This window comes from Poromitra crassiceps (assembly GCF_964638095.1).
Source record: "Poromitra crassiceps genome assembly, contig: HAP1_SCAFFOLD_59, whole genome shotgun sequence".
NCBI classification, from domain to species: domain Eukaryota; kingdom Metazoa; phylum Chordata; class Actinopteri; order Beryciformes; family Melamphaidae; genus Poromitra; species Poromitra crassiceps.
Genome location: NW_028152258.1, coordinates 583,970 through 656,058, shown reverse-complemented (window position 1 = coordinate 656,058; position 72,089 = coordinate 583,970). Strand labels below are relative to the sequence as shown.

Below are 72,089 nucleotides of genomic sequence, written 5' to 3'. Positions count from 1 at the left end.
CCCGGATCGACGCGGGAGTGGTCTCGTTGGATTTCTCGTCAAATTCTACACTCAATAGAGTGGTTACACGTACATATACCCAAAAAAACAAAAAAAATAGATTTTTTATTATTATGTCATATTAATAATCATAAAAAAGGTATTCTGAACATAGTAGCGCTCCGCCCTTTTAATATGTTGTAGATGGGCACCATACGAGCAGATTTGTCCTCCTCCATGAGGAAACAGAGCAGAAGAGATTAGGAGAGCACTGGTTGGCAGTTGAGGGATCCGTCCAGGACCTACTCCCGTTTTGCCACACACAAACCATTACAGTACAATTACATGTAATAGAATGAACCGGTATACAAACTAAAAATGACTACATGTCTCTGCCTTAACTCATTCACCGCCAATGACGTCTTTGACGTGTTATCAGAAATAGCCCTCCCCGCCAATGACGTGTTTGACGTGTTTTTGTTTTTATTACTGCAGGGCGTATTTCAAACACTTACCCAGCCTCTGACATAGTATCATGTCCCTAGCATCTAAGGCAACACGTGAACAAACACATACCGCAGCTGTTGTTTTGAAATTGAGCAAGAGGAAAAGCAGAAAACGGGTAACGCTTCCTTGTGCAGACAGGAGAAACGCCATTGAAACGCGCCTCGGCGCGCTGCACGAGCTGCACGAGCTGGAGTCGCCTTCCTCTGTGCCAGCCCGGAGAAAACGGGAGAAAGTAATCAAGAGATGTGTTTGATCATCGGAGGAATGAGGAAATGATCGATCAGTTTGCGAGGGCGGTGAGGACGTGTTGAATAGCCGAGGGGAAAACGGGAACGATTTCAGGGAGGATATGACAGGGAGACATGGACGAGGACGGGTGGACCAGAACATAAACAAAATAAACACACAACAGCAAGGCACAAGGCAGAAGCGGCTGCGGCAGTCACAGCAGCCCGCTGTCCTTTCTCAAGAGCTATTCAGTTGGTTCATGAAATCGCTGGGCTGCGTGCCCTCCAGTGTTGCTCCTGGCCAATCCCAGCGCCACAGGGCGTGGTTATTGCTTATCCTATGTGGGGTTAGAAATCTAAAAGGGGGATCGTGTGTGTGTGTGTGTGTGTGTGTGTGTGTGTGTGTCTGTCTGTCTGTCTGTGTCTGTCTGTCTGTCTGTCTGTCTGTCTGTCTGTCTGTCTGCCTGTCTGCACACTCACTCACGAGTAAACTGTATTGTTGAATGTAAAAAAAAAAGCACTTCATGTGTATATATACATATATATATATATATTTTTTTTTTGTCATTTGTGTCCTAACGAATAATATTTACATGTCTGATGTCAATACAGTTCAAAATAAAATAATTGAGAGTGAGTTCTGCCTGAGATTGTGCCCTTTTACAAAAATTGACTTTTCTCCTGTTTATTTTCTCAGGGAGAGCTTTTGGGTAGAAAACAGGGTGTATATAAATGGCTATAAGTAGAGTACAGGACATGCTAAAAGCTCACTTTTTTTTTCCTGGTGAACCCAGAGACGTACATCTTCATTTTGAGGTATTGCAAATCACTCTGGTGCTAATAGATAATTTACTGTGGGTCTTGAAAGATGACCAACAATTATGAAAATCTTTGGCCTGTGCTAAATATTGGCAGTCCTAAACTGGCGGTGAATGAGTTAACAGTGATCCATGCCGACTGCGCCAAATAGTGGCGGAGTGAGGGGGAAATAACTTGATATATGAACAAGATAGAAAACCAACTGAGGGGACAGAGACATGATTCAAAATAAATTATTTTATTTTGATTGATTGATTGATTGATTGATAACTTTATTGATACAATAATAGCAGAATTGTACAAGACAATACAACAAAAAATATTGATCAAAAGGAATAAAACACAATAAAGCCCAAGGGCTTGTTTCCATGTGGTCATTTGTGTGGGACAAGTGGAGTGAATATGTATACAGGTAAGAGCGCGTGTGTGCGCGGGCAACAACAACACAAACAATGAAAACATTTTACACACAACCATACATTCAATGACTGATTAGTCATTGACTGAATGGTTATTTACATAACAAACAAAAAATGCATCAATCAATAAATAAAAAGATAGAGACCAGCTCATATAATAAATCAAAGACCTACCTAGGGTTTAAAAACTGCGACCATACAGGAGACAAAAGAAAAAAAATAAAAGGTTAGGAACCCATTTGGGAGCCAACCAGCCATTTTTTCAAGGCAAGCTTAAAAGAGAACCTGGAATTAAGGGTCTTTATACTCTAAGGGAGTTTGATCCATAAAATAGCTGCTGAGTAAGAAAAGGTACATTTACCCTTTAAAGTTTTAAATTTGGGGGGAACAATGTTGGAGGTGCTTCCTCTTGTGGAGTAGCCATGTACCTCACTGACTTTACAAAAGTAGTCAGAGAGGTAGCGAGGAGCCTCCCGTTTAAAAATCCTGAAAACCATGCATCAAATAAGAATGTTGAAGAAAGTAGCTGAAAAACTAAAAGTAACAGTCAGTAAATAAACACAATATGTGATTTAAGTAGTAACAGCATAATTTTATTACAAAACTATTTTAATAATGTATTGTTTTACAATTTCATTGGGCTACTGGTAATGCAAAGAATAGAAAACTGGAGTAGGCTGAGGCCAGACTATAGGGTGTGTCCAGGGGTGCAATCAATACTCACCATACATTAAGTTACAGCAACCTAAACACACTCATACTGCAAACAGGTGAACCAATCATGTGTCCCGGTGTCTTTAACCACAGTGAAGGGTCCTCACCCGGAATTACTAGCATCCCCGCCTTCCCTGCCTCGCAGATGACTGGCACTCAGCTCCACTAAATCAAAGACAGAAAAAGAACGACAAACAAGATTAAACCAAATAATTAGACAAGTTATAGCAGTAGGTGGAGACCTACAAAAGAGACATTATTGTCATTATAGTCATCCACCTGAATACAAAATACTGTCTATTTCAAAGTGTTTACTCAAGGCCTACTCACCACTGTTAGTAATGAGTCTACGAGTAGCCTATGAAGATATGGACAGGGGTCACCAGCAAGGAAGCTAAAAGTTAAACATTTGAAGACCACAATATAGCTTCTTTCCCAAATTATCTGCCTACATACCTCCAATCAGGGCACATGAGGAGCAAGAGGGAGAACAAACAGTCATACAACAGCAAAACAGACAGGAGCACCCACAGGGGGTTAGCCATCTGAACAAAACAATGTAGCACTCTAGGACCCAATTTGTCAGCCTGAACAGGGCAAATGGCAGCAGTGAGAGGGAAAACAATGCTCATGGATGTCGTATATACTCAGAGCCTAGGTGATTGGTGAGAGGAGTCAGGCCTGGGGCTGCGTTCGCCAACACTACACCTGTTAGTAGGGAAGCATTCCACACATGTGCAAAGTCAACCATACTTTCTGATCATTTCTAAGTGCTTAAGGATAAGGATGGGATCATGTCTATGTTCCCCGGGTTCTATGTTCCCCGGGTTCTATATTCCCCGTTTTTCACTAACCCTAAACCTAACCTCCCCCAGACCCTAACCCAAAACCTAACCTCTCCCAGGGAACATAGAAAGGGTTCTATGTTCCCCGAGGAGTGACAGCGGGAGAGACGCCGTGGGAAAGCGGAGGGGTGGAGGTGCGCTTCCCCCCTCCTTCAGTTAAGTCCCGCTCCATTTTTATTGTTTTATCTTTGATTGTGACCAGCTCCGTGCACAGACGACGCGGGTCTGCCCGCAAGCCTAACCCCAGACATTGACAGTAACAAGAACGCTCAGTGGAACTACTATAGCTTACTACGACACGGAACGAGGAGGAGCCCTTAAGGCGTGTCGTGCACATTACGTTCGAGTGATTTACATGCAATAGACGTATTGCATTTGTTTTGCAGTGAATTGGGTTGCAGTGCATTTATCCACTATTTAACTTGGCTCATCCAAAATACCAGTCCTAGTGAGTTATCCTACCATTTCTGAACTGTCATTTATCTGGGGAATTAAGCATTAAGCCCTGCTCTGCTTTATACCCTCATCGTCAGCTGGAGACGTCAGGAGAGGACGGGGAACCGGACGAGAGGGAGACAACACAGTTGCTCGGGATTAACAGAGGCTGGACGTTGTCCCACGGAGACTGGACTCTTTTAAATAGGCACATTTTTCTCTTTTTATATTTTAGTAATAAAACCCATTTGTTCCAATGTTCCATTCTTGTCTGTGTATGCTGTTTGGGCCAGCACCACTCCCCAGTAGAATCCGCTCTTATTCACAGTCACGCACACACCCGTGACACTTGCACCTGTGTTTATTCTGCCTTTTCGACACAAAATGCCCCCCGTGAAAAGGGTCTATTGAGGTGAGTGAGGTGAAGGCAGGGTACCGTTCAGTAGGAGGTGTGGAGGATTGTGGGAGATTGAGTCCTTGGGTAACTTTTCTACAATGACAGATGTAAATATACCTCTGTCTAAATTTAGGAAGGGAGGTGACTGTGCCAGTAGTATTCAACGTGACCTTTCAGTTGCTTCGCCTTAGGCTCCAGGCTCCATAGCCCAAAACAACAACCCACAAAACACTACATCCAGGCTTGTTAGGATCTGTGTGTGTAACTCACCTGGTAATGCAGAGCACCACCAAATGCAGATGATGTCCATCGGCAGCGCCCTGACGATGGAGGCGATGAGAACGTAGCGCAGTTTGCCAGAGCCTGGTGCCATCACACTGGAGGACCACTGAAACCCCAGGGACAGCTTTGCCATACACTGTGAAAATGTCCGCCTCACGAAACAGACAGTGAGACAGACAGACAAACAGACAGGCTAGTTACACTACTACCATTTCATGATACAACCAGCATGAGCAGATGACTTACAACTTAATGACTTACTTGGTTCTCAAACCGTCATGTCAAGCACCCGGACATAAATTAGACCACAGTCCCCCATTTGATAAGATTTTGTCCCCGGGGCCCCTGGGATTATATGTTTTATTAGAGAAACTGTATGAAACCCATGACCAAAATAGCCATACATTCTGTCATTGTGTTATATGGATGGAATTACTGAAAAAAAAATTAATACTTGCTGCGGACCCCTTGGAACCCCCTCAAGGACCCCTGGGGGTCCCCAGACCCCACTTTGAGAACCACACTGAGTAACATCTTGCCAAAGTGACTTCATATAGCTAGCTAGCTTCTGTAAACATCACAACATAAATATACAATTTTAGCTTATGTCACAGTAAATTACATTGATAGTGATCTCAGAATGTTAGCGTTGGCAAGCTAGTCGCTATATATACAACACCAGACCAGACACAGCTGAGAAGTTACTTATCTTGTGTTAACAATCCCCCAATCGTCACCATGGCCATGACGTCATGACGTCATGCACGCCGCTACAGCAGTGATTGGTTGTACGCCGCGTTGCATGTAGGGAGATTCCATTTTGTCAAATCCCGCGGATTTGGAAAGAAGTATTCTCTGCTCCCGCTTGGAAGACAAGGCTACAGCAGTAGAGGTAAGGAATTAGCCTAGTGTTCTCTTTTGTTCAGTTCTGTTTAAATAAGGAATAGATAAAGCATATTAATCAAAAACATGTGTTGTTTTTTTACACGATTTCAACCTGCTGTGTTAATTCGCGCGTTAGCGGCTGCATTATCTTATGCTATATGAGGCTATTACTAAGACAGCATCTGGCTTACAGGCTAAGGCCCTGTGTCCACCTAGCTTCTTTTCATCAGCTCCAGCGTCTATTTTCAATTGTTTCCAATGGGGGGAGAGCGTAGTGTTGCAGCGTTAAGCGGTAAAGTCAGCCCCCATGCAGCGTGAGTGTTGTGCTTACTGCTTTTAATAGCGTAGCCTACCTGTGTTGTTAGCTTGCTAGCTGTCAGCTATCAAGCTGAACTAACGTTACTTGCAGACTGCTTCCTTGTATATTGTGCGCTGGGATCAGCGTTCCCCAGCGCACTCCCAGCTTTTAACGTAGGAAAAAGAAGCTAGGTGGACACAGGGCCTAACATGAGCTAACTTGCTTTTGTTTAATGTTGAGGTCGCTAGGCCACGTTCAAGCAAGTCAAGCTTCAATCAGCTGCTAAGCTAACGTTATCGTTGTGAATATTTAGGCTACTTGTGTTTTTCTGCTTTCAAAATCAATGCCTGCTAACGTTACACGCGACGCAGCTACACGTTTCTCTGCCATGTGCCATCACACTGGGCATCAACACTAGCGGGAGACTTTATCCCATGCACACTCCCGCAAATAAGTAATGTTACGAGCAAGCTACATCTTAGAGGGAGAGAGAGAACACCCATGATCGCTAACAGCGAGCTATGCTAATAACTAGCTAGCCATGTAAACAGCTAGCCGTGTGATTAGTGAGGACGTCAGTAAAATGGGTAATGAACCACACAGTGGGTAATGCCCCGCTGTGATGAAGAATATAGCGAGATTAACAAGGTTGATACCAAAACACTGTCGCAGGCAGCTGCCATCAGCAGCACTGATGCTAGCTTGATCTCCAAATCCAAAGCCATCGGCTTTGACTGGTGGTTGATGGTTGACTGGCTTCAAACAGTCATGTTAGACTAGCGATAAAAACAATACGCCTTCCAGTCGGATTTTCAAAATAAAATGATTCTGAACACGTGGAAAGCACTCAACATGAATTAAAAGCGTTGTGTTTTTGTAGTTCCATCTTTCTCTGTGTGTGTGTGTGTGTGCGTGTGTGCGTGCCTGATGAGGGGGGAGAGATTGACACAGCATGGCGCACGTGAGGCACAAGAGCCCTGCATGTTGTAGTATCAGTGACGCAACAGTTGAGCCTTTTGAAACATGCTTGTGTGATAGGGGTTATAAACATAACTGAAGTGAATCTCTAATTATTATAGGGTTTCAAACATGCGTTTTCATTTAATTGTACTTTACTTTAGGGAAATCTAATAATACTGGACTGGTAGTGTGATGCTCATCATGAATAATCATCCCTTTGATTCCTTCCCAGCTAGGTAACTCCTGTGATCATCCTTGGTAAGATAATTTCCTGAAATAGCCTCGAGCTGTTATCTTAATTGTGCATGTTGCTATTTTATTTTTTATTTTATTTAACCTTTAACCAGGTAAGTCATTAAGAAGTAAGAACAAATTCTTATTTACAACAGCGACGTGGCAGAAGGCACAGCCTTTTGAGGGATGGGGGTAGGGGATAAAATAAATACAAAGTTACTTACAACCAGTGGCGTGCCTGACCAAGTTGGTGCCCTAGGCAAGATTTTTGCTGGTGCCCCCCCCCCCCCCCCCCCTCCCCCAAAGAAAATATAATAAAAATTATATCGCAGCTAATCCACCACTGCAGTGCAGGCTCAGAATGGCCCTTCCCCAGTGGCGCTGGAAGTACTGTTAGGTAGGGGGTGCTGTAAGGAAGGAACTCTCAGTGCTGTGAGGTGACGTTTTTTGGACTTTCATCCATATTTAGAAGAATATTAAATTTTAAATTAACATTAGGATTATACTGTTGTGATGTCATTATTCAGTATCTTCTCCTTTTCTCACTCACTTTTATGTAAGCACCTGCTCTCCCTTTAGTCGTTTTACACTACAACAGACAGCAACACAGGCATAAACACTGAACTTATTATTATTATTATGGAAAACCAGATTATGATGAAAATCAAACACTTTTGAAGAGAGAGCGTATGAAATAAGATTAGAGCTGGGAAGCCCAACTGTTTTTTAATGCATCTTGTTGGTGGTATAAACACAAGACAGCCAAATCCAACAATTTCGAAAATCCCATTTCTTGCCACCAGGGGGTGCTGCAGCACCCTCAGCACCCACCTTCCAGCTCCCTTCCCCCACTCTGGGAAAAAGCTCTGAGCAGGTAGAAGGGGGCGCGGCCGCGCAGGGGGTGGGGTGGTATGGATTAGGGACCATGGTGAAAGTGCTGCAGCCAGAAAGGCAGAATTAGAAAATGATTTCACTATTATTTAAAGACTTAAGACGTTGTGCTGCTTATTTTTTGTCTACTATTGTAAAATAATAGTAGGCCTATTATCATACAAACGTATTTGTAATTTTTTTTTTTTTTTTTTTTTTTTACCCTCTCTGGCGCCCCTAACGGCTCAAGCGCCCCTAGCATTTGCCTAGTTCGCCTAATGGACGGCACGCCACTGCTTACAACAAATGAAAACAAGTTAAAACACAGTTAAAAACATAGCAGACAGACAGAGCTAATAAAACAAAAACAGTCGGAGCAGACAGGCAGGGGATAAGAGCTAGTCCAGGAAGCAGTGCCTGTGTGTGTATATATATGTATGTATATATATATACACATATATACACACAGCCTCTGTCAGTCTGCCACAGTTCCAGCTTCGGCCTCTGCCTGCCGTCTCCAGTTTGATAGTGTCATTGTCCTTCAAGGTACCCAATGTTAAGTCTCATAACTTGTCTGCTTTGGTTCCGGGGTGCTCCCTACCAATTTTGTTTTGGTGACCTTTCATGCTTGACCTTTTTTCGCTGCAGCCACCGCCTCCATCCAGCCTCTGTCAGTCTGCCACAGTTCCAGCTTCAGCCTCTGCCTGCCGTCTCCAGTTTGATAGTGTCATTGTCCTTCAAGGTACCCAATGTTAAGTCTCATAACTTGTCTGCTTTGGTTCTGGGGTGCTCCCTACCAATTTTGTTTTGGTGACCTTTCATGCTTGACCTTTTTTCGCTGCAGCCACCGCCTCCATCCAGCCTCTGTCAGTCTGCCACAGTTCCAGCTTCAGCCTCTGCCTGCCGTCTCCAGTTTGATAGTGTCATTGTCCTTCAAGGTACCCAATGTTAAGTCTCATAACTTGTCTGCTTTGGTTCTGGGGTGCTCCCTACCAATTTTGTTTTGGTGACCTTTCATGCTTGACCTTTTTCCGCTGCAGCCACCACCTCCATCCAGCCTCTGTCAGTCTGCCACAGTTCCAGCTTCAGCCTCTGCCTGCCGTCTCCAGTTTGATAGTGTCATTGTCCTTCAAGGTACCCAATGTTAAGTCTCATAACTTGTCTGCTTTGGTTCTGGGGTGCTCCCTACCAATTTTGTTTTGGTGACCTTTCATGCTTGACCTTTTTCCGCTGCAGCCACCGCCTCCATCCAGCCTCTGTCAGTCTGCCACAGTTCCAGCTTCAGCCTCTGCCTGCTGTCTCCAGTTTGATAGTGTCATTGTCCTTCAAGGTACCCAATGTTAAGTCTCATAACTTGTCTGCTTTGGTTCTGTGGTGCTCCCTACCAATTTTGTTTTGGTGACCTTTCATGCATGACCTTTTTTCGCTGCAGCCACCGCTTCCATCCAGCCTCTGTCAGTCTGCCACAGTTCCAGCTTCGGCCTCTGCCTGCGTCTCCAGTTTGATAGTGTCATTATCCTTCAAGGTACCCAATGTTAAGTCTCATAACTTGTCTGCTTTGGTTCCGGGGTGCTCCCTACCAATTTTGTTTTGGTGACCTTTCATGCTTGACCTTTTTCCGCTGCAGCCACCGCCTCCATCCAGCCTCTGTCAGTCTGCCACAGTTCCAGCTTCAGCCTCTGCCTGCTGTCTCCAGTTTGATAGTGTCATTGTCCTTCAAGGTACCCAATGTTAAGTCTCATAACTTGTCTGCTTTGGTTCTGGGGTGCTCCCTACCAATTTTGTTTTGGTGACCTTTCATGCATGACCTTTTTTCGCTGCAGCCACCGCTTCCATCCAGCCTCTGTCAGTCTGCCACAGTTCCAGCTTCGGCCTCTGCCTGCGTCTCCAGTTTGATAGTGTCATTATCCTTCAAGGTACCCAATGTTAAGTCTCATAACTTGTCTGCTTTGGTTCCGGGGTGCTCCCTACCAATTTTGTTTTGGTGACCTTTCATGCTTGACCTTTTTCCGCTGCAGCCACCGCCTCCATCCAGCCTCTGTCAGTCTGCCACAGTTCCAGCTTCAGCCTCTGCCTGCTGTCTCCAGTTTGATAGTGTCATTGTCCTTCAAGGTACCCAATGTTAAGTCTCATAACTTGTCTACTTTGGTTCTGGGGTGCTCCCTACCAATTTTGTTTTGGTGAGCTTTCATGCATGACCTTTTTTCGCTGCAGCCACCGCTTCCATCCAGCCTCTGTCAGTCTGCCACAGTTCCAGCTTCGGCCTCTGCCTGCGTCTCCAGTTTGATAGTGTCATTATCCTTCAAGGTACCCAATGTTAAGTCTCATAACTTGTCTGCTTTGGTTCCGGGGTGCTCCCTACCAATTTTGTTTTGGTGACCTTTCATGCTTGACCTTTTTCCGCTGCAGCCACCGCCTCCATCCAGCCTCTGTCAGTCTGCCACAGTTCCAGCTTCAGCCTCTGCCTGCTGTCTCCAGTTTGATAGTGTCATTGTCCTTCAAGGTACCCAATGTTAAGTCTCATAACTTGTCTGCTTTGGTTCTGGGGTGCTCCCTACCAATTTTGTTTTGGTGACCTTTCATGCATGACCTTTTTTCGCTGCAGCCACCGCTTCCATCCAGCCTCTGTCAGTCTGCCACAGTTCCAGCTTCGGCCTCTGCCTGCGTCTCCAGTTTGATAGTGTCATTATCCTTCAAGGTACCCAATGTTAAGTCTCATAACTTGTCTGCTTTGGTTCCGGGGTGCTCCCTACCAATTTTGTTTTGGTGACCTTTCATGCTTGACCTTTTTCCGCTGCAGCCACCGCCTCCATCCAGCCTCTGTCAGTCTGCCACAGTTCCAGCTTCAGCCTCTGCCTGCTGTCTCCAGTTTGATAGTGTCATTGTCCTTCAAGGTACCCAATGTTAAGTCTCATAACTTGTCTACTTTGGTTCTGGGGTGCTCCCTACCAATTTTGTTTTGGTGACCTTTCATGCATGACCTTTTTTCGCTGCAGCCACCGCTTCCATCCAGCCTCTGTCAGTCTGCCACAGTTCCAGCTTCGGCCTCTGCCTGCGTCTCCAGTTTGATAGTGTCATTATCCTTCAAGGTACCCAATGTTAAGTCTCATAACTTGTCTGCTTTGGTTCCGGGGTGCTCCCTACCAATTTTGTTTTGGTGACCTTTCATGCTTGACCTTTTTCCGCTGCAGCCACCGCCTCCATCCAGCCTCTGTCAGTCTGCCACAGTTCCAGCTTCAGCCTCTGCCTGCTGTCTCCAGTTTGATAGTGTCATTGTCCTTCAAGGTACCCAATGTTAAGTCTCATAACTTGTCTGCTTTGGTTCTGGGGTGCTCCCTACCAATTTTGTTTTGGTGACCTTTCATGCATGACCTTTTTTCGCTGCAGCCACCGCTTCCATCCAGCCTCTGTCAGTCTGCCACAGTTCCAGCTTCGGCCTCTGCCTGCCGTCTCCAGTTTGATAGTGTCATTATCCTTCAAGGTACCCAATGTTAAGTCTCATAACTTGTCTGCTTTGGTTCCGGGGTGCTCCCTACCAATTTTGTTTTGGTGACCTTTCATGCTTGACCTTTTTCCGCTGCAGCCACCGCCTCCATCCAGCCTCTGTCAGTCTGCCACAGTTCCAGCTTCAGCCTCTGCCTGCTGTCTCCAGTTTGATAGTGTCATTGTCCTTCAAGGTACCCAATGTTAAGTCTCATAACTTGTCTGCTTTGGTTCTGGGGTGCTCCCTACCAATTTTGTTTTGGTGACCTTTCATGCATGACCTTTTTTCGCTGCAGCCACCGCTTCCATCCAGCCTCTGTCAGTCTGCCACAGTTCCAGCTTCGGCCTCTGCCTGCCGTCTCCAGTTTGATAGTGTCATTATCCTTCAAGGTACCCAATGTTAAGTCTCATAACTTGTCTGCTTTGGTTCCGGGGTGCTCCCTACCAATTTTGTTTTGGTGACCTTTCATGCTTGACCTTTTTCCGCTGCAGCCACCGCCTCCATCCAGCCTCTGTCAGTCTGCCACAGTTCCAGCTTCAGCCTCTGCCTGCTGTCTCCAGTTTGATAGTGTCATTGTCCTTCAAGGTACCCAATGTTAAGTCTCATAACTTGTCTGCTTTGGTTCTGGGGTGCTCCCTACCAATTTTGTTTTGGTGATCTTTCATGCTTGACCTTTTTCCGCTGCAGCCACCGCCTCCATCCAGCCTCTGTCAGTCTGCCACAGTTCCAGCTTCAGCCTCTGCCTACAGCCTCTGCCTGCAGTCTCCAGTTTGCCGCAGTCTCAGCCTCTACCTGTACTTCAAGGTATTGTCTTAACCAAATGCAGCACCCTCACCGGTCTTGTGCCCCCTACCCCTTTAACACTCAAGATAATTGTGTTGCAGTGAATTTCCATTGATCGTGAAGATATCGTCACATGAGAATGAATATCACCCAGACTCATGAGTGACTTGAAAAAGAGGAGGAACTTTGCTCACTAGCAAGTCACAGTCCTAATTGATTTCCAGTTTTGTTTATAATTCCCATTTGCCACAAGGTGGAGCCCACACCTTTCCAGGCAATTGTCATCGACATGGCTGAAGCTGTCTCAGCTTGACCGCTGTGTCCTTGAACTAAAAAAGTTAAATCAGAAATCAAAATGATGATGTCATCAGTGATGTCATCCTTCCTGGTGCCAATAGGGCAGACAAGGCAGCATAGCGGCAGAGCTGCGTATGCGGTGCGCAGTGGGCGAGCTGCAGGGCGGGCGAGGAATCGTTGCTAGTTTACAAAGTGTAGGGTAAAGTTATTCTAGTATGTTTAGTGCTATATTGAGTTTTATTTTAATTGATCATATCGTTCATTTCGAATAATTAGGACGGGATCAACGTGAAATTAAATGTTCATATGGTCCCCACCCCCCCCCCCCCCCCCGTATTTTCCAGATGGACATGAAGGGTTACAAGAGACGATGGCGAAAAAGAAAACGAGACATTGAACAGCTTCTCCAAGATTCTGACAGTGATGAGAATCTCATGGGGATTGACAGTGACAATGTGTCTGATTCTCCAAATAGTTTCAACAGTGACAACGTGCCTGCCACTCCAAATAGCTTCCACAGTGACATGCCTGGGACTCCAAATCGTTTCAACAGTGACGACGTAACTGGGACTCCAAATAGTTTGTACATTGTGGACCAAGACTCTACCGATGACCGACTAAATGATGAAGCTGCAGATAATGTGAATCTTGAAGAGGACTTAAAACAATGGGCCATCAAAAATGGAGAGACACACAGATCTTTGAAAGAATTATTGGCCATATTAAGGAAGCAGGGGCATCTGTTGCCTATTGATCCAAGGACACTCCTTTCTACACCACAAAATAAAGCATTTGAGGCTAAATGTGGCGGGCAGTACATGTACTACGGCTTAGAAAAGGGGATCCGCCGCTTTTTAAGTCGCACCGAGAGTAATGTCTTACACCTCAGTGTAAACATTGATGGCCTCCCGCTTTTCAAAAGTAGTGGTATCGAATTCTGGCCAATACTAGCGAAGTTGAACCATTTTGATCCATTTATTGTAGCTATGTTTAGTGGAAAACGTAAGCATCGTCCCCTTGAGGAGTATCTTCATGATTTTTTGACTGAGTACAAACATCTCAAAGACACTGGGATAATTTATGAAGGCCAGACTTACACAGTCCATATTGAAGCTCTCATCTGTGATGCGCCAGCAAGGGCATATCTCAAATGTATTAAGGGTCATACTGCCTATGAGAGTTGTGAGAGATGTATAATCAGAGGTGCTCGTGTCGAGGAGACAATCGTTTTCAATAAACCGGTATGCACTTCTCGAACAGACGAAGTTTTCAGTAGAGTGGAGTACAGCACCCACCAAAACGGTATCAGCCCCTTCATTGCGTCAGGAATTCCTTGTGTCAGCTCATTCGTATTAGATTACATGCATATGGTAAGCTTGGGAGTAGTCCGACGACTGTTAAGATTTTTGACTAGTCGTGGCCCAAGATTTTGTCGTTTATCTGTCAGGCAAAGGCAAGAAATAACCCGAAAACTGACGTCGCTGAGAGGGAAGATGCCAAGTGAATTTGCTCGGCAACCCCGGGGTTTAGATGAAGTGGATAGGTGGAAGGCCACCGAACTACGGCAGTTTTTGTTATACACAGGACCTGTGGTACTAAAAACTGTGTTGTCCCCTGGAAGATACAAACATTTCCTGTCCTTGACTGTGGCCATGTCGATCCTGCTGGAGTCAGATGAGAGGACTCGGAATGGTTATCTCCAATTTGCCAATGAACTACTGAAACATTTTGTCAAGTGCTGTGCTCATCTCTATGGCCAAACCTTTGCTGTGTACAATGTACATGGACTACTCCATCTTCATGAAGATGTCAGACACTTCAACTGTTCGTTAAATGACATTTCCGCTTTTCCTTTTGAGAACTACCTGCAAAAAATCAAGAAGTATGTGAGGAGTGGGAGAAGCCCCCTGGAACAGGTCACTAGGCGTTTGGCAGAAATGGAACATGCAGAAGTGGACGAGTGCAAAACACAGCCTAAAGTGTTTGTTTCTGTCAAAGAAAGAGACCGTTGTTTTCTCTTGAGAGATGAGAGCTTTGCTTTCATTCGGGCAAAGAATGCAGACGGCACTTTGATGTGTGAAATTCTGCACCAGCGCCACACTTCACCATTATTTGAACAACCATGCAGCTCCAAACTCCTAAATATCGTATGCACAGGTAATGTGCAGGGCCGAATGGAAAGAGGACTACTGCGTGAAAAGGATCTCTTCCGCAAGGTGGCCTGCCTCCCGCAAGAAACTGGTGGTTATGTCCTCATACCCCTTCGCCATGGTGTGGAACACCACTTGTAAAGGTTTAATTTAACTCTAAACTCTCTTCATTAACTAATTACCATCTTAACCTGCACAGTAACATCTTAACCTGCACATTAAACTGCACGGTAACATATTGACCTGCACACTAACATCTTGACCTGCTCAGTATGTTAATGATTGCAATGAAAAATATTTCATAATAATGTCATAGGTAATTATTGTAGAAATGTGTTCGTGTGTAGCCTAATTGGTAGAACAAGGTGATATCAATAATGGTCTTGGGTTTGATTCCTAGGGACCGTACAAATAGGGGTGGGTGTCACCACTGATTTCCCAATGCGATTCCCACACACTGTCCCGAATCAATTTACGTTAACATTCGATATTTCAGTTACAATACCAATTTGGCTTGGATATTAGAGATTCTCAAAGAACTGTTCCTGTAAATTGTACAACGAACCCTCTAACCTGGTGTATTGTTAAAAATATATATATTTACACATGGAGACGAAATCTCGTAACAGGGTTAAAACTGCATGCATCCACGGGAAAAAGCATTATATTAAAATATCGATATTGGGATTTATGAATAGAGCAGATTTGATTAAATATCAATTGGATATTCTTTTTCTTTAACGCAGGCTAGCACATGATACAAATCTCCAGCACTACAAACTGCTGTGGATAAATTAAAATGTCAAACCTGAAAGTAACATATACTGTCCTTTCCAGATCATGTATGCCAAGGCTGTGTGGGTGGAGAATGGAAAAGAGACAGAGGGTACAGTTCCCGAAAATTGGATAGACCAAAAGAAGAAAATCGTGCGATGGCCAAATTCAAAGAATGTAAAGGTACTAGAAGCAGCTTTCAAGAAGAAGCAGAACCCCGAGGATGACTGGATGACCTTCCAGTTTATCAAAATAAAAACAAGATCAGGTAGGTTTTGATTAATGAATGGTTTCATTCCTCAGCAAAAAAATAAAAATATGCTGGGTCAAATGGTTTTTACAGTTGAAATATGTTAATTCTAGCTGAGGAAAAAGAATGCAATGACTACAATCAGACCAGCCAAGCCGAGTCCAGCCAAGGAGATGATGACATGGACGAGGTGGTTACGAAGAGGAAAAGAAAACGTAACCTAAAATTGGATGATTATGTTGTTGGTATGTTTTATCAATTAATTTAGGAATCTGAAATTGTATTTATTGGGGAGAAACTGGGCCTGAACATGTTTTATATCACATTTTGAATTGCACTCTTAAAAGATTCTGAGGAGGAGGAGCAGGCGAGCATGGACCCCTTTCCCCCTCCACCATCAAAAGTAAAGCCTCCTTGTGAGTATTGATCACAATTTAATAAATATAGTAATTAATTATTTAATATACACAGGTTGAAAGTAGCTACAGGGTCATTTAAATGTTTCAGGCTCTGAAAATCCTCGCTTATCCATCCCGGTGGAACATGGTGGCCTGGCTAGGGAAATTATCACACCAAGTGAGTATTTGTCACATTAAACCAGTCAGCTGTTAGTTTGTGATACGTGTTAGTGATGTTAAATCTAAGAACATGCTTTGTGTGTTTTTCAGTCTCTACACATGACGGTGATGGCTCCAGGTCCAGAGATGGCTCCAGGTCCAGACATGGCTCCAGGTCCAGAGATGGCTCCAGGCACAAAGATGGCTCCAGGCACAGAGATGGCTCCAGGTCCAGAGATGGCTCCAGGTCCAGAGATGGCTCCAGGCACAAAGATGGCTCTAGGCACAGAGATGGCTCCAGGTCCAGAGATGGCTCCAGATCCAGAGATGGCTCCAGGCACAAAGATGGCTCCAGGCACAGAGATGGCTCCAGGTCCAGAGATGGCTCCAGGTCCAGAGATGGCTCCAGGTCCAGAGATGGCTCCAGGTCCATTGTCAGCCCCAGGTTCAGCGGTGGCTCCAGGCACTCCAGGCCCAGTGTCAGCCCCAGGTTCAGTGATTGCTCCAGTGTCAGTCCCAGGGTCAGGCCCAGCCCCAGCGGTGGCTCCAGGCCCAGTGTCAGTCCCAGGGTCAGGCCCAGCCCCAGCGGTGGCTCCAGGCCCAGTGTCAGTCCCAGGTTCAGCCCCGGGTCCAGCGGTGGCTCCAGGCCCAGTGTCAGTCCCAGGTTCAGCCCCAGCCCCAGCGGTGGCTCCAGGCCCAGTGTCAGTCCCAGGGTCAGGCCCAGCCCCAGCGGTGGCTCCAGGCCCAGTGTCAGTCCCAGGTTCAGCCCCAGCCCCAGCGGTGGCTCCAGGCCCAGTGTCAGTCCCAGGGTCAGGCCCAGCCCCAGCGGTGGCTCCAGGCCCAGTGTCAGTCCCAGGTTCAGCCCCAGGTCCAGCGGTGGCTCCAGGCCCAGTGTCAGTCCCAGGTTCAGCCCCAGCCCCAGCGGTGGCTCCAGGCCCAGTGTCAGTCCCAGGGTCAGGCCCAGCCCCAGCGGTGGCTCCAGGCACAGACTCAGCCCCAGGTCCAGCGGTGACTCCAGGCCCACAGATGGCTCCAGGCACAGTGTCAGCCCCAGGTTCAGCGGTGGCTCCAGGCCCACAGATGGCTCTAGGCACAGTGTCAGCACCAGGTTAAACAGTCCCAGTGTCAACCCCTGGCAAAACAGGGACAGTGGTGGCAGGCAAAACAACAGCTCCAGGGACAGTGGTGGATCCAGGCAAAACAACAGCTCCAGGGGCGGGGACAGTGTCAGGCTGAGGCATGGTGAGTTGTTCAAAGCCTGCTTCAAGTATCCATCAAAACGCTTTGCAATTCAATGATTAGTTCTGACCCACTGTAATTGTGATATTGTCATTTAAGTGAAGTAATGTCTTTAAAAAAAAGTTTATTTTTAAATATTTGTCATGCAGAAATTACATGTTCTAACCGGCTGAGCAAACACATTTTTTGAACGTGGAATCTTTTGGATTAGTTTTTTTGACCTCAACCTAAGTGTATGCAAACTTCTGACAACTGCGTCTTGGGGCCCAAATCTGTTCTCTCTCAGAAATGTCACTTGGTAATTTCCTGAACACTTTTGTTTTACATGTACTACAGATGCAGGGTCTCAGAGGGCACCAGCCGGATTCCCAATGCCCGAAGCAAGTAAGTGCTAAAGTGTTTCAAATTGAGCTGTCAAACCATTAATTGTTTCAATTGCTGAATTTAGATAATTAAAGGGATACTGCAATATCTTTCCTTTCACTGTATATGGGGATGTAGTAGTTGTTGATGAATGCAGGTCAAACTGGGGGATGCGTACCCCTTGGGCAGTGGTTCCCAAATGGTGTGCTGTGAGGCAAGGCCAGGTGTGCCGTGGGATTTTGTGACAACCTGCCTAACTAAAAGGGGACTCAACCAGCTATAGACTTATTATGAAACATCTAAAATGATGTCACTAGTTAAGTAAATACATTTGTGAAGTAAATAAAAAACATTTCCAGATTATTTTTCATGATATGAATACAGGTGTGCCTTGGGCACAAAAGGTTTGTGCCCTAGAGTTATGGTTAGGTCAGGTGACCCCTAAAAGACGTGTCACTCCTAGAAGCGAATGCAGTATTCTGCACCGCTTAAGAAAATATATTTGTATTTATTCCAGATATGGCTGTCGGCAGGCCAACTGCGCTAACATTAGCAATTAACGTTGTGCTACTTAGTTAGGCCAGTTTTGGTCTTAGTAAAATACAGAACTTACACTCAGTCGAACATCCTCAATGACTATTACAGAAAGTCATCACTATCAACATTTGTGTTCTTTTTTATTTCAGAATTTCAGAAAAGAGTCTTGGAGAAATTGTTTGACATGCACACGGACATCAAAAACCTTTGCCGAAGTGCGCCTGCCCTTTCAGCCACCCATGTGGAGAGGTTGGACACCATGGAGGACTTCCAGAGAGAGGAGCTACACCTTGAGGACAGCAACACTTTTAATAACCTGGTAGGATTAACAAGAGTCTGAAAGTAATAACAGTAGTGCCCTTGTTCCAAATGTTTTCGGTTAATGGATAAATGCATTGCTCCAGTGCACTCATGGGGAACGAGCGTATATAGGCCTACTGGAGTATAGCATTGAAGAAGTACATTTTTAAAGCCCCCCTAAAGTAAAAAATCAGTTTTTCTTCTTGTTAGATGTTTGAGCTTCACTGTGCAGAATGATGTCTGTGCAGAGTTTGACACTAGAAGGCTGTTTCCACAATCGTCTGCTGAAAGTGGAACGTTTATCAGAGCTAACTGAAAAGGCCCGGGTTTTCCAAAAGTATCTTAGTACTAAGAAGCTTCTTAGACCCCTCCCGTGGAGCCTTAAGAAGGGTCTAAGAAGCTTCTTAGCGCTAAGAAGCTTTTGGGAAACCCAGCCAAGGCCGTTTTCAACAGGCAAGATTCGTGACATCACGAATCCTGGAGCCAATCCCTGTCCAGTATTCAGCAGTTAACACATTTTTAATCGGTCAGGAACCCTTGTCGTCACTTTGTAATGAGTGAGAATGTGTTGAAAAGCATGTGTTGTATGCTGTGATTGGCTAGTTATGTTCTAGAATCTAGATAACCCTGATTGGTTGCTTTGGATTTTTAAATGAAAAAGAGGGAGGGGAAGCCATTTTAAGGATTTTAACAAGATAATTAATAATAAAGAATAATAATTCATTTATTTTATAAAGTGCTTTTCAATTACCCTAAGATGCTGACACAGTATGAGTACATAGAAAACAAGATAACAACAGGCAACAGATACAAGTAACTCACGTTGATTAGGGATATATGGAAACAGAGGGGAAGGAGGGAGTGTGTGGGAGGGACAGTGGCCAGACAGAAGAGAGGGAGGTGTAAAATGTGGGTGGCGAGGTAGGAAGAGGTGGTTAAGGGTAGGGGAGGTTGTAAGCTTGGGATAACAGGTAGGTTTGGAGTCGGGATTTAAAGAGCATGTTGCAGGTTAATGTTGCAGAGAAGAGGGGGGCGTGTAATCGGCCAAAGGGAAGATTAGTGGGGGTGGGGGTGGAGGAGTTGGTGATGGAGGCAGTAGCTATTGATTTGGGAGATTTTGTTAGTGGAGGAAGGCATTGCTGAGATCAGGGGAGCAAAGTGTGGTGTTGTCCGGGGGATTGGATTCGTTTCTTGACAGAGAAGGGTGCGGAGGGGTTTTAACTTTTTTGTGGGGAAAAACCATCAGACACAAATTATTATTCAAAGTATTTTATACACATCTTGAAGCATGACTTTAGGGGGTCTTTAATATTCTGAAAATTGTTTTTTAATGGACCTTTTCCAGGTGCTGCAACTTGCCCGAATTGGAGGGAAGGATCTAAAGGACTGTGTCCACAAAGTCCTTGACCGGTATGTTTCATGAACTGTTTTCAATAATCTCTCTCTCATACACACACACACACACACACACACACACACACACAGAGACATCTGCATTCTCTCTCATCAGACATCTGACCACTGTGTTTTAATTGAGTTAAAGCTGCTGTGATATTTTTGGTTAAAATAAGTGTAAAACAGCTCGACATTCTGACAGCTATCACTAATATAAATTATTTGGTCAATGACATGGATCTCTCAGTCCCTCCGCCCCACAGCAAAACTGATTTTTTTCTGGGAGCCTCCCCACCTTATCCAATCAGGAGACAGAACTCTACAAAGTGGCGGTCCTCTGTGCGTGTTCACAGGCCGAAAGCCAATGCTGTAGGGGGGGACTGCTAACTGCAGTGCTGAAAATGCCACCGGAACTATGCAAAATGAGGAAATCACTTACAGCAGCTTTAAATGTGGAAACGGGCCAGAATTTCATACAGTGTGGCTTGACTTGTCATCTGCTTGCCCGGCCTGAACAATGTCTTTACATAGAGCAGTGATTTGGACTTGCTTGCTTGATTCTCACATTAACTTTAGACTTGCTTGAGACTTAAAGGTTGAAACTTGCTTGTGACTTGCATATGTGTGACTTACTCCCACCTCTGTGTAAATCACATTTATTTTTCTTCAGGCTCTTCAATAATTCCCTCATGGCCAACTTCAATATGAAGGGGAAAGGGAAAAAAGAGAAGATGGGTCTGGAGACCACCAACCATTACAGAGCACTAAAAGGTAAGCCCATATTTCACGTTGCATAGGGGAAGAAAACTGTTACCTTTTTTATGTTATACAGGGGGAGCAATGGTCTCTTTTTCAAGAGTACCCTGTTCACATTCTTACACACATTCACACCTGGAAGCTGACCAGCAACCACAGTCTGATCTGCTGGCCACTGATCAGCTGCACTGGAGCGGTCAGAGTTAAGGGCCTTGCTCAAGGTCACCTCAGTGGTGGTAATGAGGGAGGGGCAAGTGCTGCTTTTCACTTTACCCACTCTTTTGGTATTGAACCTACAACCTTCTTGTCACGAGCTTGCTTCCTACCTTTAGGCCACCACTGCCCACAGAGATGAAAATGAAAACACACTTGATGTAGTTTTTAGGGTTTGTTTTTATTATTTGAACTTCTGCTTTCTTCCAAGTAGATAACAGCGATACCTATTTCAACCCAGAGGCCAGAGCACAAGATAATTAGACTAAAATTGCACATTTATAATTTTTGTCTTTTTCAACTCTTGCAGCTGCTGTACTGAAATGGAATAAGGATGCAACGGAGGAGGTTATCCGCCAACATGCTGCAGAGCACCTCAAACATGCACCAGCCAGAAAGGGAGGTCATTCATAGGAGGTTTTTGCTTTTTTCTTCTTTTTTTTTTTTTATAAACTTTAGTTCCAAGGCCAGCAGTAAACAAACTGTAGCATCTTTTCATTTTGTTTTAACAGTAACAGTTTTGTCATAACAGTATTTTACAAATTCCCTAGTTACTGAATGGGCTGCACAAGATGTTTTGTGCAAGTGAAGTGAAGTGAAGTAGCATTGTTCAAAAGCTACCTAAGTACAGTAGTCCACACATCCAGTTAAGGTGGACCGTAAGTAGACTGCAACAAACAGTTCAGTTTGTCAAGTGCATGCAACTATGACATGACTTTATGAAAGTTGTTGGTCTGTCAACTTGACAATGTTGCTGCAATAAAATGGTTGAAGTCAGATGTACAGACTGGAAAATTGTTCTTATATAAACCAGATGTTGACAAAGTTTTCCTTTGGGGACATCATTTGCAGTTGAAAAAGTAGGAAATCGCAATATATCGATATGTATATATGTGTATATTAATGTTATTACTATTACTGTTGTCTGTCCTGGATTATGACGTTCAAATAAATGTAAGTGATAATTAAATAGTTTGAGAAATTGTTATTTGTAAGTAAGGCCAACTTTGTATAGATTGTCTTGTATAGCAGTATACATGTGGAGGTCTAAAAGGTGTCGTCTAAAAAGACGTCACGTTACAAGACGTCCAAAAAATAACCACATTTGAACTTATTTTTAAACTTTTATAAAGAGGTATTCAGGACGTCAACAACAGACGTTGACAAGGCGTCATAAAAAGACGTCCATTCTGGCTCCTCAGTAGACATATTTTAGACGTCTGACAAAGACGTTCTGAAGACATCCTTTGCACGTATCTTCTGAACGTCTTTAGGACGTCCAACAAAGACGTTCAGAAGACGTTGTTCAGAAGACATCCTCTGGACATCAAACATTGGACGTTAATAAGACGTCGCTCAGAAGACATCCTCTGAACGTCTAATATTAGACGTTCAGAAGAAGTAATTCTGATGACATCCTATGGATGTCAAACTTTGGAGGTTCAGAAGACGTCATGAAAAGACGTCATAAAAACTTCCAGTCTGGCTCCTCGGTGGAGCTCTTTGGGACGTCCAAAAATTACGTTCATATGACGTTCTTTGGACGTATTCTTGCTCAGTGGGTACAGGGAAGGAATACAAGGTCAAGGGTTTCATCAATTGTAGTAGTATAATAGGGTGGGTAGCATTGAAATAAACAAAACAAACTCATTTTTCTAGGTGGGCGTGTTTAGGGCATCTACGTCATCAAAGGGGCGTGGCTTCTTTTTTTTGTGAAAAGTCAATTTTTCACTTGTTCCTCAAAGGGCACTTCTCCATTTCACCCTGTGTAAATCACTTTCTTGTGAAAAGTCTATTTTTCACTTGTTCCTCAAAGGGCACTTCTCCATTTTAACCTGTTTTTAAACCATTATGTGAAAAGTCAATTTTTTCACTTGTTCTCCAAAGGGCACTTCTCCATTTTAACCTGTGTTTAAAGCCATTTTGAGCAAAAAGGCTTTATTTCACTTGTTCTCCAAAGGGCACTTCTCCATTTTCCCCTCATACCAACAGACCCCAGCAGTAGCGTTTTTTTTTTTTTTTTTTGCAATTTAATTATCACCCCCTATCAGCAGAGCGTTGCAACATGATGTTTTTTGAACACGGGCAAAAGTTTTAACCATAGACAAAATGTAATTAGACCATCTAACAACTAGTTGTTAATTTTTTTATCTCGGCCAAATACATTTGGCCCATTTTAGGAACTACTAAACTAGCCTACAGATTCCTCTGCTCGCTGGTGTTTCACAATCTCACCCCACCACTAACGACAGATTCCTCTGCTTGTTGATGTTTTTCTCTGACTCAACCATAGAGACCCAGGCTTCCCCTGCCAGCCCATCCCACCCCATCCCCCACGTGACATTGTCTATTACCACGGCCGGTGTTCTGTCGATTTCACAATCACTTCCGCTTATAATAAACTTGTTTGTTTTTTGACCGTCAGGTGGGGCGTTCCCGGCAACACGTAACACCCCTTGAAAGCTACGAATAGCGGCGAGATCAGGGGGGGCGTTCCTGGCAGCACGTAACGCCCCTTGAAAGCTACGAATAGCGGCGAGATCAGGGGCGTTCCCGGCAGCACGTAACGCCCCTTGAAAGCTATGATTAGCTGCGAGTGAACACACAGTTTTTTCCTTCCATGCCCCTTATATCCTTTGCGTGCCTGTCAAGGCCATCTTATACCAATGTATCCACCATTCAAATATTCCATAATTGCATGTTGTGCATGCAAATATTCCATAATTGCATGTTATGCAGGCTATCTTAGCTAGTATAGCCTACTAATGTATAGCCTACTAATGTATTCCCAGGCTATTCTGTAGATTCCCTACGCGCAACACACACACACACACACACACCCACCCACTCACACACACACACAGACATATTCACAGCCAGCCACAAACACACGCACCCACAAATTCACAGGTAAACATGACACACTTCAGCATTCATGTGTGATATTATGTATTTTGCCATGTTTTTTCCCACTCCGGATCCAATTGTGATGTGACATCACCATGATGTTTTTGATATTGTCTGATTGGCGGAATGAATTAAATTTGATTAATACAGATTGAGGTGGATTGAATAGCTACAGACTGTTTTTCCAATTGAAAACGATTGAATACAGACTATGGTGTATGACTATGCCGTTTACCCGTCTCTCAACCAGACCAGAGTTTCCCAGCATACACTAGTGTGTTTCAACACTGTGTTTTTGGAGATTACTTATGTGCTACGTTAGTTATGTTATATGGCAGTAAAATGCCACTGAATGACCAAATTGATTTATCTTGATTTTTTATTTAACACCAGCGTTAGTTTGTTGTTTATGCGTATGCAATAACGGATGCATTATTATATTTACTGGAATACATACACACGCCAACCTATGTGTCCTATCAGAGTTCGTTACGTTATTGTACAGTACAATAAACAAAACAACATGATAGCATCAGCTGCATCACTATACGTGTGAGCGTAAGTATTAATGGTTTGCAACTTGTTTGTGTTGTACAGCATTTGGTTCAAACATATGGCGACATTGAATCAGTGTTAGCTTAGCGCTAGCTAGCTAGCATACACTACGAGCTGTGAATAGAATTGGCCTGGTCTTGGTCGATATGACCAAAAATTGATATAACGTTACAGTAGCATGGACCCCTCTCGTTATGACAACCCAGACCCCAGGATATCCGTGACCTACGGGTATTATTTCAAAATATGGAATATGGAACGTGAACAAACATCTTAGCAACCCAACAAACCCATTGTTTTTATTTTTCGTATTTTTATATGATTATTTTAATAGTTACTAACTATTAATAGTAACTAACTAGTCCTCCACACAGAATTGGTTAATTTACTGTGAGACTTTATGTTTTGTAGACAAGCACCAAGTATATATAATAATGGTATATAATAATAATAATGGTATATAATAATAATAATAATCTTTGTAATACAATTGTTATAAAATTAAAATGTATATCACACTTACAATATGTTTGTTGTATGTATTACAACTTAATTCAACTTTGTCTCTCCCCACCTCTCCTCTTCTCTCCTCTCCACACCTCACCCCCTCCTCTCTCCTCTCATCCCATCCCCTCCCCTCTCCTCTCCTCTCCTCTCCTTACAAGCCTATAGATGAGGGATTTCAGACAATGTGTCCATTGTTACAATATTGTCAACAAAAATAGTACCAGTCTAAATAACATAACTTAATTCAACTTTTGCCTCTCCTCTCTTCTTGCTTAACATACACAAATAGTGTAGTAGCCGTACCGTACCGCACTGCAGCTGCTACCATTACGTATGTCTAATGTTTAATTGTATGTCTAATAATATACATGCTATTTGCACCTGTATGTCAAATACATCGAATTTAAAATGTTTAAGCACGTCTAATGTATGCACATGACATGTGCACCTATGTGCAGTGAATATGCCACTGTCTCAGACTTGTCTTATCACTATAATTAGTAGAGCACCTAGGAGGGGTCCACGATATATATCCTGATATATTTTTCTAACCTGGATTTTTGGCATCCCTAGGACCTCTAAAATAAAGATTTTGATGATCCCAAGAACAAAACCTGTCCAAAATGTGTTTTTTTCTATGTTTTATTACCCCTATGAGACCTGCGAGATTGCTGGCAGAAGTGCTAGCAACTCTGTCTTTCAGAGAGTGTAGCTCACTCAGTTTTTGAGCGAGCCCAAAGATACACATACCATTTGATTCTAGACAACCTCAGGTTTCCAATGAGACCAAGCTTTTCATGGTACCTTGTTGGTAAGGGGGCTAAATACCTACTGATTCAAAGCGAGACAACATTTTGGTGAGGTAAAAACTGGCATCACCATTTTCCAAATGTTCCCTTGACCTGTCAACTCAATATATGTTCATGGAAATGGGTTATATGGGTACCTACAAGCCTCCCCTGTATAGACATGCTAAATTTATCCTAATCTCAAGTAGTTTTGGGCAAGAACCATGCACTCTTCTGCATGCAGTACAAATACTGTATGTAATTTTCGCCTATTGTAAAATGGTGCATTTGACAATTTCTGCACACTGGGGATTGTTAAACATTAATGGAATTGCATAAATATGATTGAAAGTCAGTAAACATTCTGGACTTTAAAATTATCTTTATTAATAAACAATCGTTAGATGTCTAATTCATTACACAGCTCAAATGACGAACAAATTATGTTTTTTTTATTGTTATTAACTAAGGTACAGATTTATTTAAGATATGGTACCATGCTGGAAGGGGAGGAATTTCACATCTCTATAACCTTGGGAAGGGGACTTTTTCTAAACTATCAAGCAATTAATCAATGACTCAATGCATGTTACTCAGCACGAGGTGTTTCATGGGGAATTATGCCTACCCCACACTACAGGATTTTCAAATCCTTGAAGATTATAAAAATCTTGAGAGCCCACACACTACAGGACAGAGAGAGCCGATTTTTTAACATTTCAATCTTGGGACACACACACAATCGCGTCTGTTCAAACGCAACCCCACACACTAGAAGATTATGCCGAAGATTCACCTTGGAAGCAGGGCTTGACGTTAACTTTTAAAATGCCTATTCAGTGTGCGCACCGGGTGTAGTAGTAGTAGTAATAATGATAATAATAATAATAATAATAATAATAATAATAATAATAATACATTTGTGTCATTTCGTTTTCTAAACAAATCTTATTTTTTGTTTTTATAATGCATTTGCACTGAAAGGATTTGTTTAACTAATATTTGCGCGGACAGCCGCGTCCATTCGGGGTGTGGGCCTACTGTGCACGGCCAGGCGAAAACCGTCTGCACAGGTGCCTTGTGTGGAGGGGCGCGTCTGCTGATTTGACTCACTTTTCCGTGCGGACACTCGCCGATGCGGGAAGCATGAGACCTAAGCGCTTGCTGTAGGCTACATGCTTTGCAGTATAGCATTAGTTTTCCGTCCCGTTCAAAGACGCACGGGTATTTCACCTCGATGACAATTTCCTCGTTCTTTGTTTCTGTGCGGGGCTGCGGGCGAACGCGGACCAGATTATTTTGCGAAAAACTAATGGAAACGCAGCTACTACTGGCTCTCTGCTCAAGATGCAATCGCCTGTCGGGTTGTAAATATCTAACATGTTAGATATGCCCGATTCACAATCGGGAAGAGGCAGTCTTCCCGATTGTGAATCTTTGAACCCCACACACTACAGGATCATTTGGGAAGATTATCTGCCCGACGCGCATCAAATCGGGAGCACCCCCGAGAAAATCGGGAGGGGGGAATCTTGGCCATAATCTTGCAAATTATCCTGTAGTGTGGGGTAGGCATTAGTGTCAAAATGAGTGTCAAGTTCCTCCCTGAGCAGCAGGTGTCAGTTATCTAGGCTGATTACTGCATTCAAGCTCAGTCTTGCTGTGACTCAGTGGGCGTGACCCCACAGTGACTTCTGCCTCTGTGACATCACATGCATACCCTCTATAGAGACAGTCTGCATGTCTGGGAACGCCCACAAAATGTTAAACGGCTGGTGCGCGAGTGGGGTAAAACCGCCAATATATCTCATGGGCTGACTCACCAAAAGACGGTGCTGTGGCTCTAAACTACATGTTTGGGGGTTCTAGAGCAGAACACAAGACGTCTGCTCAGATGTGCGTTTACTTCGGTGGTTAAATCCCCGATCGTGTCTGCCTGGGCTGGGCTATCAGCTAAATTATAACTTTGCTGAATGGATAGAACGGGGGAATTTACCCCACCCTGACCACGCCCCCAGCAAGGCTGAACCAGCTAACCCAGCGTCTATTGTGGGCGTTCCTAGAGCCTGTATGGGCGTTCCCAAACATGCAGACTGTCTCTATTGAAGTAAATATTAACATGTCAGCTCTTTATGGTATATTTACTATAGGGTAACGCATACGTGAAGAGGGTGCCAAATGGCTTCAGGTGGGATTGGAAAAGGCATGATGGACACACCTGCATGACATCCTACAAACGACAGCTGCATGTATTTGATCAGAAAGGTATTCCGTTTTGGTGTTCCATGGCAGAACCTATTCAGAATACTGCAAATGTGTGTTTTAAAAAAAGGTGTTCTGATCAGTGTTTAAAACTACAACTTAAAGCATACGTTTAGAACTCTGGACCACTATTTGATACTAAGCTATGCTGTGGAAGCAGAGACATGCAGGGTCTAGTTTATGTAAGGAACATGTATTTTCATAGAAAATACACAGTTATTGGCTGTTCTTTGTCAATATTCCATATAATACCAGATTTTCTGGACAAAAGTGCTTGATTCTATGATTTCTACAGTGTGAACAATGTTTATATTTTGTATACAGCAAGATACAGTATGTAGCATCACAGAGCATCATAATGTGCAGTCGGAACAATTAATCTAACACACTAATTATAAAAACACAGCCCCCTGAAAGATTAATCATTTGTAAAATCCTTTTTGTTGCAGCAAGAATGCATGTTGTTGTTTGCACATTCTGTATGTGCGAATCAGAACATGCAACTCTTATCCGTTTGGGGTTGTGGCCAGCTTCACCCAGACGCCCACAAACAGCCATATCCTTGAGTCTGATGAGACTAATTTCTCTTCTCCAACTGGAATGTGGGGTCTCCATGAGGGGAATCATTTCAGCGATCCAGGAAGCCTTTCCTTCAACTCAGGTGGATCTTATGTTATGAATATGGAATTCCTTTTCTACCACATTAGCAGGGCTCACATTATTGGCATCTTATTAATCTTCAAATTCCTATTTTGTTGCGTTTTAGCTGCTTGAACTGTATAGCATTTTGGTGAAGGAATGCTATGAAGAGTTCAGGCACTGGCAGTTCCAGCAGATGGCCTGCTCTGTTTTGGCACCAAGACTGACTGATGGAGCCAGCTGTCCCATGTGTCCAAAGGTACAGTAATAATTGTTATGGCATGTCTGGATGTGCATTATTATTTCATGTGCGTATATTTAATCATTGCTTGTATTATATTAGGAAAATGGAACCCTCTGTGTGGCTGCCGACGCGCTGTTTGGACTTCCACGGAAAAAGTCGTCAGGGGAAAGTTTTGAGCCTCCAAAACATGAAGATAGATTTTTCCTCAATCAGAGTGAAGTGGACAGTTTTGTTGAACATGCAAACCCTCAACCAGAGGTAGGACTATAGTTTCATTTGAGAGAAGAATTCCACCTACATGTGATAGTTTTAAGAAAGCGATCTGCTTTGTTACTCATGTCAAATCAATGTAACATGCTTAGTGATGAAAGGATTCTGTCTTTTCCCCTCAAAGGGGGGGTGTCCTGGATTCCATGCTGGGAGTGCAATCCGGTCAAGAGTCAGGTTCAAAAAGCTGGATGAAACTGGCGTATTCGGGCTCACCTGCAGGCATGAGCATCCAGTCAAGTTTCTAAACTTGAAATCTGGAGAAAGGTATTTGATTTTTGCAAGAACTAATGCTAAATATATGCTTAAATACATCATTTATTTGATTTAAGTTAAGTTATCCTTTATTTATCCCCATGGGGAAATTCATCCTCTGCATTTGACCCATCCTCTACTAGGAACCTTCCTAGAACTAGGAGCAGTGTAAATCTAACTCTTTTTGCTTAATTTCTTCAGACTGTCAAATGCTGTCCTCTTGCTGAAGGAATTCAGTAGAGAGCAGGAGGAGCGCCAGCTGAAAATGGTTTTCATGTACGACATCGCGTGCAAACTCAAACCCCACCTACAGGTAACACTACATATTTAAGTTACTATTGCAGAGCAAATGTGAAAGGTTTTAAAATCATTGCATCTATATCTATCTATCTATATATTAGGGCTGTGGCGATTCACTTATCTCCCGATTCGATACTATCACGATTCTTGGGTGCCGATTCGATTTATATTGCGATTCTTAAGTATTGCGATTCTACGATTATTGCGATTCGATATTACGATTTATTGCGATTTTTGTTTATTTTTTTCTTTTCTTTTTTCAGTTTGTTTGCTTTTTTACACTAGATTAGAACATGGGAAAAGTTGAATCATACACTAGAGACTGTATATTATATATCATGAGTAGGGCTGGGCGATATAGTTAAAAACAGGGGCGGACTGGGATCATAATTCAGGCCGGGCATTAGATACCAAGCAGGCCAGGCCGATATGGGCCAACGCGCGTGAAATTTGGGCCGTTTGAAGCCAGATTTGGGCCGTTTGAAGTCCAATTTTACAATGAGATGCACCCACTTTAACCCTGAAGTGTAATTATTACTTCAGACTAACTAATAAAGTAATAAAACCACTAGTAAACCAGTAGGCGGCGCCTGGCCTGCTGTTCAGTGAGTGGCCTGACTGCAAGCACCAAAAAAAAAAAAAAAAATTTTTAATTTGCGATTATCGATTCTGGAATAAAAGATCGATCCAAAAAATCGTGACATTAAAAATCGCGATACTTAGGTGAATCGATTTTTTCCCCCACCCCTACTATATATCCATCTAATTTCTGCATCTCTGTCTGTCTCTATCTCTGTGTGTCTGTCTCGGTCTGTCTCTCTCCCTCTGTCTGTGTCTGTCTCTCTGTCTGCCTGCTTATCTGTAACTGACTGTCTGTCTGCCTCTGTCTGTCTGTGTCCTACTTCCGGATTTCCCCCTTGATTTGATGGAAGCAGGTAATAAAGCATTTTACCTGGAACCAAATGCAACCTTGTTTTTGTTACAGAGCTGGGGGATAAGTCAAAAATGTCTTTGCTGGGGTCAAGAGGGTGTGGGATCAGTCAATTGACTATGTGTAGTTATGAATTAAAGTTGTGTTTTCTTTACTTTTTCTGCCATTTCTTTAGCGCCACTATCCTGACCTGATGAACAACAAGGACTTTGTTGTCCCAGTGTTCCATTCTTATGGGCACAATCTTGCATGTCAGGTTAGGAACATTTTCTACCTGGATCAGAAAGTAGATGTTTGCTAGTTGAGCCTGATGCACAGTCTATTTTCCATAGACTGTGCTTTAATAAGTACAAAAAACTACCGCACTAGACTCGGGGTCCCCACGGGTCCTTAAAATCATTGAAATCTATGCCTTAAAAGTTTGTGGAAATAGACATTGAAGGTGCTTGAATTTAGGGTAGCATTGTGTCTCCACAGTACTTTTTTTTTGCTGTATTGCATAAGAGAAGGTAAGAGACCACAGCACAGTTGAGAAGTGTTCACACATTCAAGCCTCTCTCTTTTTAATTGTCTGTGAGCCTGCTAGTTCTCATCATAATTTCTTCATAGTTGTAACAGTAATTAACCTTGATCCATGTCTCTAACTATGCCGTGTTGGCTCCCTGAAATTTCCTGATCATGATCGGGCAAGTCGTTGAGGAGGACATGAATACACCAACTAAGCATGATTAATATTTTACAGATGTTTTATGTCGTGTTTACAGTTCCAGTTCAACACTCGATTCCACAAGGGAACAGGACTGGCTGATGGGGAGCAGAGTGAGCGCTTGTGGTCCTACCTGCGAAAATTTGGAAAAATCACAAAGGAGATGACCCCATCTCATCGCACAGACCTCCTTACAGATGCTCTCCTGCACTACTCTGCCAAAGTGCAACAGAAGCAAAGTGAGTTGTTTGTGTGTGTGTGTGTGTGTGTGTGTGTGTGTGTGTGTGTGTGTGTGTGTGTGTGTGTGTGTGTGTGATACACACTATAATTGCTTTGGACGGCTGGACTTGACAAAATAGGAATCTGCATATTAAAGCCTCGGGTGGGGTTGGTATTTTTGTTAAGGATGAGTTACTTCAGTATTTCAAGGTTAACATTGTTGATAAGGCAGTAGATGATATTTTTGCTTTAAGATTTGAACACCGAGTTTCACAATATTTTTTTGTTACTTTTTCATGCTACCTATCACCCGAAGGCGCTGCACGGGGAAGGGACTTGGGGGATCGGTGTAAAGTGCCTGACCATTTCCTAAATTTAAAGCCAATGCTCAAAGGTACCCTACAGTTCAGCCCCCAGTTGATCTAAATAAAAGTAGGCGACCTAGAGTCTTCCCTGATAACTTTCTTTCATCAGAGTTGTGTTGCACTGTTTTACTAGAAATTATCAGACATATGGGTTGTTGGGGTAATCAGGAGGATGTGGATCTCTGCTACAGTTCACTGTGCAGTGTTCTCTATGCAGAGATAGATAGACACTCTTCCACTAAGACTTCTGGCTTACCTACAAGTCTAGGACATCAACTAAAAGGTAAAGCTTTTTGGAACTGTGAATTAAATCCATTATGGGCTGATGTAAGAACTACTGAAAATAAATTTCTAAAATGCCGAAAAAATGCCTCAGGGATGCATTTATAAGCAGTGTCAACACATCTCTGAAAAAAAGACTACGTTTCTTTAAGCAGAGATTCAACAGGGGCCAAGCGATGCATTTGGAACAGCTTCAGTGTAAAAATCCAAAATAAGTTAAATTAACCGTTTGGGCCCTAGGAAAGCTGTCGGAATACTTATGGGGATTTGGATAATGAGACTGAAAGTGTCCCGAAGATATGGGAAAGTGAATTTGCCAATAATTTCCCCCCTTGCTCTCAAGTACCCCCTGTAGTAGCTCTACATATGCGTACCCCGCTTTGGGAACCACTGCTCTACATAGAAAAGTCAATAATCCAGCCTCTGTCTTTGGTTAAATCTTAGCACTGTATTTCTCTTTTTGTAGTAACAGGCATTCCTCAGCGACTTCTGAAGGCCGAGAAAATAAAGGAGGAGTCAAAGAAAGAGTTGACAAACCTCATGAAGTCTTTGCCAGGTATTTAAACTATGTCTTCATTTTGTGTTAATTATTGTCATGCAATTATTATCTTCACACTGTACTTCTATGGGTGTCTTTTTACATGGCAATTCATTTTTGGTTTGATATACTGTATACTCCTGTACTCCGTAACATGTTCTCTCATTTACATTATGTCATTTAGCAAATGCTTTTATCCAAAGCGACTTACAATATCACATTCTGCTATGCAACACCATCTACAACAGTTCCACTTTTGACGCAATAAAGTAGCATTAGTAAGAGTAGCATTCGTTTTTCAGAGTTTTTTTCTTCAATTTTTTTGGGTGGGGGGGGGGGGTGGTAGATTAAGAGGGGTTAGTTACTTTACTTTTACTTTACTTTATTTATATTTGGCAGACGCCTTTATCCAAAGCGACATACAACCAGGTTAAAACAGTACAGCAATAACAAGAAAAAATTAATAAAAGTTTTAAACGAAAAAATGTATAAACGGCAATTAAATTAGAACATATTTACAGACAATAGATGTGCGGATGAGAAGAATAGGAGGATAGCAAGATAGAAGAGAGAAGAGATAAAAGTGCATAAGGATGAAAGTGCATAGGAGCTAGAGGGTTAACACAGTTGTAACACAGTTACAGTAAGTAATCCGATGGGACAAGGGATATTCTCTCTACTTGTATTTGGTTAGAAATCAACTTTCCCTGAGTGTTTCTTTTACTTACCCCTATAAAAAATGTTTTTTAGTTTCCTACAGTACTATGGGTGGGGGTTTGGTAACTCACTAACTTTTGCAATAGCGTGCTTGTTGAAACCTGTTTAGCCACGATGAAGTTACAGTTGCTTCCCTCAACATGCGCTAAGGGGACTTCTCTGTTTGAGCGAAAGGTGGGAGAGTCTTTTACTAGTACAGAGATGAATAGCTAATTGATGACCACTAGTAAAATAAGCTGTCATATAAACAAAGCCCTATAATATCAAGAAAGTGCCGTATACTGTATACTGTATATGCACCTACGGGCGAGTTGCGGTATTTACTGATGTGGCACTTTACTTCCCCAGGCAAGCCTATAGGCGTTGATTCCTGTATCAAATCTCCCATCAACAGTCCTGAAGATTATTGTGAATAAATATGTACATTTGCTCTAGATGCAGAAAAACCCTGGCTGTTGATACTGGCTCAGTATACATTATCCCGCTTAGAACACGGCCTACAACTAAATCATTCAATAATCTGACAAAAATAATTATTCAAATATTTTAATAGCGTTTTCAACACAAAGTGGTTTCATTCGTAATTGGCACACAAGACACCACAGCTGCAACTGGTTGGCCTAATTAGTAGGCTAGTGGTTGCTGACAAAAGGCTCTTATCAACTGATTAATACCAGGTGTGGCAGAGCAGCGGTCGGTTGTCGAGAAATAATGACCGGTGAATATTGTTGATTGACCAATCAGAATCGAGTATTCGAGAGAGCCGTGTTCTAATATGAATTAACTGCTTGCAAGGAGCACCTTCATAACCTCTTGAGTGTTCACCTACTCACTGACTAACAACATTTGGCATATTTAAAAGCACTGGATAACTAAATAATTCCAAATTCTGTTATATTTTCAGAACTAAGACAAATACTGTGATGATATTTTTGCTTTATCGACCCGTACTAGTATTAACACACTTTATCTAGAGTAAGACATAAGCCAGCTTATACCATGGTCTGGGTGAATACTCGATTCTGATTTGCTGTAGCGTGTCCATTATTTTGTTATAATGTAAACCTAGCTAAGTAGTTCCTGGCAAACGTCTGTTCACAATTCATATCCATGTGCCATGTCCTCAGCAGAGCCGTTTGAGCTCTATACCACCGTTCAGTGTTAATATGTCACTTTCATAAATTTAGAAGAAAAAAAAGGTCAAAGTAACCATTTAGGTTACCCTTGTGTGCTCAGTTGATCAAAATGACGGGCATTTACGGAGATCTGACGTTTACATTTGTCAGCTGACCGAAGCGCTCGAGCGCAACCATAACAACAACAAGGAAGCAGTCACCTGTCATAAACAAACGAAAATCTGAATTATCTTAGCCTAAAAGGCTGCATTCCACAGGATGCCGACTGCCCCTCTGAACTTACTGATACTGTAGCCTATGAGCGATCAGCCACATGCTGCGGCCGTCTGAGTCTATTTCATCCTGTGAAAATCTTGAGCAGCCTAGGGGATTTTGTCTCCGGTTCTCAAAGTTATGACAACTAGATTTAGATTGCAAAATGCATGAAAATGAATGAATGAAATGAATGGACTTGTTTTGTTTCTTTGGTTAGTGACTATGGTATAAGCGGGTTAATGCACTTGGAGGTGTCCATTATCAGAAATTAATGGACTGCGCCTCTGCATTGTCCATTAATTTCTGAGAATGGACACTTCATCGCGCATGAACCCTTACATATGATCTATTACCTTGAATACAGTTCTATGGAGATTAAACATGTTTAATATCAGAGCCCCCATACACCGTGCAGTCATTGATACAGTAGGTAGGAGAACTCCTTGCGTCTCAATCCTTGTCTCAGCATCCGTATCCTTTTTCCATGGTTTTTCATTTAAAGTTTGCCTTTTTTTTTATTATCTAATAATTGAACCATTGACCTCTAACCACCACTGTTGGAGAAACACTAAGCTAATCTATGTTTTGTTTTTACATGCTATTTTCAAGGTACCACTGTTGAAGACATCAGGAGTTGGGGGAAGGATCTGGAGGCTTCTCTGAAGAAGCAAGAGGTTTCCTTTTCCTGGGAGGAGACTTATGTCGAAAATCTCTACCAGTTTCAGAGGGGACAGTAAGTCAATGCTTTATTGGGTTATATAAAAATGTAATGTAATTTTTTTTTTTTTTTTAATAACACATCAATGTTAACAACAACAATTTAGACTATTAAAAAAGTTTTTTCTGAAGACCCATTGCTTGAAGATTTTCTTGCCTCCTTGGTTTTGCAGTAAACCTATGCTATACCCCCCCCCCCCCCACCCCTTTTTTACTTCTCTCTTTTCTTAGATGGCAACTTACAACATCTCAAGGAGGAGCTCAAGTTGTGGATTTGATCTCGAGAACGGAAAAGTAGGCGTTGTCATAATGTCAAAACAAATTAAAGTAATCATTTTGCTGTGATTTTAGCAGCCAGGAATACCACTGCCCAGTTGGGTGTGGGGTAGATAGGTAGACAGGCATGGACATTTAAGAGTGTGCTATAAGAATGGCCTCTTGCATAAATGACTTCATGGAATCATTGTAACATGTCTTTCATATGTTGTGTCTGTTTGTGTGCGGGTGTGTATTAGGGCGCAGAGAAAGATCTGTGCTCTAGAAAAGAAGAACCACGTGGAGCAGAGGTGGTCGCTCACCTCCCCTCAGGCCCAGGCGTTCCTCTTTTCAGCAATGGAGAAGCGAGCCATGGAGGTGTTAGACAACATCTTTAACCTCAATGTGGAGCGCAAGTTCATGTGTGGCCTGGTCAGGAAATATGCAGGTGAGATGATTAGTTATTAGTAGAGCGGATTAGCAGAATAATTGTGCACTTTTTGAGAAAAGCATGTAATTCCTCACATAGTGAGTGAATACCACAAGGATTATTTTCAGATGTGGAGGGAAGTCTGATTTGACCTCAACTCCAAGATGGCCACCATTTTCTGGTGTAAAATGTACAAATCTGCTTATAACAATTGTACATTTTTTGAGAAAAGCACGAACTCTCTCACAAAGTGAATGAACACTAAGGTTTATTTTCAGATGTGGAAGGAAGTCAGATTTGACCTCAAATCCAAGATGGCTGCCATTTCCCCAAGATTAATGTACAAATGTGCTTATAACAATTGTGCACTTCTTCAAAGAAGCATGACATTTCTCACATAATAAGTGACCATAAGGGTCAGTAAGATGGAGGGAAGTAAGATTTGACCCAAAAAAAACAAGATGGCTACCATTTTCCCAAATCTAATGTAAATTGGGAAAATGGCGTCCATCTGGGATTTGAGGTCAAATCTGACTTCCCTCCATATCTGTCAATAAACCTTATGGTATTCACTCACTATGTGGGACAGTTCATGCTTCTTTGAATAAGTGCACACTTGCACATTTGTACATAAGACTTGGGGAAATGCCAGCCATCTTGGATTTGAGGTCAAATCTGACTTCCCTCCACATCAGAAAATAGTCCTTATGGTATTCCAAAAGTGCACAATTCTCTTATTTTTGGGTGCTAATCCGCTATACTATATGCTCTTGTGACACGGATAAATGCTCGGGGAAGGGGGGGGGGGGGGGGGGGGGGAATAATGAAAAGAAAATAAATAGTTATACTACAGGGGCCACATTACAGAAACTCCCTATCTTATGTCTTAAGTTAGGATAGGACTAGTTTAAGGTAGGATTTTTTCTGATTTGGTATTACAGAAGCAAATCCTAACTAACTTTAGGAATCCTATCTTATCTTGCTAAATCCTATCTTATGTCTTGTTAGGAAATCCTAAATACTCATCCAGCATCGGTTATCAACTTTTCTGTCTGTTACCCTAGCAACCACTAGCAACAGACACCTCCTCCTTTCTCAACTCGCGGGGGAAGTAGGAGCGCTAGTAGGCTAACGATGTGTGTTGTTGTTCCTCCCCCCTTGGAAACTGTATGTACCGAGGAGCCAAATTGCTGATGGCTGTTGCTACCTCAGTTAAATTACGTGACATAGCAGGTTGAGATATTTTGGATATGTCGGCCACTTCAGTTTGAAAATCTCCCTTCGCCAAAAAAAGTGCAAGAGCCCCGTGTCGCCTAGTCGGTCTCTCCAACACAGGTCTCAGCTCCTCGGCTAGCTGCAGTATCATGTCCCGGGGCAGTCTGTATCGATTAACGAGCGTTCTGTCATCAAAACGCTAAACGTCATTCGGGTCCCGCATGAGCCTTTCGGCAAATACATTGCGCCTGTTGACATTTTGTTGGTTTTGCAAATGTAATAACAGCGCAGCCATAAAGTAGGTAGGTAGGCTATAAATAGGCTATAAATTATAACAAGATGCAAGATGGCTGTTGTTCCAGTTGAAAATAGCGTAAATTAGTTAGGACAGCATAGCTGGCATCTTAAAGTTAGGAGAGCTTTTTTAAGATTTTGGGGAGTTGGGACGCTTCTGTAATACGCTTTTCCCATTTTAAATTAGGATGAGAATATTGACTTAAGAACTGTTGTTCTGTAATGTGTGTTTTCCTAAATCAAGTCTTAACTCTAATTACCATGGTTACCAATCATTTAGGATAGGATTTGGAATTTAGGAAGTTTCTGTAATGTCGCCCCAGAACTACAAACTGCGAGTCATTGTCAGATCTATCTAAAAGTTTTCAGTAGATTATGTAGAGTATTGCAATTTGATTGTATCGCAATGTATAGATACAGGCCGCCTGTGTGGGAACGCCCACAAAATGTACTACGGCTGGCACGCTTGTGGGGTAAAACTCCCCATATATCGCAATGGGCTTTTGACTTGCCCCGGGGACTCTTGAAAAAGAGATTTCGATCTAAACGGGACACACATGGTTAAATAAAGGAAAAATAAAATACAAATGTCAGTTCTTTCCTAAACTGTGCATTCTGGATGCATGCTAAACAAGATCACATTTTTTTAGGTTTATTGATTTTTAGTTTTGTTTGAGGAAACTTACATCTTTTTGGATTTTATTCACAGAGGGACAAGCAATTGCTGCAAGGCTTTCCAGACAAATCGTGAAGCTCAACAGCAAAATCAAGGCGTCAACAAAGCTCTACAATCTGAAGAGGCAAGCCATCCCATCCACAAACCTCCCTTCCTTGACTTTCGAAATGGCAATCAACATGGATGCTGGTGTCTGGAGCCAACAGGGAAAGGGTGATGATCCAGCATTTCACCTCAAGCAGAGGTTATTTGTGCTGGTCTGTCTTAGTGATAGAGCATCTGAGGACAGAGACATCATCAGAGGGGACCTCAGGACAGCTGAGGCCTTCTTCCACAAAGAGTTGTCCAAAACACAAGAAGCCCTCCATAACTACTCAAGCTCCTCACGCTTTGACCATGGGGCAGTCACAGCTCTCACGGCAAAGATCAAGCATTTCCAACACCAGCTTGACAGCTGTGCCTCCATGTACCAGCATTTCCAGGCCGACTGTGTGGGGGTAGTGGAAGATGAGGATGCAGATGGTGATGACAGTGATGATGAAGAAGATACTGATGATGAAGATGAACTTGAGGAGGAGGAGGGTGTGACTGACCTGGACTAAGGCGACATGATGTCTATTGTCTGGACGAGGGCTTTTCATAGTCTGAGACTGCGGGCCTCCCCCCAGACAGAGCTTGAAAAAAGGAGCCCCCATTATGGTTTTGGGTTCTCCGTCCATCTGTACATTGTCCAATGTTCATTAACGTGACATCTGAGGAATGCCTTTACAGAATTAAATCAAATTTGTCTCAAACGTTGACTTGGACTCAAGGATGCACTGATTAGATTATGTTGGTCAAAGGTCAAGGTCACTGTGACCTCACATTTGTCTTTCCCATCTCATGAATGCCTTTTGTGAATTTCCTGATTTGATTCCTGATTTGATTTAAAAAAATTAACACTTGGAGGTCATTGAATCCAGCATGAACTGATTTGGTGGTTAAAGGGCAAGGTCACTGTGACCTCACAAAATATGTTCCTGGCCATAACCCTAGATTAATCGCCGATTATGACATTTCACAGTCAAAGTATTTTTGGATTAAATGATGAAGTGATGGCATTTGAGATGGAAAAATGTAAAGGTTTACTTCACTGTGACGTAATGTTTTGCTTGAGAAAACTATCTACAAAGTAGGGATGCACCGAGATATATCGGCCGATATTGGCCTTGTGGACTGCAATCCGCTATTGGCAAAAACAAAAATGCTATTCTCCAATCGCTGTGGCCGATATTTAGCCTATCATTAATTTGTTTTTTGTTTCAGAATTACATAACAGGATAATTATGCCTCCACCGGCAAAAGCAGAGCTGGAGGCAGATACGTACGTCCGTCCGATGTTCGTTAACGCAATATGTCAGGAACGCCTTGATTGAATTTAGTAAAATGCGGCTCAAATGACCACTTGGACTCAAGGATGAACTGATTAGATTTTGGTGGTCAAAGGTCAAGGTCACTGTGACCTCACTAATGCCATTTTCGAGCTCGTAAGTGCGATATCTCAGGAATGCATTGATGGAATTCCATCAAATTTGGCTCAACTGACCATTTGGACTCAAGGATGAAGCGATTACATTTTGATAGTCAAAGTTCAAGGTCTTTAGGATTCGAGGAGTGTGTGGGGGGGGTGGGAAGGGGCATGGTGAGGGAATATTGAAATAAGTGTGATAAGGGCTTAAAAAGTATTTTAAAACAGTTCAGTTAATTTTTTATAATGAAGATTTCCCTCTCAAAAAAGGCATTAAAAAACATTAGTATCGGCTATCGACCAAATTGATATTTGAAACATCGGTATCTGCCCAGAATTTTGCCATCAGTGCATCCCTACAACAAAGTCTCATTTTTGCAGACTTTTGCAAATTGTTCAAGTTGACCTAATCACATCAATTATATTGATTTTGACCACAAGATGCGTACGCGTATGCATACATCCTCTTTACTTCCTCTCCATGGATGACAGCCAGGACAGGAGGTTTGGCTTCCTGTTCCTCTGGTGTGCCCATTGGTTTAGCTGATTTTGAGTTTCAGGTGATTGTCTTTGTACCATGTGACAAAGCTCTCTATCATTCCTCTGTACCCCTCTGTAAAAAATAATCTAGAGTGAAGACAGCATGTTTCTCACAGCGCAAATTAGTCAATTGAATCCTAAGTCAATATAGTGATGTCCATTTTTTAAAAATAAATCCAAATCTAAATTATTCTGACTAAACTATTCAATGTGCAGTCACAGGAAGAATCAAGATGGTGACGGGTGTGCTGTGTGGAAGAAGTGTTTATAATTTCTACCTGTGAAGTTTGCAGCAGTCCACTGTTTAGAAAACAATGAAAAGATTATACACAACACAAAAATCTGTCTTCCCCGGGCCCTTACACACATTGTATGCTCACCCTGCACCCCTGTTAAGCATGTATTCTGTTTAAGTGTTAATGTGTAAATAAAGGTGACCATTTGAACAAGTGCTTGCATGTGTGATCTGTCAGTTTAAAAATATTATTGTGTGTGATTGATATTGATATGATTGAGAGCTACATAATTGATGTATGTTTCAAGTCCTCTATAGTGCAGTATAACCTACAAAATGGCAACAACTACTGCTGAGTGTTAGTGATTTGATTCATACAGTAAAGCAGCAAGTGGCTCCCCTTGCAAAGCATACTGTGGATGATGAAAGGCAAATATTCAAGCCACTGGATAAAAGACACCATACATGCTTGTGGTTGCCATAAAGAAATCGCATGGATGCATAACTGGGACGTATCCTCAGTGATGTACCCTGGGGTCATAGGATGTTTCGGGTCTCGCAACATCATACACCCTCGCCCAGGTGACCCAGCCGGGGCTGGCCAAGCCCCAACTTACGTCCCAGTAGCTACCCACGGTCAGCCCTATAGGGAGGGTCGAAGGTGGTCATGCGGTCAGGGCCACTCAATCCGCTGCTCCGGAACTACTCTGCCGGGACCGGGGGAGGGGGAGGGCTCTGGTACGTAGAGGGACCGGGCTCTGTGGGTTGCCACCCGGCCGGGTTCCTCCCTCGTCTAACCAGGTCTATGACCTGTGCGCTGCACCAGACTCCCCCGCTCCAAACATCTCATTCCGAGGTGATGGTAACAGGCTACTGTTAGCCTTTTTATGATTGCTCACATGCATTGGTCCAAACTGAAGTCACATTCTCAAAATTCTCCACACACAGTGAAACACAAGTCTATGTGGATCAAACTTTGAATCATTTTGCATTGCTTTCATTCTAAATGCATTAAATCACCACATTTGGCAAAATCCATTAACTCTTCTCATTCATTCTCCACCAACTGCAAAACAGGCCCATATCTTCATAGCGGCACTAGCACTAACGCTGCACTAACCCGGCACTAAGGCCGTTTGTGGGAATGTTTAAGGGGACAGCAGCCATGTGAGTGGCTAAATATGCACCAAACACGCCCACAAACGGCCTTAGTGCCGGATTAGTGCTGCGTTATTGCTAGTGCTGCTGTTGGGCTATATTTGCATCACATTTGTCAAATACTAACACAATGTTATGAAAACAGTTAGTTAGACAGAATGATGGTAAATTAATGTAGTACGAATATAACCACATATATGCTACCGAAAATCTTAGCAGAATATTTACAATAGAATCAAATAATAGATTGAGGATATACAAGCCTGGTTGTCAGGGGGAATAGACAGGGCTTTACGGATTACATGTACACCAAGAAAGTGCAGAACCCACATGTTTTTATTAGAAAATGATCAAGCAGGTTTTACTAGATATTACACCCCAAATAAGGACAGGGCCTTTTAACGTATCTTGGAGGGACTTTTTTACTTATTTTAAATGACCTTGATTTGGTTTGAACAATAAATGGCATTTTTATTATTTAATCTTTGTAGTATACTGCACATCTGCTTATTTCATTTCAACTGATAGTAATGGATTTAATCAAATGATTATTGCTGCTATCTGACTCCTGAATTGCACTACTGTATTAACTAGATTATTGCTGCTACCAGACTGCATATTTACAGACATGAACATATAAATTATACTATAATAAATATTAGAGATAATACCTGTAATGGATAATTATAGACATAACTGATATAATTGAAGACCTATAATAGATAATAATATATATGGTAGTCAATAGATATATCTCTATTGATTTTTTGTTGTTGTAATGGATAGATGAGATTATAAAGGATAGGTGGTAGTATGAAGGTGTATGTGGATACTGTATATTGTAATACACTGGTGAATATGTATTCTGGTAATACAGTATATAGCCATACTTTTGCAGCCTGAGGGATAGATTGTACTAGATAGATCACTACTAGACTGGTAACAGATGGCTGGTTGATCTGAACTGAATGTTATTATGTTCTTATTATAATTTGTTACTGCTGTGAATGTCTGCTGCGGACTGTTGGCCCACCAGGGACGATGGAAATAAGTCCTGGACTTTGTCCTGTTATTCCTAACAATGTAATTTATATGGTCTTTTTTCTTACCCTGTATATGAAAATTGTTAAATAAACTAAACCAAAAAATACTTGGAAAAAGTCATTGCCTTTCAAAGGATTTCAGTGAAAGTTACGTCCATGATGCATGCCAATATCCCCTCAAATAGTCTGTTTTGCGTAACAGACACAAGTGTTATACTGTAATAAACCAAATTTGAAATGTAGGCTAATAATTTGGTGTATTAGAACTGTATCGGAGGAAAATACCAAAATAACATTAATGGGTAATTTATGAGCAGCATATAGTTGCTGCTCCACTTTCATATGGATCTTAATTCTTGTCATTTGGGTTTCTGCCTCAGTCCATCTAAACTTGAGAGGACAAACAGATGACTGCACAACTCCTCAAATGTCCTTCATTTTAATAAAGTTAATTAAATTCAGTTGAATTCTAGATTTCTATATAGACATTAGGAGTGAATTGTAGGAGTGTTTAGGATGTAGGAGTGACTAAGAGTGATTTTAACAAAAACTGTAATTAGAATTCACTTTAATTATAACAATTAGATGAAGATTTATACAATTTTATGCACATTTACTTTTAACATCAAACAGGATTCGTCTACCTTCCATAAATTCAATTTACTTCAGTTTTAATTAAAATAAACAAATCGAATCAATATAATTCTATTTTTATTTAATCACATTTATTTACCAATAGTACATTTTTCTTTATTTAATCACACTAAAATCATCCAATCAAAATAAACGAAAAATATTTTAACAAATATATTTAATTTACCAAGTGAGGTCTCCAGACCATATTTCAAGCAGAAGGCCACTCATGCATAATCCGATCATCCCCTGACGTCAGTCAAGTTCTAGCATAACGTGGTCAGTCAAAGTCCTAGTATGACGTCTGCTATGACGTCAAATATGACGTCAGTTAATCCTCATATATATAGCAAGGGTTCTACGCCACCTCTCTCTCTCTGGCCGATCATAGCAGCAGCTAGCTTCACGGCAGTCCATCTCCCTTGAAGCCGTCCTCCGAAGCGTTGTTTTGCCCCACCCACCTCCCCAGTCCGCCACCAACGAGTCTTGACTCCTGATCCCCCACGGGGGGGGGGGGGGGGGGGGGGGGGGGGATCTCCTAGCCTATGCAGGTGCCCTCCTCTTGCCTCACGAGGAGCGCCACTGGCCAATGGAGTCATGCGCCTGCAGGTGCCCTCCTCTTGCCTCCTCTTGCCACTGGCCAATGGAGGGGGATCTCCTAGCCTATGCAGGTGCCCTCCTCTTGCCTCAAGAGGAGCGCCACTGGCCAATGGAGTCATGCGCCAAAGTATTTGCCATGCATGCTGATTGCTAAATAAAGTTTGTCAAATCCTACCAACTGGCCTCTCATGATTGAAATGGTATTAGGCAATTATTTATACATAGTCAAATGAATTCGATAAATTATCCAACTTCTTATAATTATGCTCAACTAATTCCTAAATCCAAAGGCAAATGAGCAAATAATAACTCAATTATTCCTAATATTAAGAATTAATCTCAACAAAATGTTAAGGGAAAAAAATTAAACAAAAACAAAAACCCCAATTTGCCATTGCCTAATCAAAAAATTTAATTAAATTAATCTTCAATTGATATCAGAGATGAGGACTTTGACTTGAGACTCTATTCCTCAAAGACTTGACTTGGACTTGAATGTTTGGGACTTGTGAACAATCAATCAAAAAAAAAGTATTTTATTTTATTTTATTTGGTACATTAAGGAAATGTCTACAAATGTCATCTCCAATCATTGCTGCTACTGTGTTCTAATACATAAGGAGTGAGGATAATACAGAGTACATGCTTTTACTTCCTTGGTTTTAGCTCTGCAGTGTTCTAACCAGACTGGATGACATGCAGCAGATGATAGAACGCTCAGCCATGAGACGTGACTTGTTCTTGTCCCTCGAAGTTGTGAGACTTGACTTGGACTTGCCCCTCAAAGACTTGTGACTTGACTTGCAAAATATTACCTGTGAGCATATCTGGCTCACCAAACATGCATGGTGCCATCAAACGTTCGTTACGCCATTTCCACCACTATCTTGTAAATCTTGTAAGCATCTCTGATGTGATCTCTGCACTATTCCAGGCACTTTGGCTAAAATACCACCAAAGATTAGGCCTACTATGTTATATACAATTATGTAATGTTATTCATTCAGGTTTGATTAATCATATATTAATTTAATACCTTAATATCTGTGTGTCCAATTTAGCTTACAATGTTTTTCACAGCATCTGAGAAACCAGTTACAAACCATATTAATAAAATAGTCATGAAAATATAAGCCAATCATACATTAGAACGAGCAGGGTATTGAAACAGCTGGATAATTCCCAAAGTGGCTGTTTTACTGCAACATTGGTCCGGGTGTCAGTGCAGCTGACATTGCTCCGACAGAAAGTTTGATGAAAAGGAGGAAAGAATGAGTGGAGTCAGATTGAATCCTACTTCACATTGTAGTTTTCACAAAACCTTAATGCGGTTATCAACTACAGAAACATTCAGAACACTTCATTAAGTCTTTTTTTTTAAATAAATCCACCTAATATAAATTAAATCTTTATGAAAACTATCAGATAAGGACATGAACAAGCCTGCTACAGGGGTAGTTTGAAAGAACAGACACACCGATAAAGCTCTATCTCTCTCTCTCACACACACACACTCAGTGGGCCCTATTCTCCCACAGGCCTTCGGCGCTAAAACGGGCCTTAAACGCAAAAAAACGTGCCTTGCGCCTGTTTTGGGACGATATCAATATGGCTTTACGCTGCCAAATGCGCTTTAGGCCGAATGGGCGTGGCGCAGTCCCAGAATGGGCCAAAGTGGGCGTGTCGGCGCTAAATACCTATCTTCCGAGCTGGCGTTAATTTAGCGCCTTGCGCCTTTGAAAAGCAGGCCTATTCCTCCCCTCTCTCCTCTGTCACCCTTACCTGTGTCACTCTCTCCCTCTCTCCTACTGACAGGAGCAGGCATTGGTGTGCGTTTACCAGTTTATTGTGAAATAAATCCTTCCGCGTTGAGTTACTGTCACAAGCCTGTGTGACAACGCGTCCAGCCTGGGTAAAACAACTCCGTGTACCGCTTTGAGGCTGCAGGCAGTCTGACAGGCACAATACGACTGTCTCTCTCTGACTGCCTGTGAATGCCCCAGCATGCAATTGGGTACTCAATTTCGCTACTAAATAGCAACTAAATGAGGCGAAATAGATATAAAAGGTCGATCTAAAATAATGTGTAATGGTAACACAGCCTGCAATTGTAGAACATTTCAATATTGGACCAAATAAATAATCGAAATTAAAACACCACCCTAAGTGAAACATATATGTCCTCCTGGGCCTATATATATCCTTTGTCGATTTAACGTCATTTAGATAAGTGTCAGAGGAACGCGCTTCAGAACGCGCTTCTACTGTCATGTGCTATACTGTGATGTCCGCTCCAATAACTTTGCCCAACTTCACATTTAGTTTTACAATAAAAACACATTTATGCAATGACTTTACATAATGTAGGGTATATTTATGTGCATCATTCTACCTGCAGCAGGGGAGAGAAAACGATATCATTCTGAACAAACTTTCACCAATATAAAATTAATCTCATCATATAGGGATAGGCTATATTTTTGTAGCTGATGCCTTTAGAACATTATTTTCACTTTGATCTTGCTATAGTGTAGCGTATTTACATGCTTGCAGTATTGAAACTGCAGTTAGATTGGTTTGAGAAGCATAATAATATGGAATAATAGCCTATAATGCAGACAGACAGACTGGATGAAGGGAGGGGGGGGGGGCAGAGCGTTTGGCTTTCGTCTGGTTTTGCGGGATCACTGGAATTGGAGCTAAAAAGGCAAGCGTGCGATTCGTTTATTGCACTTATCCAATGAGCATGACAGTGCATAATTTTACGCCTAAAAGGCGTGGTTGTAATGCTTTGGGCTGCATCTAGCGCCAGCACGACGATATCAAGTGCGCCTTTCCACGCCCACTGCTTTGCGCTGCGGCTGGCGCTCGGCCTAGAAACTGCGCCGCTGCAACGATAGAGCCCATAGGGCTCTGCAATATGATATGGTAATATGGTGATTTAAGGCTGGATAACAAACTTAGATGTTTGATGTCATGATATGAGACTGGATATGATCTGAGATTTTGGATACGATAATACGGTGATAAAACAAAAGTGCGTCTTTTCTTGTTTATAAAGGCTGCATTACAGTAAAGTGATGTCAACTTACCAGACTGATCTATTATTTTCCCACTTAGTCTTTATATCAACATCCAGTCCCTATTACACAAATAGTGGATCAGACTATAATGTGTGTTGGCCAATTTACTAATACTAGTGTCAGAATTCTCAACTGCTAATTGGATCCACAATCTTCTCTGAGACTAGTTTGTGAATGAGTGAATGAACCAAACCATTCCAAACACCGTTATTGTGTCAATTCTTTAAGAAAGCAATAGTCAGGGAAGGGAAGCAAATTATTTGGAACTTGTTTTAATGAAAGTGCTTGTGACATTTTTTTTTTTTTATATTTGAACAAATCACATTTCAACATTAAGGCCCTCCCCCCCCCACTTTTTTTAATGAAAGTGCTTGTGACATCTTTTTTTTTTTTTACATTTGAACAAATCACATTTCAACATCAAGGCCCTCCCCCCGCCCCCCCCGCCCCCCCCACTTTTTTTAATGAAAGTGCTTGTGACATCTTTTTTTTTTTTTTTTTACATTTAAACAAATCACATTTGAACATTAAGGCCACTCCCCCCCCCCCCCCACGAACATTAAGGCCAATCCCTCCCACCCCCACTGGGAAGAGAAAACAGAGTATTACCTGCCAGTTTTATACAGGAGTCAGGCATATCTAAAACTGGCTAAACCGGCGCACACACACACACACACACACACACACACACACACACACACACACACACACACACACACACACACACACACACACACATCAAGGCGAATCCAGCAATGCCCGAAATGAAGGCACTGTTTTCATCTCCTGCCACGCATCCATGTTGATGGTAGATCCGTAGGGGAGAGGGAGGTGCTCCTGTAAGTACAGAAGTATTTTACTATATGTACAGATCTTTTGCAAAAAAAAAATAATATCATGGAAAAGCCATGGAAAATCAGCATTTACTTCTCAGTTATTTCAGAGAATGAACATTTTTGAGTCTGAGACATAACTCTCCAGAAGATCGACAATTCTGTTTTGAAAATAGTTTTTTTGATTGGTTTTATGTGATGTTTAATTTCTTGAAATACTGCTTTGGGGGTTTTTCTGGGCTGGAAGCCAAACTTAAACAAATAAAAACTTTAAATACTTTACTTTGTGTGTAATGAATCGATAATGTAAGAAAGTTTCACTTTTTGAACAGAATTATGGAACTAAACAAACTTTACCATGATATAATTTATTTTAGAAAGGATCTATATATATATTATATATACACACACACACACACACACACACACACACACACACACACACACACACACACACACACACACACACACACACACACACAGTACATATACATGACAGATACATTCTCACTCACACACACAATGATTTGACCAGAAATGCTTCAGGTTGGACCTTTTTTACCTTGGTTGCCTTAGTTAGGTCTCAAATATTTTAGGAATAAGGAATAAAACAATAAATAAATGTATACAGTATACATTTAATTAATACTGCGGATAAGCTCACACAAAATGTTGCACTTTTTGAAAGAAATCTGAAATGTATCACATAGTGAGTGAATACCATAAGGTTTATTTTCATATGTGGAGGGAAGTCAGATTGGACCTCAATTCAAAGATGGCTGCCATTCCGGTGGGGATAATTTTCAAGTGTGCTTATAACATGATAAAGCTTTCACAATATAAGCACATAATGTAAGCATATAAGGGTCATTATAGGGGCGGAGTGTTTACAATTATTGTGCATTTATTTTCTATTCAAGATGCATTTTGTTGACATTTTGTGACCTCCTGTCTACATTGCACTTCTATTGAATTGAAAATAAATATAAAATTCAAGATCACAAAGTACATTTATTTGCATTCATTTGATTCCCAATCACGACACACTGGTAAGAATTATTAATATCTAATAAAAAATGCGTTGCATTGCAAAATAATAGCATTTTAAACATGCGATACAAAGATGCGATTAATCGCGATTAACTATAGTTAATCGCACGATTAATCGAGATTAAGAAAATTAATCGTTTGACAGCCCTAATATATATATATATTAGAGGGCTGTCAATTGATCAAAATATTTCATCGTGATTCATCGCATGATTGTCCATACTATGGACAATCATGCTTATCATAGTTAAGCTATTAGACTTCTCAATTATATATATATATATATATATATATATATATATATATATATATATGTGGGCTGTCAATTGATCAAAATATTTAATCGTGATTCATCGCATGATTGTCCATACTATGGACAATCATGCTTATCATAGTTAATCCTAGTTAATGGCTATTAATCGCCAGTTATTCGCCAATTAATCGCTAATTTATTAGAAAATCTCCCTTAAACGGATATTTTTAGCCTCTCTTTCTCACTGTCTGTCTCGCTTGCTTTCTCTGCCTCTCGCCTGCCTGATCGCACTGATACTACTCGTGTCTCCCAAAATGCGGGACATCTTCTCAATTTGAAACACACATGAAAGTGATGTGCAGTCCTGCTGCTCCTGCACAAAGTGGGACATCTGGTCACCCTACACAAGTTTGTTTCTGCTTGCTGCCACTTGCTTCCACATTTCCCAAACTACGGTGTGGACCAAGGCACATCAAACATCACAGAAGCATTAGTCGCGCGTCAAAAAAATGAGTGGCGTTAAAGGGAATTAACATGTTATTATCGCATTACCTTTGACAGCCCTAAAATAAATATATACACACACACACACACACATATATATATATGGATGACGGATGACGGTTGACTGACCTGTTGAGGCTCAATTTCCCTCATGCTCAAATCTAGGATCTGAGTCAGGTGCATAGAGCTCTATGGAAGAAAAAGACAACAGCAACACAGTAGCAACGTTATTCAAAAAGCTTTCTGCAGAAAAGCACAGTACTGACCAGCCTCACATTTTCAGTGTTTAACAGTGGGGCAAGACCAAACCTTGCAAGCGTAGAAGCCCATTACATCTTTCTTGCAAATACATATCTGCTACACCGTGCGCAAGTTTGCAGGAGAGAACAGAGAGGAGAGAAGTGCACTCGGAGAGTGCAGACTTCCGCCAAGGCCAATACTCCAGTCTGCTATAATATGCACATTTTGTGAGTTGGATCTGAACCCCAGCCCTGACCCACCCATCGAACCCCGACTCTGCACTCTCAGTCTACATTTCAGAAATCCATACTTATTTAGATCAGAATAGACATTTCTACACACAGCGTTCAGCTGCAATCGGCAAGATCAAACGTAGCTGCTTGGGAGCAAATTATAAATATAAAAACATATATAAGTGGTAAGTAGGCTTAATTAGTGCAACGCTTCAGTCCTCGATTAATTCAACAGGAGCCATTAATGGTTTTTCTTCTTTTGTGATTTGAAAGCAATATATTTTTCATATGGGGATGTGAGAGGGAAATATGCATGTCACGCATGGATCTCACGTGCAATTTTTGTTCAATCTTTCACCCCACTTTCATTTTTAGTTTTTGCCCAAAGTGAAATGTTTTATGATCACTTACAATTCTCTGGAAGAATGTTTGGCTTGGTTCAAGCCATAAAACTCGTTATATGAGGATTTTTTGAAATGTCAATAGAGAATCTGAATGGGGAATTCAGTTCTGGGGTAAGAGGCGTAATGTGACTGTTGAGCTCTACACTATCAAATTATTTCCCCCAGGGAGGCTCAAGGGGTCCCTATAATTGACACTATGAGACCACAAATATGTTAATCACTAGAGACAACCTAAAAATAGAGATCACAATACACTGAGGTTGATATCCAAATCTGTTTCACTAATGCATGAAAATTAAATGTGCACCCTGTGGGGTGTGGTTGTTACACCTTTTCCACACACAATGGGAAATCACACATTTGCAAACTCAACAGGGAATGTGCACACTAAACAGTTAATATTTATACACAAAATCCCTGTTTTACCACATTCACAGTTCGAACAACTGCCTACCTCATTTGGTCCAACCACCTCTGGTGCATCTTCTAGATTAGGCAAAGGGAGAAAAAACATTGTCATCTCTCTACAGTACAGAGACTACACCTATAGAGTCAAACCAAATTTGTCTAACCGTTGACCAAATTGCAGTGGTGGGTAGAGTAAACTAAAACAGTACTCAAGTAAAAGTACAGTTACTTTACATTAATATTGACTTGAATACATTAATATTGACTTGAATGGAAGATACACTACTTGAGTATAGGTAAAGACAGACTGAACAGCTGTTAGTTCATTACAGATGACATTCACAAGGCAGGGCTCTGTCTCACTGGTTGTGTGATGCACCTCAAAGGGGTAAAGGGCGACAGGAGCCGAGTCGCCACAAGGCACCGGTCCCTGTGGGGGACTCCTGGGCTTCTTCATGCCCTTTCCTACATTTCTATGTGACATGTGTGCAGGTTTTGAAGGTGCTAGATGAAACTGCTAGTTGAAACATTGTCAGATCTTTGTTTTTTGTAACCGAGTAAAACCAACATGGATACATACAAGGATTCAGCGAGACATCACAACACAATGTTAACTAGTATGAGTTCTGCCAAACAAACATGAATAGGCCTATCTCAAAAACTACTGTATACATGACATTGATTATATTGTGACATTTTGAGTGAGAACAGAAGTAGCTCAAGAGTCTGATGTATAATATATGCATGTCGTGTTAGTTTTGTGAATTGTCTCTGATTTTATCACATTTTATTTATTCCCCCTGCTGCTCCACTCTCTGTCGATCTGGAGAGTGTAGCTGGAAGGAAAAATGTCCCTTTTCATTTCAGAGCCCATGTCAGTCAATCTAGCTCGGGGCCAATCTGCTGTCTGCTCACCTGGCGTCTTGTATGAGACGCCAGGAGCTGATGACCAGATCGTTTTCATTTGAAGTTTTTTTAAAAGATGAGTGACTGTGTAAAAGAAACACCAGACTATCTAGAAAAGCAAACACTTTTCATTTAGCATATTCATAACCTTGAAAACAACTGCTAAAACTAAGCATTTTCGAAACGGTCTACACTTTGTACAAACCCAGAATAGTGGAGGGCTTGGCGGTAGCCCCCCTGCCAGACTTGGTGGGGGTGGGTTTGGGGGCGTTGGTCAGGGGTCGCCTCCGCTTCCTTTTGACCACTAGCGGCTCGTCAGAGGCAGGTAGCGGCACAGTGGCGGTGACCTGGTCCAGCACCATGTCCTCCTCTTCCTGTCGCAGTGTCACAGCCTCAGCCTGGTCTGAGATAATCGAACAAAAGATTCCATCAGATGAAACTTAATGATCCAAACTGGGAAATTACAATGTTGCAATCTTTTTTAATAGGATATCACACATATCACACACACACACACACACACACACACACACACACACACACACACACACACACACACACACACACACACACACACACACACACACACACACACACACACACACACACACACACACACACACACACACACACACACACACACACACACACACACGTGTATCTCAGGCAATCTAGCTCCGGTCCACTATGCTGTTTGCTCAGCGTCTTGTGTCAGACACCAGGAAACCATAAATATGATGACGGGATCATTTAACTTAACTCATTGAGTGCCAGCCACTTTTGGAGAACGGACGCTCCCAGTGCCAGAGTTTTCAGAGCGTTTTCAGTGATTTCTCGAGGCCCACAGAATATTGTGTGATATTACTATGTAAACACCGAACACGCACAAAGAACGAACTGGCTCTATTGTATCATCAGCAAAAAAAAAGTTTTTTGATACCATTTTCCGTTCTTTAGTTATGAGCCGGAGAAGATAGGTCGTTTTGAGCAAATACAGCCTTTTCAAATTATTAGCTGAGATATTCCGCCTTTTGTGAAATGCAGCATTTCAAGCACATTCACTGAGTCTGAAGATAATATTTTCTGATGTAGTGACCGTGGTGTAGTTGTGTGATGCCCTGCGTGCCCCGCCCCCCTCTCCCCCCCTCCCCTCCTGCAAACTCCTCCCCACACTACACAGCCTCACGCACCCACTCTATTTTCGGAGTGCTCCGTTTGTGTGTGCCGGGCGGCTCCCAGCGCGATAGAGAAGAGCCAAACCGGACTGCTGAATGGTTTGGCGTCGGGTGCTGCTTTTCTGGTGGCTAATCGTGTGGAGAAACTATGCAGACAGACAGACAGACAGACAGAGGCAGAGGAGCTCAGTTGTGTGCGCGGATTGACTCATGTTCGCAGCCAACGTCAGCTCCAGACAGAGCAATCTATATGGCTCTGGCTGCAGCATGCATCGGTTTCTCTTTGATCACGGCTTTTTCCTCCTGTTTCTCAGGACCTGTCTCTAATCTGGAGAGCACTGTCGCCACCTAATGGGTTTGTAAAATAGGTTATAGACCTCCAATAGCTACAATATTTGTACAGGAGCTGCAGAAGGCTTTGATCGACGTCCCACCGTCAAAAAACGCATTGGACGTCGAAAGACGTCCTTGGCACTCTACGTCACTATTTAATTGGACGTCGAAAGACGTCCATGGCACTCAATGAGTTAAAGTCCCTGGAAACCAGATTTTTTTTTTTTTTATTATTTAGCATTTTGAGTTCATCACATCACATTATGTTAATAAGCCACCAGCCAAATTTGAACGATGATGAACGTCGCAAAGTATATAAATTTAGGTTTGACAGTCATGGCAAAAGTAATGAGAATCTATTAGATTTTAGAGTGTATTTTCTCCCGCGGACTGTGTGGGCGTGTCCCGTCTGCAGCAGAGGAGACATGCTGGAGGAGACCTGCTCGGAGGAGACGAACGGAGAGAGAGAGAGAAGGAAAGAGAGATGGTGTGTGTGTGTGTGTGTGTTCACGCGTTGCTCGACGCATAGCACAGACAGAGAGGGTTTACAGAGAGGAAGAGATCTCTGCGCTGCGAGTGCACAGCGCTACTGTGTGTGTCTGTGTGTGTGATTAGATTAAATCTTATGACGTGATAAGATCCTGCATTTTAGCACCGCGCGCACCGCTCTCTTCAATGAGGAAATGGAAATCCAGACCTTGTAGAAAAGTGGCGTTTTTAAGGCTTTGGGTTGAAAGTAATGGCTCATACTTTCTGAGCCACACAATTACTCACATAAGACCCTAAATAACATAGTTAGAACGTTTTTGTGGATTTTGGTTTACAGGGACTTTAAGGAATAGAAGGTTTTTTGGTTTACATGTGTGACAATCGTATGTATGAAACACCAGATTATGTTGAAAAGCAAGCACTTTTTAAGGAGTATATTATAATTCAAGCATATTCCTAACCTTGAAAACATGACTTTCAAGACTTTGGGCGAACCCTGTCTAAGGATTTTGTTTCCCATCTGAAAACATTACTTCCGCCTGCGTTGTTCCTGCTTGGCCCTTGTCTACAAACTGTATGATAGTACTGTCGTGACTTGAGGAAGGAAAAAAAATTGAACTGGCATCCTGTGTGGAGGGACACGTTATTTAATGTAGACAAACAAGTTGGTCCACTGGCCGCAATTTGCCCCCGGGCCAGACTTTGGACATTCCTGCAGTAATGTGTTAATACCCACCTTCACCAATGTGGACAGTGATTGTGGCCCCGCTATCCAGGATCGCCATCAGCTGCTTCGTGCCATATGCTGATGGCTTTTTTAATGGGACAGGGAGGCCAGAGACTTCGATCGCCTTCCTGCCATCGATGACTGCTTTGTAGGGGAAGCGCCCCTTTCCCCCTGCTTCTCCTAAGAACAAGAAAACATGCCTATATTTTTATTCTCAGCAAGTCCGCACTTTATCTAACATATGACTATTTGAAAGGATTTTCAGCAAAAGCAGGATGATGTTTGGTGTGTTGTTTGGCACGCATGGGGTCCTTAATAATGGAGCAATGACTGAATGTTCCAAGATATTTGTGCAGATTAGGATGATTCCTTCTTGGCATCAGTATATTAATAAGCTATTACCCTCAAATCCAACACAAAATGGGAGAATGTAATGCTTAAAGGGATAGTTTAGATTTTTAGAACGGAGTCTATCAATCAATAACATCATATATCAGACCAGCTTGATGTCATCCACCCTGATTTGTGATCGCAGGACAAAACAGATATAATTCATGCCGCGTACTCTGACGTCCCAGAAATAGTCATTAGCTCTTAGTTTTACGTCAGCCAAATTTGCCTGAGATAATGTGTTAATGAACTAGAAAATGACGTTAGTCAGGTCACAGTGACCTTGAACTTTGACCCTTGGGGTCCAAGTGGACATTTGAGCAAAAAGTGACAAAATTCAGTCAAGGCGTTCCTGAGATATCGCATTAAGAAGCTTGGAAACGGCATCTGTGAGGTCACAGTGCCCTTGAACTTCGACCACCAAAATCTAATCAGTCCATCCTTGAGTCGGCGTAGGTACAGACAACCCAAACCATAATGCCGCTGGCCTGGCTATCGCCGGCGAAGGCATAAAAAGCATAATAGTAAATCCCCAGGGGAATGTGGAAACACAAAAAAGAAGACTGAAGGGGCATGCCTGAAAATGGATCAGATGTAACTTTTCACAATATAAATGATCATATTGTTGTGCTTTTTGAGATGTTCAAAGTAAGGTGAAAATTGCCTCTGTAAACATTGTGTGGAGCACAACCTGGAGCATAACCTGTGGGTTATGTAGGCTCAATGGCTGCCATACACAGGCAGCAGGCACACCCATGTAGCCACGTTGCCAGGCAGACAATAGTGTGAATGCTCAATGGCAGCCAGTGTTAGAAAGTAATATAATTCTATATAATGTTTGTCTCGGAGGAAGGCATTCTCTGCTGAATCTGCTATTATTCCTTGAATTATATTTTGTATTGTTGCTTGTTTACCATTATCTATTTTGACCATCTGAAAGAGTGAAGACACAGGACCCAGCATCTCTTTGGAGCACTCCCTAGCCATTATTGAGTTCATGGCATGCCGCGGCACAACAAATAGACATAATTCTGAACGTACTGTACATTAGGCTAGCTTTTACATACAGTACAGTATACGACCACAACACATTTGTGTTTATGATGACTGGATTAGCACCAAAAATAGAATTTTGGTGCAATGTTGAATTTATAAACGGCAAACATACCATACTTTTGGTTGAACAGCTCCTGGACCCTTATCAAATAGTCCTCGTGGCGCTGTTGTTTCTGCTTTGCCCCTATAACAAATAATACATTACACCTTGCGGCAAAGATTACATCAAGATATTGTAATTGCCAAAGTTCAAAAGTTGTGAAGGATAACATTACCTTCAAATAGATGTGCAAACCCAATCATGCTGTGTTGCATGAACGATTCAACATGTTGGGTGCACATCATTTGCTGGGTTTTGGAGGCTGGATCGTGGACCATCACCCCAACATGAACCCCCTCTTTCTCAAGCAGTGTCACCTATTCACACACAAGTATTTGTGTTACAGACTTGATATATTACTGGCAGTTAGTTGTTTCTCATTTCATTTGGACATTTTGCTGCGGTACTGCCGCAGCAGCAGTGAGAGGGGCTTTTGTAAAGAACATAGAAAGAACAAAGTAAACATATAAATGACAAAAGCCCCCACACAATGCCGCAGTGCCTTGAAAACCCAGCAGTAAAGTGGCCAAACCAAATGACTAACAACTGTACAGTGTAGATCAAGAATGAAAAATATATTTCTTTACATGATTTTGACATTAACACAATATGTTATCATTACATACCACTTTAATAGTGTGAACATTTTCAGCCATAGATGTGAGTTTTAGGGTTCAGCCACACTGAACCATTGTGTCTGTCCCCATAATTATTGTATATCTCTTTGGACACTATGGACTGCCATTTAGATCTGTTTTTAAGCATGTTTCAATGATGAGGGTCTGTTTATTGGACAGGGCTGAGGCATCCGATCTGTGTGTTTTTTATCGACATAACATTTTGGAGAGTATTAACTTTGTGGAACCGAAGAATACTGTCCATCACCATGCATGCAAAGCAGTTGTTTCTGCAAATGGCCAATAGAGACCAACAGACAGCAATCGCCAATTACCTATTTTATGTCCATTTTGTGACAAATCATCAACTTAGACTGAAAAGTGTTACATTTATACTCTTAAGTGTGCAAGAGGAGTGTAGGGGTGTGAAGACCATTTCAAACTTTACGTAAAATATTAAGCTGGAAATGGTCCCACGTTCATGGTCAGTGTCTAGATCCTGTGGCCCAGAAGGACGTTTCCATAGGAATTGTCACATTCGGAAACAGCTTCAAAGCTGTAATCCATTGTAATTTCACCCATTCTAAACCCAAAGTTGTAACCAAGTCCCTTGAAACCAAACACAAATGTGTTTTGAATTTGTCACACCACAGAAAATGTGTTATTAAGCACCCAGTCAAATTTGAACGATTTAATGTTTCAATTATCATGACAAAGTAAGCAGCAATCTCTGCTCGGACTTCTCTCCATGATGTCATCAATAAGTTAAAGTCTGCCTAAAAAATCCTGATCACAGAAATGGTGAAAAAACAGAAAAATGGTGCAACTCCCAAATTCAGTACAAGATTGGGATAAGAATTATCATGTTTTCAGCAAATAATTTCTAATATAAATAATGTGTTAACAAACAAATATGTGAATTTAGTTTCGAGGGACTTTAATCATTCCCAGCATCTAAAAAGTATTTATTTAAATAGATGTACAACCATCCTTCTGACTATGGGCTTCAGACACTACCGAGTTTATTTCCTGTTGTTATTTACTGAAATCAATAGCGGACAGGAAATAAACATGAGCCAACTAATAAATAAAGCATTACCGAAAGAACAGATGAACATCGGAACCACGGAACATGAGGACACCTCGACATAGGAACCCCGGAACATGGGGACACTGTCTGGAACATTGGAACCCCGGAACATGGGGACACTGTCTGGAACATTGGAACCCCGGAACATGGGGACACTGTCTGGAACATCGGAACCCCGGAACATGGGGACACTGTCTGGAACATTGGAACCCCGGAACATGGGGACACTGTCTGGAACATTGGAACCCCGGAACATGGGGACACTGTCTGGAACATCGGAACCCCGGAACATGGGGACACTGTCTGGAACATTGGAACCCCGGAACATGGGGACACTGTCTGGAACATTGGAACCCCGGAACATGGGGACACTGTCTGGAACATCGGAACCCCGGAACATGGGGACACCGTCTGGAACATCGGAACCCCGGAACATGGGGACATGCCAAACAACTTAACCATTACATCCAACCTGGTGTTTCAGTTGCTTGATTAGCCTCTTTCTTCTGGCAAGCCTGTTCTCCTCGCTGCCTCCACCTACTCTCTCTTCTCTCGCTCTCTCTTTGTATTGTCCTTTTTCCTCTGCTGGCATGACTGTCCAAGCAGCTCCAGCATCTTTAATGTCCCCTAAATAGAAAAAAAGCATCATACAGCATTATTTACTATGGTGGTGTTCTTTCCCTAGCAAAAAAAGAAAAGCACACAGAATATTAGTTAGACATCTGATCCAACACAACTGAACTCTACTTTATCATAAACTAAAGCACATCGCTAGACCCAATCAGTGTTCCGAACGTGACCAAATGGGTGTACAGCACCAAAAATACTAATAGAGCCATTTTTACGGTCTTGTTGATTGGCACAGCTCTTGCTACAAGGACTTTTTTCAGATGTTTCTCACATTTTCTCCACAATTGTACATGGTCAATTTCCATTGCCATGCTGTTCCAGGAGTTGCTCCACTCCCTCTGCCGATCTGGGGAGCGGGTTGCCAACTCATTTCCAAGCAAAGTCGCTATTGGCTGCTCAGAAAGTCGCTAAAAGTTGCTAGATGATGTCACACACTCATTTGCATATTGTATGCAAAACAATATTTATAATGTACGCATAGCCATTGTAATCTGACTGTATGGTTGTAATATTAAGTGCTGACTCCACCCGCGTAGGGCACCTTTTTTTAATCTTTGTCTTGGGGGGAGGGGGGGGGGGGGAGACCCACAGTCTCAGTTTGAAAACCCCTGATACAATGGAGAATGGATCCCCATCTCCTCCCATTATCCCCTTGTGAGTGCTGAGCGGTGCAACGTCCAATGGATTCCCTGGAATCTAGATTTGTGTGGCTCTGTAGAGTTAGAAGCTGTTTGGCGTCACCAGCTGCTTGCTGGCGTGTACTTCACGGTCAGTGAGCAGTGTATTTATATAGAGTCAATGCTATCTAGCTCTGTAAATAGGGCAATTTAAGTTTGATTATTTTTTGTCTCACCAAAAGTAGGCTCACTTGCCAGCCAGAGTCTTGCATCACTGCAACAGGCTGCTGAGTTAATCCCTCCCTGCTGCTCTCCCGTTGGGGCGACCGTGTGAGTCGAATAGGTCAGTAGCTGCCAGATACACTTGCTTTACATATATATATATTATACTTTATATAATCAAATAACTACAAACTGATCAGAGAAATGACCAGTTGGAGAGGCATTAGCGTGATAAGATCTATCTAAAATGATAGAAACCACCGTTGTAAAAATAATTATCTGATGTGTACTTTACATCCTCAGCCAGGAGCTCTTAAATATCAGCTCCTGGTTGGTGGACAACAGACTATCCCTTCATCTAGAGAAAACCGAGGCGATAGTCTTTGGCTCCAACATCAGACTGAGAAGGTCCCCTGGGTTCAGTGTAATGGTGGGTGACGTGGAGGTCGCAGCCAAGGAGGTCACCTACTTGGGCTGTGTTTTAGACAGCTAATTAACAGGAGAGAGCATGGCTCTAAAAGTAGTCTCCAGGGTAAACCAGAGAGTTAAATTTCTCACTAGAATTGCATCATTTATAAATACTACAGCATTAAAAATTCTAGCTGGAGCCCTGGTACAATGTCATTTTGATTATGCCTGCTCCTCCTGGTACACCAGGACCACCATGACACTGAAAAAACGATTGCAGACAGCGCAAAACAAATAAGTCAGGCTCATTCTTCAACTGCATCCCAGGACTCACCTTCTTACAGTCCCATTTTGACAGCCTCACATGGCTCAGAGTAGAGGAGAGAGTAAACCAGATTAAACTCACCTGCTACAGTCTCATTTTGACAGCCTCACATGGCTCAGAGTAGAGGAGAGTAAACCAGATTAAACTCACCTGCTACAGTCTCATTTTGACAGCCTCACATGGCTCAGAGTAGAGGAGAGAGTAAACCAGATTAAACTCACCTGCTACAGTCTCATTTTGACAGCCTCACATGGCTCAGAGTAGAGGAGAGAGTAAACCAGATTAAACTCACCTGCTACAGTCTCATTTTGACAGCCTCACATGGCTCAGAGTAGAGGAGAGAGTAAACCAGATTAAACTCACCTGCTACAGTCTCATTTTGACAGCCTCACATGGCTCAGAGTAGAGGAGAGAGTAAACCAGATTAAACTCACCTGCTACAGTCTCATTTTGACAGCCTCACATGGCTCAGAGTAGAGGAGAGAGTAAACCAGACTAAACTCACCTGCTACAGTCTCATTTTGACAGCCTCACATGGCTCAGAGTAGAGGAGAGAGTAAACCAGATTAAACTCACCTGCTACAGTCTCATTTTGACAGCCTCACATGGCTCAGAGTAGAGGAGAGAGTAAACCAGACTAAACTCACCTGCTACAGTCTCATTTTGACAGCCTCACATGGCTCAGAGTAGAGGAGAGAGTAAACCAGATTAAACTCACCTGCTACAGTCTCATTTTGACAGCCTCACATGGCTCAGAGTAGAGGAGAGAGTAAACCAGATTAAACTCACCTGCTACAGTCTCATTTTGACAGCCTCACATGGCTCAGAGTAGAGGAGAGAGTAAACCAGATTAAACTCACCTGCTACAGTCTCATTTTGACAGCCTCACATGGCTCAGAGTAGAGGAAAGAGTAAACCAGACTAAACTCACCTGCTACAGTCTCATTTTGACAGCCTCACATGGCTCAGAGTAGAGGAGAGAGTAAACCAGATTAAACTCACGTGCTACAGTCTCATTTTGACAGCCTCACATGGCTCAGAGTAGAGGAGAGAGTAAACCAGATTAAACTCACCTACAGTCTCATTTTGACAGCCTCACATGGCTCAGAGTAGAGGAGAGAGTAAACCAGATTAAACTCACCTGCTACAGTCTCATTTTGACAGCCTCACATGGCTCAGAGTAGAGGAGAGAGTAAACCAGATTAAACTGACCTGCTACAGTCTCATTTTGACAGCCTGACATGGCTCAGAGTAGAGGAGAGAGTAAACCAGATTAAACTCACCTGCTACAGTCTCATTTTGACAGCCTCACATGGCTCAGAGTAGAGGAGAGAGTAAACCAGATTAAACTCACCTACAGTCTCATTTTGACAGCCTCACATGGCTCAGAGTAGAGGAGAGAGTAAACCAGATTAAACTCACCTGCTACAGTCTCATTTTGACAGCCTCACATGGCTCAGAGTAGAGGAGAGAGTAAACCAGATTAAACTGACCTGCTACAGTCTCATTTTGACAGCCTCACATGGCTCAGAGTAGAGGAGAGAGTAAACCAGATGAAACTTTGCATCGTGCACAGGATAGTAAATAATGTAGTGCCAAGGTACCTCTTAAATTATTTTAGAAAAGCCAGGGACGTGCACGCCACGAGGGGGAGTTCCACCAACTTTGTCCCAGTCTGGTGTAAAAGGTGTACAGGGCAGAGCTCTTTCCTTTACACAACAGCTGTGCTGTGGAACAGCCTGCCCACAACCATTAAGATTAGTTTATCTATGCCGTCTTTTAAAGCTTCTGTAAAGAGCTGGATCAGGAGCAGCCGATCCTGGGTTTAACATTTTATTGACTGTTTTCATTAGGCCTTTTATATTGTTTTCACTACTGTGTACTATGTGCAATATGTTTTTAGTTTTCCCCTTGCTTCTTGTGTATTATGTTTTTAGTGGGTTAGGGTTTTATGTGCATTATGTTTTTAGTCTCCCCCTGTGTTTCTCCATCCCCTGCATGGTGGACACACCCACGCACCCCCCATAGTCTTGACACGTGCACTTTAAAACATGCAGTCTTACGCTCTTAAATGCCACAGAGGGCATCACTCTATTGACAGACACAAGCCACTTCTTAACATGCAGTGGAATCCGTATTATAACCTGCTCCTAGCCGGTTGGCTTGCATGTTAAACAACAATTAGCCGGCCTACGCGCACTCCCGCGAGTCCGTATCTTATCTACCTCGACCGCCGGTATAAGATTCGCTTCCACGCAAGCGCTGGTCATGTTAAACAGTGGCAGGTCATTATCCGCAGATCCGTCTGAGTGGGTGGGTGTGGCTCTTCGTGACTCACTTCACGTTCACTAGTTTATTAATTAATGAATCGTTCGAGCAATCGTTTATATCAACAAGCAAACTCACGGTTTCCTCAAGTGCTGCAAAAACGGCTTGAATTGTTTGGCCGTGTGGTCCCAACGCGCTTCAGCTGCAGGCAGCCAGGTCCATTGCATCAGGAGGAACGCTTACTGCTGCGCTGCTTGCTTGCTCCCATGTCAGAAAAAGCCTAACTTGAATTGTTTGGCCGTGTGATCCCAACGCGCTTCAGCTGCAGCCAGGCAGACACGTCCAGTGCATCGGGAGGGACGCTTACTGCTGCGCTGCTTGCTTGCTCCCATGTCAGAAAAAGCCTAACTTTTGTGGGGAGACAGTCCGACCACTATTTTGACTGGGCGGCTTTATGTAGCCTAACAAAGGCGAAGCGCTCATTTTTGGCACATTGCCACCCCTCGTTGGAATGGACTCCGTTAAAACGGCATGGTTTTTGAAGTCTCCAGTCTCCAGATTTGTCGGTAACGTGATGCAGCCAATTCTATTGTGTGAGGCAGCCATTTGAGGCAGGCAGTGTTGTGTGACATTGTGCGTCCACACTGCGGAGAGAGGAGCTGACTGACTGATAGGCTATCAAACTTTTGTGGGGAGAAATAAATTTAAAACTAGTCAGATATGACTTGAATGCCACTTGTAAAATAAATCACCACAGTGATTGTTTTCGATACATGCTACCGCGCCCCCCCCCCCCTCCCGCGCCCGCCCACTGGCAGAAAAAACGGCTCATATCCAGTTGTTTCTTAACAAAGACCCCTCATGTTTAGAAAGGCAAAACCTGAAAATATCCTGCTCTATCTAGCCTGACATGATCCAGAGTTCATGTTTAAAAGGCACTTAAGCAGCTTAATAAGGGTTGCCATGACCATCTAGGGGTGGGAGAGTAGGCCTGTTTTGGCAGTAGAGCTGAAAGTAATGCCTACTAAATAGATAGGGTATGATCCATATAGCACACATGCAACATCATTAATCCCACTAGTATTAATGTTGCTTTATTACCAAGTGCTACCTGATCAAAATTGATAGTAGAGCCTTCTTTATAGAGATACATCTTATTTACCATGACGGTCTTGACTTTTACCTACAGTAATTAAAGTCTTCCCTGGCATGGATTATGCAGTACATAACATGAAAGAATATACCTTTGTTTTTTAGATGTCCTCTGCAGTAGAGGTTGTAACCCGAAAGGTCTCGAAACCCATTTCTGGGTCTCGAGCCTTTCGGGTTCCTTGAGCGGTTTCCCACCCAGTTCTAGAGTTGAAAAAGCAAAGTTTATGGTTATGGTTATATGACAAGCCCACATGTCCCCACAGCTCACACATACAAAGAACTATACACAGAAAATCATAATCTCCATTATACCATTTGCATTACTTTGTTACCTTTACAGTTTGCTCTGTGAGCCCAGCAGCCGTGGCAGCAGGGGAGATGAGGGGTGATCTCTTGGAGGTCATCCCCTTGTCATAGAATGATGAGAGGATGGCAGTCATTCGGTCGTTGATTTGAGACATCTGTGACCACAAACAAATCAATTACTTAGTAGTTCTTCACAAGTAAAGAGGACGTGACCAAATGAGGAATATGGGCATTTTTGCAGTGTATAGTCCATTGGATCAACAAAATCACTTCATAGCTTTGTGTTGCTTGTACCTTACATTCTAATAAGATAAAATCAACCTCAATCATATCAGGATTTTAAAAAAAGTCAAGCAATCCACACTAAAACAGAGCCACACATAGCATGAAGGTATCTGCATCTATTGGCAGTTGGGTAAAGTGAGCTCAAGCTCTACTTTTCAGGCTTTCATAAAGTAACAACCATGATTGTAATGTTCTCAAGTATGTCTGCTTTCAACTCTAATACCTGATTTATTGCTTGGATAAAATAGAAATAGAAACTAAAATCCTTTGTAACAATATTTCAAATGGTCTACTATATACTATGTTCCCAGGTTGTTCTCATAATATAAAGTCTTGAATGATGTTCTACAAAGACTACAATGCAATATGACTGTCATCCTATGCTTGCTTTAGACATTTTATTACAGAAAGTGTATGGAAACCAAGGCTGAAACAATCATGGCTGGTAGCCTACATGACATCACTCATCATTACCTTTAAAAAGCTAAGACGTGTATTAATGTTAACGCATGTGTGTGAGTGTGACAGCACCAAGCAACACTGAAAACAACATTAGCTTTGCTTCTGAAAGCTAAGCAAGCCTGTCATCCCTAGTCATCCCTTTACTAGCGCTAGCATGAGCTAACCACAGCAGAAGGTAAATAAACCGGAGTTGATCATCTAACATAACATTAGCGTTAGTTTCTAAAAGTGACGGTAGCCTGTTGATGGAAGCAGAAGGTTAGCCTGGCTAGCAGAAGCTAGGTAACCACACTCGCCTGGAGTTTAATGTGACATTAGCTTGTTCTTCTAGGATTAGCATGCTAGTAAAAACCACTCACCTTGAGTTTGCTAAGCTGACGGGCAGCTAGCGACCGCAAAGCTGTTTTATACGCCAGTGCAATGCATTGAATGGGAAAATGAATCCAACCCGCATAACCTGCGCTTTGCGCATGCGTAGTAGTGTCTGCAGAGGTGTGCGGTGTGCTTAGTAGAACCGCGCATGCGTAGTAGTGTCTGCAGGGGTGGGCGTGGTGCTCGAGAGAACAGCCAATGGCGAGTCTGAACCATTCCATGGGCTTTTCACAGTAACCTCGGCAACCCGGCTAAACTGTAGTGTCTGCAGGGGTGGGCGTGGTGCTCGAGAGAACAGCCAATGGCGAGTCTGAACCATTCCATGGGCTTTTCACAGTAACCTCGGCAACCCGGCTAAACTGGGTTGTAGAGATTGTACAACTCCTCTCCATTCGATGGGGGCATTTGAATGCAATTCCTTTCCATTCAATGAGGTGATTCATAGTAGATCGGGTGACTTATGGCCCATGCTAATGAGGCCATAGCACTTTTTGGAAAGATAGTTATGTTGTTGTGTGCATATTGAACTCACATCCTCTTCCCGGCTTTAGTCCATCTGTACTGTCTGTTCAGGTGATAGTTGTAGTCTATTGCGGCAAGGAGGACTCTGGCGCTGTAGACTTGGGGTGAGAATGAATGCCGTTTGCTGGCATACATCAGAATGTGGGCCTGGAATGACTCAAGCTCGGCAGTTGATCTATGTAGACATAAAAAACATAAAATGTAATCATTAGTACATCACATTCTACGTCCTGGTGGAGAAGCCCCCCGCTGTCAGGTGGAAAGAAGCGGCCGTCAACTGTAGTTAGGCACTCACATATAATTAGGAGAAATTGTATTACCTGAATGTCAAGAATTTGTGCACATCTTTCAGCCACCGTTTTTTCTCGACTACAGCCAGGAGGGCCGTGTGTGTCGCAGATTGGTACTCGATGTATTCCTTCTGGCTAAAGTCCTCCAGATGCTCATGGTCGCACTCCCCAACATACCACTTGTGAATTCCGCAGACGTGATGGACGATTCCAGGCCACAGCACCTTACAGTAATAGAAACCAAATTAAATTTCTGTGGACCAATTGTTAGATAAATATCTAATATAAATAATCTCAAATATATAAAAATAAAATAAAAAAATAGATCAACTTACAAAGAACTCTTCCACTGTGTCTGCCTTTCTACAGCACCACCAGAAATGGTTGAGAATGTCTGTCAACCAGATGAGGAGGCCGCCTTGACTGCTGCAGCCTTGAGGGATCAAAAAGATTACAATTTGGTTTTGTGCACAAAGTCAAAATGATCATATGTAAGGAGGAAGGAAGAAAAGACTTACTGCTGCAAGTTTTTTTGACAGGTTCTTGGCACCGTGCCACATGTCAAGAGTGTGCCTTATCCCGTAGTCCTTGAACCTTCCTCTCTCGGGGTCTGAGAAATGTAAAAATTATGTATTATTCAAACGTAGTATTGATACAGCTTACATATATTTCCCAATACCACTGGCATATGTGCTTACTAATGAGGGCTGAAATCTGCGGATGTGCATCTGTGCAGAACTCCACAACCTGAACCTCATTGTGTAGTTTCTCCACTGTCATGATGAAGGCCTCTCTTTCCATGATGACTGAGGACCGCCTTGTCTGCCTCTTGTCAATAGTAACTATGTTGACGATCTCCTTGCGCGAGTTCTCCATGGTTGTGTAACTGCAGAACTGAGCACAATGACCTGAAAGGCAGAACAAGTACATATTGGGAAAGTTAGCCAGCATAAAATTATAGGTCTTGACATTGTGCTCTAATCCAAACAACTCCAAGTTTACTGCAAGACACTTAGGCCTTGACTCTGTTGACATATTTTCCATTCCCACATATATTCAAATCCCACGATGTATAGGCATGTATTACGTAGTGAGATTTTAATTTTTTGGTAATCTATCCATACCTGGTGAGTCGTTCCTCCCATCCCCTGAAATGACAAATAAGTAATAATTAGAGGACCAATATTGTTAGTCATCTCAGCCGGGCGCAGTCAATCGTTCTGGACGGGGGTGATGAGATCACATATTGGCAGCTGTGTACTGTGAAACATGTTGTCATTGCGTTGTGATACTCCAAACTCACCTAACAGAACCACATCCTTGCCCTGCAACCGCTGAATGGCCTCGGATCTTCGATCCATCCAGAACGCCTTGATTGATTCCACGCAGTTTGCATTTTGGATCAAGAAGAATGTGTTGTAGTTTACACATCCCATGTTCATAAAGCGGAGCAGGAGGGCAACTTTGGTGAAGTTATTCCCGCTCAACAGGATGTTAGTTGCAAGCATGAAGTCCCCACCCAACATCCCAAACTTGAAAACCGGCTGTGATATCCATTTCCACACTTCATGGCCATTAGGACATTCATAAACACAGAAAGAATTTGTTATCTGAGAACAGCTATACTGAAATAAATAAAAAGGGAGCTCCTAGCCCTAAGAGAATAACAATTTGCAAGACATCATAATTATGGTAAGATTAGGTCATGATAGTTACCCATCGAACAACAAAGGCGGAGCACTTCTGGGTAACCACAGGCGTAAATGGAGGGAGACTCTGGCACAGCCTTCCTGGCGTTATTGTGTGGGGACAGTGGTTTACTGGAACTTGGACCAATTTAGCCAGCTTGTATAAGTTCTCAGCGTAGACAATGGCTGCTTTGGACCCAACGATGTCCTCTTCTATAAAGATTTCTGGTGATTCCTCTTCAGAAGGAGAGCTAAGGTCATCAGGGATGTCATGGATGGTCTCATCAGCTGAAATGATGGGCAGACTTTTGATCTTTGACCTTTTGGCCATAGCCGCGTTCAATCTGTAGGATCAGATAGACAATGTAAGTGAGTGTGAAAAAATGATAATAAAAACACTGACGCTCCACGCTCCAGTGTACTTTGACATCAACATGGAGAAATCAGTACCGTATCTGAATTGGGGGGATATAATCCTCGTCGGAACTGTCATCTGTCTCCAGATCTATTTCTGAGTCCGGATCACAATCGGAGTCGGACGCTAAATAAATCCTGTCACACAGAGATAATAGGCTTCAATTTAAAAAAAGGATTTCAAATAAACATACACTTATTTTTTTCACTTACACACAGTTTTCCAGACTGTTGATTTGGTCCTCCTCTAGGTCCGAGTCGAGCTCTGTGTCTCCCTCATCACAACTAGGAATACAGTGTAAATGGCGGTAGAGAGAAAAGGATGTCATGACAATTTGAACATAAGGAACCTAGAATCTCAAATATTAGGGAAAATTGTGGTTTGCAACATTATTCACCTCTGTAGCATCCCTTGCAACTCTGGCGCATCCTCGGTTGTCTCACCCACATCTTGGACCAGTGGTTCAACCCCCTCCTCCTGAATCAGCACCTCCCTAAAAACACATGTGAAGATACAGCTATCAGCTATTACATAACTGTTATGCTAAAGTGGATGAAACATGGACAGAACAGTCACACATTCTGAAGAGGAGCCCATGGAAACCCTTGTAGGAGCCCCAATGATACATGGCATTGTGATCTAATGAATTGAATACACAATTTAACAAAAACTTGATGTCACATTGTCAAGCAGAGACTACAACAAGAAAACATACCTCTCCAGTAGCTCTTGCACTTCAGAGGCATCAAGTGTTGTCTCACCCAGATCCTGTCCAAGTGGTTCGACACCCTCCTGCTGAGCTTTTACCTCCCTACAATAACAAGAAATGATAAAGCAATCCGCTTACAATGTTGTCCAAGTCCAGCCCCCCCCCCCCACACACACACACATTACTGACCAATTTCTCTTTCTTTACATTGATACAGATTCAGAGATTTTGTAGCAAGACCCCTTACCGATCTGAATCCTTAGACAAGCTTGACAAGAAAGGAGGCCTAACTCCCAGGCGTGTAGTCTTTCCTGGTGTAGACGTCTTTGGGCCCTTCTCGTAGCTGAAAAACAAATCACATTGGCAGTTGGCAGGTTATCATCTGTAATCTAAATCACATTTCCCTGGTATTTGGATCAAAGAGATATGCGTTTGCTAGTAGATTGTGAAGATAGTGTAGTTTAATTCAATGCTGAGTCCTGGAATGAAATGAATGAAGTCGGCAATACCAGCTCTTGAACAGAATCATTTATTCAAGTACAGCAAATGGCATTTAACACAGGGCCTGCGCAGTGCCCTGGAGAAGGACCAGTCAAAATGTCGTTCTGCCCATTCGACAGAGGACCAGCAGTTTTATAGGCTGTCACAGTAGAATAGTGTTTGCCTGTAATATGACCATCCCCTTGCATTCCAATTCATCGGAGCTCCTTGAAACTTTGGGACTCTTAGGGTCGCCTTGAAACCTTTAACTAACTAACTTTACCAGCTGTCAATAAATGGTCTCCCTCCAATGTCTGGAGGATGTCTCGGCGCCAACTCCGACAGCTGGATCTTCATCAATCGCCAGTATCTAACTTAGAGATAACAAACCACCATCTGGAAATTGTCCTGACCGTGCAGTGGGCTGACATCTAGGCTTTGGTCAGTCCACTTGAGAGCAGAGGTCACTAACATCAAACCCACTCCATCTAAATGGCATGGCCATCTGGCTCTGCTCAGTTTACTGAGAGCCAATGCCTCAGAATAGGACACATTCCTGTATGGTCTGCAGTGGTAAAGAGTGCTTTACTGGCCTTTCTTCAGTCAAAGGCTAAAAGAGTCTATTCAGAATTTAATATACTGTAACTATATTTCACATATTTCATATTTCATCATTATTATGAAATTTACCGCATTCCCCCCTCTGTGACTTCCTAAAGTCACAGAAAGAATAACCAATATAGGACAAAGTACAATTGAAAGGATGTATCTTACATCGACTAACACAGAGATGTCAAATCATTATTAGCAATACAGTGATGTAACAATATCCACATATAAATCACAAATGACCAGGTAATACTGACTCATATTAACTCAAACTTTGTGATTCTCTATCAAAGCATCACCAGATATAATCCTCTTTAAGACATCCAATCCATGTTTTCATACAGACTACAAAAGAGTAACAGTAGACTACTTAAAGGCAACAAATCTTAGACAACATAGCTTTATCATCCTATTAAACACTTTAAGACACTTGGAAATCACAAAGTCTAAACAGAAGTTCCTTCTTATTGTCTCTGTGAAATAAATATTATGATGAACATAACTGTCAAAATAAATAAAAACACTGGGCCCATCAAATTTTATTAAATCAGCCGATGAATCCATGTTTTCAGTCGCAGGCGTTCGACTGATTAGCTGGGGCACGAACGCTATCTTCACGACTGAAGGCAACGCGCAACAGTCCTCTCTGTTGCTATTCGAATGTGTGGGGGGTCCACGAGTGCTGGCGTATTCTTGAAAGGGTATCGACCATGGTGCTTCCTGCAGCAGATCAGCACCCTTCATGGCTCATTCTGGTATGCTCCTCTGGTCGTTGTCCCCCAAGGATGAATAATGGCCCGTCTAGAGCCTCCATCTCCTCAGTATGCATCTCCTCAGTATGCCAGGTCTGGAACTGGCATCAACTCCTTGTCACGGCCCGTCCGATTTTCTCTGAGGAGGCATTAGCAAGAGCATAGAATAGAGGGTAATAGGACAGTAGGAAAATGGAGATGGCAATTAGTATTCTCATAAACTCAACCGTTTACGCCCTAAGATGCACGATACTTAGACAATATATGTTTCCACAATTTGTACTTTTCCTTATTAGGAAAAAATATCACAAGTCTCCAAGCAGACTTTGGCTTAACAGAGGTCTGTGGTTTGATTCCTGCCTCCTTCAATCTGCATGTCAACGTCCTTGGGCAAGACACTGTGCCCCAAAATTGCTCCTAATAATGTGTCGGCACCCTTCATGGTAACCTGCCGCCATCAGTGTATGAATGAATGAATGTACTACTGATTGTACAGCGCTTTGGATAAAGGTGCTATATAAATGCAGGCCAGTTATCATGTCATCTGACCTTTCAGATCCAAATTCAGTCAAAAGGTTTTGACAATCTGTCAAACCAAACAGTGTATCGTGCATCCATTATTAAATGAATATCCTAAACTAAGAATTTCTGTTTCTATTTTTGAAGGTATTTAAATACCATACTTACCTTGGTAAGCACTTCAATCAGTAATATTATTATGACCCGGTCCTGTGCATCTCACCATATCCAGGACTGTTGTCTCTTCCTTTTCTCCAGTCCAGTCAATGCCCTTCTCTGACCCAATTTGAACCTGGAACGAATTACTTTACAGAAAACAACATTTCTGGACGCCCAGTCTAGACTTAGGCGTACAGTATCGATAGAAACTATTGTAGTGGAAGGCTAAAGTTCAAAGATTTAACTGAGATCCAGTGACACTATTTTCCAGATTAAATTATTTCAATTTGCATTTCAATCCTCTTAAATCTGACATCAGTAGGACAGATTAAAAACACATAAATTCAAACATTCAAAATGCAATAATGATTACAAGTTCAGTCTATAATATAACTTTTACAATACCAGTCCAGGATCTCATCTAATCGCAGAGCTTCCTGTGTATCACAAGCTGCAAATTCACTTTTCACCACGTCAGACTGATGACATCTCCTAATCTAGACAAGAATGAAAAACAGACACACAAAGACAACACAAACAACCCAGTACGAACACAACTTGACCTATATATGCATAATTAACTTATGATCACTACTAGAATGATTATATTAACTAATATTGATGATCGACATATTACCAGAATCGTATCAACAGACTCTCATCTTCTCCTCATGGTTGTTGACATCGGCGGTGGCACTGACAGCTGTTTCCTATGGATTGAAACAAACGCTTCCCACGACCACAAAACTAACAGCTCAAAGGGAACTGAATCTTTATACCATAAATGATAACTGATTAACTAAATAATAATTGAGTATCCCAATTTTAATATAACTACATCAACTAATCGATTGATGTGTCAT

The 72,089-nt window shown here is 42.3% G+C and overlaps 1 protein-coding gene across 1 annotated transcript; it reads left to right on the top strand.

Moving 5' to 3' along the window:
• Positions 1-15,709: 15,709 nt before the first annotated feature.
• On the top strand, positions 15,710-51,665 carry LOC310800744 (uncharacterized protein; the record flags this gene model as incomplete). The annotated part of the gene is made up of 17 exons (XM_083664679.1): positions 15,710-15,824; positions 18,455-18,624; positions 19,951-20,015; positions 20,671-20,771; positions 21,280-21,372; positions 28,519-28,649; positions 28,755-28,886; positions 28,971-29,129; positions 29,266-29,405; positions 29,595-29,706; positions 31,389-31,569; positions 32,663-32,752; positions 35,452-35,575; positions 35,791-35,853; positions 36,075-36,262; positions 38,463-38,951; positions 51,646-51,665. The coding sequence occupies 17 exons, from the start codon at positions 15,710-15,712 to the stop codon at positions 51,663-51,665; spliced, it is 2,373 nt and encodes a 790-aa protein (XP_083520805.1).
• Between the last annotated feature and the right edge of the window lie 20,424 nt (positions 51,666-72,089).